This window comes from Nomascus leucogenys, chromosome 10 (genome assembly GCF_006542625.1).
Source record: "Nomascus leucogenys isolate Asia chromosome 10, Asia_NLE_v1, whole genome shotgun sequence".
NCBI classification, from domain to species: Eukaryota; Metazoa; Chordata; class Mammalia; order Primates; family Hylobatidae; genus Nomascus; species Nomascus leucogenys.
Window position 1 is genome coordinate 50,972,812 of NC_044390.1, and position 72,089 is coordinate 51,044,900.

The window sequence follows — 72,089 nt, forward strand, 5'->3', positions numbered from 1 at the left end:
ATATGTATATTATTCACAAATAATGATAACCTTATATACAAAGTTAAACGCAAATGTTCCCCAGGAAGGGCCAGTTTCCAGTTCAGGAAGGAAGCGCGCCAGAAAAGGGTTCAGGAAAAACCTGTAACTCTTGCCTTATTCAACCCATTCTCAGATCACGTTTCCTGTCACTCATGACCTGAGGGGGCGGGGCATGGAACTGTATCCAATCATGGGCGCTGGAGTGGGAACTGTCCAATCAGGTGCGCAGCCAAGGTAGAGGGGGCGGTGTCCTGGAGCTGGCGGGGCCTTTGTCTCGCTCAAGCCAGAGCTCAGGGTCCATCTTCATTGCTTAGTATCCTCTGCTCTAGGAGGTCACGGTGACTGTCGCAGCCTCTGTTGCCCTCTGACTTGCAGATGCTGTGAGATCCAGAGCTAAGGCTCCAGGACATCCCGGAAGCCGAAAAATGGTGAGTGTGCCAGGCCGCGCATCCCGAGATGGGGGCAGGGCTGGTTGAAACCGGCCGGAACCGGCAGTGACGGGACCGGGGCCTCCCCGCTGTCAGCTCCGGAGTCTGCGGACTGGAGTCCCGGCAGGCACAGCTCGGCCCTCGGTCCCCTCCGGGCACAGGATGCGAGGTGGGCCAGCAGCTGGGACCCTGGGCGGGCATCCCGTTCCGTTCTCCCGCATTCCGCCCGGAGCCCACCCTGGGAAGCGCCGCGCGCGTTGTTGCGTCTGCCCCGACTGTGGGGGCAATGGAAGGGTCCTCAGGGCAGAGTCCAGACCCGGTGTGTGGTTTGTGCATGGGAAGTGCTGTGATCCCGGGGGTCCTCAGTCTTTTCCTTCTCCTGTTTAAAAACAATGGGAGTCACCTTTAAAATGTTGAAAACTTATTGAAATTAACAGTGATTCATGCTCGGAGAGCACCCAGCCACGGTTTGTGGTTGGGGGTCCAACCGAAGGGCTTGAAGGAAAGTTTTTTATAAGGTGCAGGAGGTAGCAAACCGAATTCAGTAACTGACTCGTTCCAGTTATTGTAGTCATCTTATTTAGACTATTCAGGTTGTCATTGCCTGGTTATGTAATCAGAAGTTAATTGAAGGTTTGTGGTTGCTTAAATCTGAATTTTGTTTCCTCTTAAGGTAGCAATTTACAAGAAATGTATTTGCCTTTGATTTTTTTTTTTTTTTTTTTTAATGTAGGAACTCAGGGCACTAGAGCCACCTCAATCTAACTGCCTGCTATTTAATTAACACTCCACAAGAGAAGTGGTTTTCTCTTGGATTTTTCAAATATGTGACAAACAGAATCTCAAATCTACCACTCTGTTGCCCCAGCCTAAATCTGACTTGCAGTCGAATTTTAAATTTTCAGTTCTTTCCTGACATTCTTCAACACCAACTTCCCCTCTCTAATATACAGCATTATCAACTATTAGTCCTTTTTTGTACATTTCAGACACAGTATTTTGATTAATCATTATTTCAAAGAGCAGCGGATGGCACTTTTTAGAAAAAGAATTGTTTTTCATTTGCAAACATTTTACAGGAGATGAAAGCAGAGAATAATCCCAACACTCCACCATAAAAAAAAAAAAAAAAGACCAAAAAACAAAAACCTTTGTGCCAATCTCCCTTTAATCTTTCCTAGGCACAGACACCTTATCAGAATGTTTTTGGGTTGAGGTTCCACTTTGGAAACTTGACAGGGCGATGCATCCTCAGCCACCCTGTGTTACTTTCCTGGTTTTGAGTTTCAGAACTGTCTGGGGATGACATGAGATGCCCACAGTGGCTGTGTCTCCTGAGGTGTCTAGTGAATATCAGCCCCTGGGCCATCTCCTCTCAGGGGCAACCGGAGGTACGGGAATGCTGCCTCTCTGTGGAGTAGTTGGTGCATTGTGCCTGGGAGAAATCAGGTATACCTTTCCTCTGAAAGCAAATCCATTAGGACATTAAGATTTTCTTCCCCAACTCCCAGTTTCCATTTCTTAGAGATACAGTGCTGGCCAGGCAATTGGATGCTGGTATTGAGGAGAAAGTTTTCTCAGATTGTTGAAGAGAGAAAAAATATCCCCAAGGCAAGGAACACCCAACCCAGTGAGGCAGTGCAAAAACCTGCAAAGCAAAATGCATCTAAGGGACGCAGTAGGGGCACAGCACAGTGGCTCTTGGTAGAATGGTTATTGTCCAGTGAGCAGGATGGGGGCGGGAAAATGTCCCAAGTGATAGAATGGCTTGACTTGACATCTGAGTCAGATATGTCTGTGTTCCAATCAGCATTGCTGCTTCCTGAGTTTGTCACCTTGGAAAGATTTCTTTGCTTATTTTAACTTCAGTTTTTAATTAAGTGTAAATTGCATTTTATCAGTAGAGCTTGAAAGGTAATCTGTACTGGCAACCTGGTTTTTTCACCAACCCAGGCCTCTATGCCACCTGATCATAGTCTCATCTGCCTGCATGGACACAGGAAGAAGTCAAAGCATAGCCTCTCCTGGGACACGATCTATAGCATGAACCAGTCCTTCCCTAACCCTGCACTGTCCCACCCATGGCTTCTTTTTTTTTTTTTTTTTTTTTTTTTTGAGACGGAGTCTCGCTTTTTCACCCAGGCTGGAGTGCAGTGGCTCAATCTCGGCTCACTGCAAGCTCCAACCCATGGCTTCTTGATAGCAACTTTCCCTCGTTTGCCTTTTAGTTCCCCACCAAACCCTTTTTTTATGTGCACACAGCGTGCCCAATGCCACCCCTCAGTTGTCTGAATCCAGCACATACTGGAATTCAGATGTCCAGTAGTTCAAGACCATGGGCCTAGACCTACCTTTTGCAGAAGCAAATACAAATTAGAAATAAGGGCCTTCATTCTCCCACTTGAAAATGAGGGAAGACATTTTGTTCTTTTGCCTTTTCCTAAAGGATATAATTTAGAAAACTTTTATTATTGTTTTTTTTTGAGATAGAGTCTCACTCTTTCACTTAGGCTAGAGTACAAGAGCATGATCATAGCTTACTGTAACCTTGAACTCTTGGGCTTAAGCAGTCTTGCTGCCTCAGCCTCCCAACTACCTAGGACTATAGGCAAGAACCAACTTGCCTGGCTAATTTTTTTTTTTTTTTTTTGATAGAGACAGCATCTCACCATGTTCCCGGAACTGGTGTCGAACACCTGGCCTCAAGAGATCCTCCTGCCTTGGCCTCCCAAAATGCTGGGATTACAGGCATGAGCCACCATGCCTGGCCTAGACAACTTTTATATGTACCTTTTTTCTCTGCTTCTTCAAAATATATGTAAATCTTTTTTTTTTTTTTTTTTTTTTTTGAGGTGGAGTTTCACTCTTGTTGCCCAGGCTGGAGTGCAGTGGCACAATCTCGGCTCACTGTAACCTCTGCCTCCTGGGTTCAAGCGATTCTCCTGCCTCAGTCTCCCAAGTAGCTGGGTTTACAGGCGCCCGTCACCACACCTGGCTAACTTTTTGTATTTTTAGTAGAGACAGGGTTTCACCGTGTTGGCCAGGCTGGTCCTGAACTCCTGACCTCAGGTGATCTGCCCACTTCACTCCAGTCTGGGAAACAGGGGCAAAACTTTGTCTCAAAAAAAAAGTAAACACAAAGGATAGGATTTAATTCAGCAATCCAGAAAGCTAAAGAGTCACAGATACTGAAGGGTATCTCTTCAGTATCTGGAGAGATAAAAACGATAGGTGTTTTCAACAAAACTGCTGCTCCAAGGTCATTACTAATATGTGGAGGCTGAAGGGCTTATGCTGCCATAGCAAGACCAGCTCAGAGTCCGCCCTGTACCTTGGTTTCTATTTATATTTTAAGAACAGTTGGCATAGTTATATGTACTCTTGTGTAGACAAACTGCATCCATTTAAATTAAAGAGTATTTTTTCGGCTGGGTGCAGTGGTTCACACCTGTAATCCCAGCACTTTGGGAGGCTGAGGTGGGAGGATCACCTGAGGTCAGGAGTTCAAGACCAGCCTGGCCAACATAGTGAGACTTCGTCTCTACTAAAAATACAAAAATTAGTTGGGTGTGGTGGCGAACGCCTGTAATCCCTGCTACTTGGTAGGCTGAGGCAGGAGAATTGCCTGAACCTGGGAGGCAGAGGTTGCAGTGAGCCGGGATCACACTACTGCACTCCAGCCTGGGCAAGAGAGTGAGACTCCATCTCAAAAAAAAAAAAAACAGTATTTTGTACAATAGTGTGAATATAACAGCACAATATTTATTTTGGACAAACCGCTTTAAAATGATGATTTTAATATTCTGTATTCTTTTGAAATATAAATTATTTTAACTGAATTAATATTACAGATAATTTTCTAATACTACATACATTATGACTAATATGTTAAAATTGTTTATCCTAAGATATTTATATCTTATATCAAAAGAAAATAGGCCAGGTGCGGTGGCTCACACCTGTAATCCCAGGAATTTAGGAGGCTGAGGCGGGCAGATCACGAGGTCAGGAGTTTGAGACCAGCCTGGCCAACATGGTGAAACCATGTCTCTACTAAAAATACAAAAATTTGCTTGGCGTGGTGGTGGGCGCCTGTAATCTCAGCTCCTCAGGAGCCTGAGGCAGGAGAATTGCTTGAAACAGGAAGACGGAGGTTGCAGTGAGCCAAGATCATGCCACTGCACTCCAGCCTTGGCAACAAGAGCAAAACTCCATCTCAAAAAAAATAAAAGAAAAAATATAGTAACAAATTGTTACAATAGATATTAACCCCACCTCTGTCACATCAATTAATATGCTTATTAGTTAATCCAACAGGTATGATTATAGGTCAGCATGATTTTAGTGTCTATAGGTATATATATGTATTTGAGACAATTTCAGTCTGTTGCTTAGGGTGGAGTGCAGTGGCACGATATCCGCTCATTGCAACCTCTGCCTCCCAGGTTCAAGCGATTCTCATGCCTCAGCCTCCTGAGTAACTGGGATTACAGGCATGCACCAACATGCCCGGCTAGTTTTTGGATTTTAGTAGAGACAGGGTTTCGCCATGCTGGCCAGGCTGGTCTCAAACTTTGGGCCTGATGCGATCTGCCCGCCTCAGCCTCCCAAAGTGCTTGGATTACAGGCATGAGCCACCGGGCCTGACCTTATTTTTTCTTTTCTTTTTTTTTTTTTTTTTTTGAGATGGAGTTTTGCTCTCGTTGCCCCAGACCGGAGTGCAATGGCGCGATCTTGGCTCACCGCAACCTCTGCCTCCCAGGTTCAAGTGATTCTCCTGCCTCAGCTTCCTGAGTAGCTAGGATTACAGGCATGCACCACCAAGCCCGGCTAATTTTTTTAGTAGAGATGGTGTTTCACCATGTTGGTCAGGCTAGTCTCGAACTCCCAACCTCAGGTGATCCATCTGCCTTGGCCTCCAAAAGTGTTGGGATTACAGGCCTGAGTCACTGCGCCTGGCCCTATTTTTTCGTTTTACTAACTTAGGCATGCAGCATTTACAGAACTAATAAATGCAACGGATACAGTCACCCACCCATGGATATAATAGCTCTTCAGTTAGCTATGCCACAAGCTCAGATATAATTCCAATATGTGAACAACGTTGGTTTCCTATTCCTCATCAAAAGATGCCGGTGGATGTTGTTAGATGGCTTCCAATATAAATCCCCAGTCCAATGGCCAGCAGATGAGACAGCAGCAAAGATGGAAGAAAAACCTCTAGAAATTCTGCATAGAATGTGTATCTGTTCTTCAGAATGCGTGTGTTTCTCATGCTGAGAGTAGCTGTGCACTTTGGTTCTTTAAAGAGAAACTCATTGAGGGGAATATTTTCTCGCTCACTTAACCAATCCCATATCTAATCTGAGTATTCCTTCATACGCTTTCAATTTCTTTCTCTCAATATAATCTTCCCCAGACTAATAACTGTTTTTCTCTCCAATGCCTTGGGTGTTTCAGAAGCTCTGTTGGTTCCTTGTGTCTGTGAGTGAGGTGGGCTGTCACGGTGACAACTCGTGGAGCAACTCCATCCAGACTTCTTGCTGGGCATCCAGTAGTACTTTTTCCATGTCATGGTTGTCAGTAGAAACTGAGGCTGGAGGCTGGGTGTGGTGGCTCATGCCTGTAATCCCAGCACTTTGGGAGGCCAAGGCAGGAGGATCACTTGAGGTCAGGAGTTTGAGACTAGTTTGACCAACATGGCAAAACCCTGTCTCTACTAAAAATACAGAAAATTAGCCAGGCATGGTGGCGGACGCCTGTAGTCCCAGCTACCGGAGAGGCTGAGGGAGGAGAATCGCTTGAACCCAGGAGACGGAGGTTGCAGTGAGCCGAGATCACGTCACTGCACTTTAGCCTGGGTGACAGAGCGAGACTCCGTCTCAAAAAGAAAAGAACCCCAGAAACTTAGGCTGGAACACCACTTTCATTTCCATTATTGTGAAAATATAATTCTAACCAGGAGTGCTCCAGGCCCTCCTCGTGCAGCCCAGGGCTCTGCTCTGTGGCATGGTGCTGGAGTGCAGATGCAGCAGTGAGGGTCTGTGTGGGCTGCAGGCTGTAGGCTAAGCTTCACGGGCAGAAGCACCATGGCCCAGTACTCTGAGTCAGGAACCATTGATTTAATATATAAATAGCCAAGAACATAGATCCCTCTTCCACAGTTTCTTTTTTCTTTTTTTGAGACGGAGTCTCCCTCTGTCACCCAGGCTGGAGTGCAGTGGTGTGATCTCGGCTCACCGCAACCTCCACCTCCCGGGTTCAAGCGATTCTCCTGCCTCGGCCTCCCAAGTAGCTGAGATTACAGGCGCCCGCCACAACGCCTGGCTAACTTTCTGTATTTTTAGTAGAGGTGAGGTTTCACCACATTGGCCAGGCTTGTCTCGAACTCCTGATCTCAGGTGATCTGCCCACCTTGGCCTCCCAAAGTGCTGGGATTACAGTAGTGAGCTACCGCCCCTGGCACCACAGTTTCTATAGAGGAGTAAAACCCTACCTTCAGCAGGTACCTGAATTTGGCTCCAAGTTGCAAAACTACCTCCTGTCATGAAGATGTGGGAAGTTTATCTTTCGTAGAATATAATCAACTCACCTCCCCAATTCCCAGGTGGATTTAGGATAAACTACCTACGACAAGTGAGTGCTGTCACGTCGTCTTCTTGAGGACTAATTATGACAACCTTCTTTCTATCTTTGCAATCTCTTAGCAAATTGCCTGCAATTTATGTCACATTCTGGCTTAATTGTGTAATCATACAGTTTTTGCTTTGTGTTCTGCCATTGTGGAGAGTTTTTCTGGGGTCGGAGATGATTGTGCTTTTAATTACATTTTTGAAAACACTGTCTGAAATGACCAGGTATGATATAAACATATAAGATACCCATCAGACTTCACCCTAGAGGGTCTTTCCCTCTTGGGCTTCAAGTCACAACCCACAATTGTGCAAACCCCAAATTTGCAGGCAAAATGGTCCCTCTGCCTATTTGTGATCTATAGTCCCTTGTAGAGCAGTCAGATCAGATTTCTACAAAAATAACCTTACAGGGCAGCAACCAACCATTCCACCTCTTTCAGTGTCCCAGGCATCTTCAGATCTGAAATGAATTCAGAGACAATTAGGGCCTAGAAACCCTGTCAGAGTTACACATATGCATTGATTAGACCGAAGAATTTAAAATGTTCTTTTCCTCCTCCTGCACAAGTGCCTGAGAATGTGCAGAGGGCACCTGCTGCTTTCTCACACCTCTGAAACCTAAATCTGAAACCCTCAAATTTGAATCCAGGCCCTGGGATTTGAGAAAGTAAAAGAACTTTTATCTGAGGGATGCAAGTTCTGTTAGTTATCGGACTCAGAGAGACATTAAAATGAATCCAGAATTATGTCCTACTTCTCCTTTGAGCAATGTATTCATCTCTTGAAACTGTTTGTTACTGCCACACATAGCTATAAATTAATCTAATAATGCCACACAGGACACTATAGCCCACACCTTCTAGCTTAACCTTGTATAGCCAATCACTAATCAGTGTTATTCCTGTAAACTAATGAGAATCCTTGACAAAGAAGTTTGCATCAGCCCACTTTCTATTCCCGTTTTTTACCTTTAAAAATCTACCTCTTGACTGGGCGCGGTGGCTCACGCCTGTAATCCCAGCACTTTGGGAGGCCGAGGTGGGTGGATCACTTGAGGTAAGGAGATCGAGACCAGCCTGGCCAACATGGCGAAACCCCATCTCTACTAAAAATATAAAAAAAATCAGCCGGGCATGGTGATGCATGCCTGTAATCCCAGCCACTCAGGAGACTGAGGCAGGAGAATTGCTTGAATCAGGGAGACAGTTTGCAGTGAGCCGAGATCATGCCACTGCACTCCAGCATGGGTGACAAAGTGAGACTGTCTCCAAAAAAAAAAAAAATCCATTTCTCACTGCTGCTATTCAAAGTATATATTCAAGCCAACTTGAATCTATGCTCCTGGGTTGCTATTCTTGCTATTCTCAAATGTGGCACATATCAACTCTCTACTTATATTAATTTTATCTCATTTTTTTTTTTTGGTTGACATCTCATTTATAATGTGTTAGAGCAGTCTCCATGACAGGATCTCTCCTTTGGTTTTGCGCAGCGTGCTATAACACCCAATAACACACAGCCAGGTTGATGTCACTAGAATCTGCATATAAGCACTGGCTTCTGGGACTCATGAGACAGGGCCTGACTTTGGATTGAAATGTACAGAAAGCCCATAGGAAACATTTTCTGCATCATGACAGGTCAACATCGACATTTTAGAGCCCCACCCTTCAAAGTGTGGTCCTTGAAAATTTCCAGATCTTGTCCTCTGACCTGCTGCAGTTGTGTGAGAGGCTCCTGGTGTAAATAGAATCTAATGGCAGAATCACCCCAGCAGTGGGAAGTCCAGGACACAAGATATCTACAGCCATGACCATAACAACCACACCTCCCTGTAAGCTGTGATACTGGAGTAAAATATTCCTGTCATTCCTCTTACCCAAGCTAACTGATTAAGGACAGGTGATATCACATATGGGTTTAGGATCTGAAGCTCTACCAGGGAAGTTCCATTGTCTATTCTGTTCCCACAGAATCAGTCTCAGTGTTTCCTGTTTGGATTGCCATGGGGACATCAACCCAGGGTGACTGTAGACCCTCTTCCCAGCACCCGAGAGTCTTTGAGACATTTGAGGTTGTCGTGTGCAGACTGGGGTGAGGCTGACAAGAGGGTCTAGTTCTGCTACCATCTAAGAGGGAGGGGAGTAAGTCATGAAGTGTTCCTTCTCTTTCTCACAAAAATAATCTCTTTGGTTGGTTCCTAGATAGATGGGAGTTGTTCCAGTTTTCACTTGGGTGAAAAACAAGGAGGAGAGCTGGAGACTTAAACCAATCAACCAATTGCTTTCATTTCATATGGCGATTAGGAAAACAGATGAGGCCGTCATGATGTCTGCCATCCAGGAACTGTGTCTGTGGCAAATGAATAAATGGCTGAATTTCACATCATGGGGTCAGTACAAAAAAGGGACGTGTGCAGGGGATTTAGGGCCACTTTCCTTATGTTGGGAACTCTGATGTCACCATCTGAAGGGCCACTTGTGAACAGAAGAGTTGTTATTATTATAGTTATTTTTTCTTTTCTATTTTTTGAGGTGGAGTCTCGCTCTATCGCCCAGGCTGGAATGCAGTGGTGTGATCTTAGCTCACTGCAACCTCTGCCTACCGGGTTCTAGTGATTTTCTCCTGTCTCAGCCTCCTGAATAGCTGGGATTACAGGTGTGCACCATCACGCCCAGCTAATTTCTGTATTTTTAGTAGATAGGGGATTTCACCATATTGGCCAGGCTGGTCTCGAACTCCTGACCTTAGGTGATCCACCCACCTCGGTCTTCCAAAGTACTGGGATTACAGGCATGAGCCACCGCGCCCAGCCCTATAGTTATTATTTCTATTGCTTTTACCTTGTGAAGACTAAATATTTAGCTTCTAATATACATGTCCTAGAAAACACTATGCATTTTGGTTAAATTCCTTGTTACTGTATGTTATAAAATAGACAGGGAATTGGGTGAAATAGATTAAAATCACACAAACTTGGGGAGCCAAGTTTCTCTTGGGCAGGCTTAGAAAACACAGAATTGGAAATACCCCAGTGACATAGAGATCAGAATTCTTTTTTTTTTTTTTTTGAGACGGAGTCTCGCTCTATTGCCCAGGCTGGAGTGGTGCAGTGGCGCAATCTCGGCTCACTGCAAGCTCCACCTCCCGGGTTCACGCCATTCTCCTGCCTCAGCCTCTCCGAGTAGCTGGGACTACAGGCTCCTGCCACCACGCCCAGTTAATTTTTTTGTATTTTTAGTAGAGACGGGGTTTCACCGTGGTCTCGATCTCCTGACCTCGTGATCCACCCGCCTCGGCCTCCCAAAGTGCTGGGATTACAAGTGTGAGCCACCGCGCCCCGCCCGTGGAGATCGGAATTCTACCTAGGGCCCTTTTCCTGTCCCAGCCTTACCCACATTTCACCTCTTCTGAGGCCTCATCCAGGTCTGGCTCCACCTTGGAATCTCCATGCAGAATTGATTACAGGAGATCAGAGTTTGGCTCCTGCTGCCTCTCCAGAGTGGTTGCTCACAATTCTTCCAAACCCAAAAGCAGATAAATGGAAGCTAATAACTAATTATTTTTGGTCCTTAATTTTTTTTTTAATTAAAACCAGTGTTTCTAGAGGCATACCACCTAGCAAACCATTTTCTATTCCTGCATATCCAGCAGTTGCTCCAGGAATCACAAGAAAGTAAATATAAACCCAATGCTAAGAAATCCCTTTGAACTACACTTAATTTTCCCATTCTGTATTTCATTCTTCTATCTTCAGCTTTTATTTTTTTTTTTTGAGACAGGGTCTCACTCTATCACCCAGGCTGGAGTGCAGTGGTGTGATCTCTGCTCGCTGCAACCTCTGCCTCCCAAGTTCAAGCAGTTCTCCCACCTCAGCCTCCCAAGTAGCTGGGGCTACAAGTATGTGCCACCACACCTGGCTAGTTTTTGTATTTTTAGTAGAGATGGGGTTTCATGATGTTGGCCAGGCTGGTCTCAAACTCCTGACCTCAGGTGATCCACCTGCCTTGGCCTCCCGAAGTGCTGGAATTACAGGCATGAGCCACCGTGCCTGGCCTATTCCATGCATTAAAAAAAAAAAAAAGAAAGGCTGGGTGCAGTGACTCACGTCTATAATCCCAGCACTTTGGGAGGCCGGGGCAGGAGGATCAACTGAGGTCAGGAGTTCGAGACCAGCCTGGCCAACATGGCGAAACCCCATCTCTACCAAAAATAGAAAAATTAGCTGGGCATGGTGGCAGGTGCCTATAATCCCAGCGACTCAGGAGGCTGAGGCAGGAGAATTGCTTTAACTGGGGAGGTGGAAATTGCGGTGAGCCAAGATCATGCCACTGCCCTCCAGCCTGGGCAACAGAGCAAGACCCTATCTCCAAAAAAAAAAAAAAAAAAAATCACTGATAGAACAAGAAGAAATGTAAATGCTGGGCTTTTCATATAAATCCAGGGAATTATGGGACAGTTAGTACCACCTCCCAGGGTGTTATGAGGATAAATTCATATTATGTCATCTTCCCAGCACAGTGCTCTGTAGCGTGCTTCTGGGCACACAGAGCATGCTCCATAAACATCGCATTAATGCATGTGTGCATGTTGTTTTCCAAATGCAGACTTACTCAGACATGAGCTGCCTTCTCCAGCCTCTGGAAACTTTAAAGTACCAACAGAGAATGCCATATTTTAGAATAGTGATTGGTGGTTTTTATTTTGGACCAAAAGCATTTGTGTTCTAAGAAGAGTGTAGGTATAAGAGACTGTGCTGTGGTGCTTTGTCTGTTTGAGTGCTGTTATAAGTGATCTAGGGCAAGCAGGGTCAGCATTAGCTGTGAATGAAGTCAATCCATGGACCCCTTTCAAGCCTGCAGAATTGGCTGGGCACGGTGTAATCCTGTAATCCCAGCACTTTGGGAGGCTCAGAAGGGCAGATCACCTGAGTTCAGGAGTTCAAGACCAGCCTGGCCAATATCGTGAAAGGCCATCTCTACTAAAAATACAAAAATTAGCCACCCGGGCATGGTGGCATGTGACTGTAGTCTCGACTACTTGGGAGGCTGAGGCAGGAGAATCACTTGAGCCTGAGAGGCAGAGGTTGCAGTGAGCCGAGGTCACGCCACTGCACTCCAGCCTGGGAGACAGAGTAAGACTCTGTCTCAAACAAACAAACAAAAAAACCTGCAGAATCAAATTAGACTGGGGCTTGAAATACCAGATGATTTCTCTGCATATTAAAGTTTAAGAGGCAATTCTTAGCTAAGTGGTTGTCAGCTCATCACATTCTAGTTAGGATTAAACTGCCAGTTTGAAGAAATACCCCCACCTGTGCCCTCCTGACAGATTATGTTGGCCTGGGTGGAAGCATCCATGTTGTTTTAATTAAGTGTCCCATGTAATTGTAAGATAAAGCCAGGGGCAATCATGAGGGCTCCCAGACATAATGTGAGAATTGAGTTCAGCCTTTTTTTGTGTGTGAGACAGTCTCACTCTGTCACCCAGGCCCCAGGCTGGAGTGTAGTGGTGTGATCTTGGCTCACTGCAACCTCTGCCTCCTGGGCTCAAGTGATTCTCCTGACTCAGCCTCCCCAGGCTTTTTTTTGTTTTGTTTTGTTTTTGTTTTTTGTTTTTTGTTTTTTTAGACGGAGTTTCGCTCTTGTTGCCCAGGCTGGAGTGCAATGGTGCGATCTCGGCTCACCACAACCTCTGCCTCCTGGGTTCAAGTGATTCTCCTGCCTCAGCCTCCCAAGTAGCTGGGATTATAGGCATGCACCACCACACTCGGCTAATTTTGTATTTTTAGTAGAGACGAGGTTTCTCAATGTTGGTCAGGCTGGTCTCAAACTCCCAACCTCAGGTGATCTGCCTGCCTTGGCCTCCCAGAGTGCTGGGATTACAGGCGTGAGCCACCGCGCCCCAGGCTTTGTTTTAAAGAGAGGTCACCGGGCCTGCTCTGCTTGATTTTCATGGGAGCAGGGGAATGGGGCCCATACTGCCTTTGCTGCAGCAGAAATTGCTGCCATCTCTGGAATGGAAGGGCACCTAAAGGCAGGAAACTGGAGACTCACATTTTAGTCTTTAGGTAGAAGCTCACTGTTCCTGAAATTCTCCTGTGACAATGACAAAGGACAAGCAAGTGTGGCCTTTTCTGCGCCTTTAAAGTACATCTGCCTATGGGTGTGGTGGAAGCAGGTGAAGGGGTTTTGCTGATGCTTTCAAAAGGCATATTCTCGGCCGGGCGTGGTGGCTCACGCATGTAATCCCAGCACTTTGGGAGGCCGAGGCGGGTGGATCACGAGGTCAGGAGATCGAGACCACGGTGAAACGCCGTCTCTACCAAAAATACAAAAAATTAGCCGGGCGTGGTGGTGGGCGCCTGTAGTCCCAGCTACTCAGAGAGGCTGAGGCAGGAGAATGGCGTGAACCCGGGAGGCGGAGCTTGCAGTGAGCGGAGATCGCACCACTGCACTCCAGCCTGGGTAACAGAGTGAGACTCCGTCTCAAAAAACAAAACAAAAAAAAGGCATATTCTCAAGTTACAGATGTGATTTTCCAGATAATATCACCTGAGAAGGAATCCCAAAGGAGGAGCAAGAGGAAGAAATGGCTGGTTCTCAGGTGAATGTGTCCCAGCTCAGGGGTGATGTTCTCTTTTCGTTCTTGAATGTCTTGGCTTTAGAACTTTTACTTCTCTACTTCTGGTGTTCCTACCTAGCCAGATTGTTATAGATACTCTTTTTCCTCCTTTTCTTCTTATAAATATTACTTCTTACTATAGTAGTTAAGAGGCGCTGAAAAATACTTCTCTTTTATATACCAGAGCCTTCTCCTTTATTCTTTGTATCCAGGCTTCTTATATACCATGATCAGTTCTCACCATTGAGTGTATGACCTGCAAGAATAAAAATGTTCTCTTTGTGACTGGGCACAGTGGCTCATGCCTGTAATCTCAGGACTTTGGGAGGCTGAGGCGGGAGGATTGCTTGAGGCCAGGAGTTTGAGACCAGCCGGAGCAACATGGCGAAACCCTGTATCTACTAAAAATCCAAAAAATTAGCCAGGTGTGGTGGCACGTGCCTGTGGTCCCAGCTACTTGGAAGGCTGAGGCAGAATCACCTGAACCCAGGAGGCGAGGTTGCAGTGAGCTGGGATCACACCACTCACTGCACTCTAGCCTGGGCAATAGAGTGAGACTCTGTCTCAAAAATAAATAAATAAATAAAGTTCTCTTTGTGTCACATCAATGTGGAAAGGTGTAGATACCTAAGATCTCTATTAGGGATGGTGTAGGGTCCTCAGATATTAGTGAAGAGGGGAATGTGTATTGTTTAGCTTCCATCTGGATGTTCCATCACCTCTATGCAGAAACAGGATTTTAAAAATGCACATTTAAAGCGGATGGCACTAATTGCCCAGAATAACTCAGAAGATTCTGGAAAAGAGAATAGTTAGATAAGACTTGCTCTCTAAAATGCTGAGCAAAGACTATTTAAATACATTATTAGAGGTTATAAAACCTGGGAGATATCTGTAGCTTGAACTTTGCATAAAGGTGTTTCTTTATGCTTAGATTCAGGTTATAATTTGCTTTTTGTTGCCAATAATATCATAGCTCTGATGATTGTCTGCCCATGTGTGTTGACACCACACACCAATTTGTTCTATTGTAGTTCATGTTAATTTCTTCTTTTTTTTTTTTTCTTTTGAGACAGAGTCTCGCTCTGTCGCCCAGGTTTGAGTGCAATGGCACAATCTTGGCTCACTGCAACCTCCGCCTCCCACGTTCAAGCAATTCTCCTGCCTCTGCCTCCTGAGTAGCTGGGATTATACATGCGTGCCCCCATGCCCAGCTAATTTTTTGTATTTTTAGTAGAGATGAGGTTTCACCATGTTAGCCAGGATGGCCTCGATCTCCTGACCTCGTGATCTGCCTGCCTTGGCCTCCCAAAGTGCTGGGATTACAGGCGTGAGCCACCGCACCCGGCTCAGTTCATGTTAATTTCAATCACTTGGTTAAGGCTCTCTGTGACAGATTTTTTCTAACTATAAAGTTAATTATTTTTATCTTTATTATTCATAAGTACCTTGGGAGATTTACTGACTGATGTACATAAACCATCACATTTAATCTACAAACTTCCCTTTCTTTTTAGATTCTCTTTGCTTAAAGCTTGCTTGGGAAAATGAAGGCTCATCTTTGTTTGCTAGTCAGATAAACTGGGGCTCAACCACTTACTCTGTGTTTGACAAAATATTCTTGATTCGGACGGTATCACTGGCTAGCTTGTTAGAAATTCAGAAACTCAGGCTTCACCTGAGATCACCTGAATCAGACTGCATTTTAACAAGGTCTGTAGTTCATTGTTACGTACATTAAAATTTGACAGATACCTTTTAACCCATCATGACTTCTCTGTATGAGTAATATTCACAACTTATTCTGTAATCTGTAGTCATAAAACTCAAACTGTATATGCCTGTGTTGATGCCCTTAATTTTATACTGATTATTTAGAAAAGTATCCACATTGGTTTTGTGGATTCTGTTTTCCTTTTTGTTTGTCGCCCAGGCAGGAGTGCCGTGGCATGATCTCGGCTCACTGCAGCCTCTGCCTCCTGAGTTCAAGCGGTTCTCCTCCCTCAGCTTCCCGAGTAACTGGGATTACAGGCGTGCACCGCCACACCCAGCTAATTTTTGTATTTCTAGTAGAGACAGGGTTTCACCATGTTGGCCAGGCTGGTCTCGAATTCCTGACTTCAGGTGATCTGCCTGCCTCAGCCACCCAAAATGATGGGATTACAGGCGTGAGCCACCAAACCTGGTCACGTGGATTCTATTTTCTTTCCTCAGTGTTAGAGAATACATCAGAGAATATTTTTGTTAAAAATACCTGATTGAATAATTCCAGTAACTCATATAAGTCACAGCAATTCTCTCTTTTCACATGGAGTCAAGAACTCTGCCCATTGACAGTTGGTCACTATGTTTTGTTTTGTTTTGTTTTGTTTTTTAGGAACTGTTGACATTCAGGGATGTGACCATAGAATTCTCTTTGGAGGAGTGGGAGTTTCTGAAACCTGCTCAGCAGAATTTGTATAGGAAAGTGATGCTAGAGAACTACAGAAACCTGGTCTCTCTGGGTGAGAATAACTTCAATACACAATTCCTATTTCACACTAAAGATTTTATTTTCTTCCTCTGTAGAATGTTTGGTGGGGATTTCTGCTTTGTATAAATGAGCTTTAGATCTCTGCTTTCAAGGAAAACTTGGGGATTTGTTGAGATAGAGAAGAAAATTTTCAAGATGTTTTATGTTTACATTAACTTTCTTCTACCTTGAGATGATGGGCATTTTTCACTCTAGTTTAGCAGTAATTCTATTTTTTTATTTTATTATTTTTATTTTTTGAGACAGAGTCTAGCTCTGTTGCCCAGGCTTGAGTGCAGTGGTACAATTCAGCTCACTGCAACCTCCACCTCCTGGGTTCAAGTGATTCTCCTGTCTTAACCTCCTGAGTAGCTGGGACTACAGGTGCCCACCACCACACCCAGCTAATTTTTGTATTTTTAGTAAAGGGAAGGTTTCACTATGTTGGCCAGGCTGGTCTCGAACTCCTGACCTCAAGTGATCCACCCTCCTTGGCCTCCCGAAGTGTTGGGATTACTAATGTGAACTACCCTACCCAGCCTTTAGTGGTAATTCTTGGAATTCCATTATAAAAATTCCTTTATAAAATATTATTGACCAGACCTTAAAATCCAACTTCTACCACCAATTTTTGATTGAGTAGTATTGGGTAGGGAAGCTAAAGACCCACAAATATAAAATATTCTAAACTTTCTGTTTAGAAATATTATTTTGTTATTAATTTTCTTTTCTTTTTTTTTTGAGATGGAGTCTTGCTCTGTTGCCAGGCTGGAGTGCAGTGGTGCGATCTCGGCTCACTGCAATCTTTGCCTCCTGGGTTCAAGCGATTCTCCTCCCTCAACCTCCCAAGCAGCTGGGATTACAGGCACGTGCCACCACACCTTGCTCATTTTTGTATTTCTAGTAGAGATGGGGTTTCACCATGTTGGCCAGGATGGTCTCGATCTCCTAACCTCATGATGTGCCCGCTTTGGCCTCCCAAAATGTTGGGATTACAGGTGTGAGCCAACGTGCCTGGCCTTATTATTAATTTTCTAGAATCATCTAGAATATTCTCTCTTCTCTACAGAGCACAACATTAGGTTGGTAATTGGAGAATCCCAGCAAGAATCACATTACTTTTTTCTAATAAAACAGGTCTTACTGTTTCTAAACCAGAACTGATTAGCTGTCTGGAGCAAAGACAGGAGCCCTGGAATGTGAAGAGACATGAGACCATAGCCAAACCCCCAGGTAGGTTGGATGAATGAAACACATGCCACAGGTCAAAGCTCCAAAGGCCAAGAAGGAAGACAGACTTCAAAAGTTATTTGAGAAGCTCTGCTCCAATGGAGATGATTTTTGAGGAGCGTGATTGTTTCTTCTTGCTCTTGTACAGAGGCATCTTCTGTCTAATGCTCCTAAATTCCCTAAAAAGTAACCTTCCTTTGAGGTTACAGTGAGAGCCAAAGTCCTCTTCATGGCTTATAAGAGACTTTATTATCTGACTGCCCTTTCATTGTCTTGGGGCACACAGAAATATGTGTGTATTTTTGAGGAACTCTATGTTAAACTATTTTTTTCTTTTTTTTTCTTGAGAGAGAGTTTCACTCGTGTTGCCCAGGCTGGAGTGCAATGGCACAATCTTGGCTCACCATAACCTCCGCCTCCTGGGTTCAAGCGATTCTTCTGCCTCAGCCTCCCGAGTAGCTGGGATTACATGTGCCACCATGCCCAGCTAATTTTGTATTTTTAGTAGAGATGGGGTTTCTCCAAGTTGTTGAGGCTGGTCTTGAACCCCCGACCTCAGGTGATCCACCCACCTCAGCCTCCCAAAGTGCTGGGATTACAGGCATGAGCCACCACGCCCGGCCTTTAAACTATTTTTTAAGGTTTTTGTTTTGTTTTGGTTTGGTTTTGGGTTTTGTTGTCGTTGTTTGTATTATGTCTGAAATGTGTGAGAGTATTCGTGATAACGGTATTTGGTTCCAAAATCCCAGTAACACCACAAACAGATGTGGTATGTTTTCTGCTTTATGATTTCTTATGAAGTTTCTTTCTTTCTTTTTTTTTTAATAATTTTTTTTTTGTGACGGGGTTTCACTCTGTCACCCAGGCTGGAGTGCATGGTGCCATCTTGGCTCACTGCAACCTCTGCCTTCTGGGTTCAAGCAATTCTCCCACCTAAGCCACCCAAGTAGCTGGTATTACAGGCATGCACCACCACGCCCAGCTACTTTTTGTATTTTAGTAGAGACAGGGTTTCGCCATGTTGGCCAGGTTGATCTGGAATTCCTGACCTCAGGTGATCCACCCGCCTCGGTCTCCCAAAGTGCTGGAATTATAGGCGTTGAGCCACCGTGCCCAGCCCCTTATGGAATTTTCAAATGTGATTCTACAAAATTTCCTACTCAGTAATTTTGTTATAATGCTAAGCATCTCCCTAAATATAAGAAAATCTAATGTTATTTTATTTCTACGTTTTATATTTTTAGTGTGAACTAAAATTGGTAATTTAAACTTTATTTTCCCAGATTCTTCAACTATATTAGTTGAGGTGTGTATACATATACACACAAATATACCCACACATATATGTGTGTGGACCATGTGGTTACTTTTCACAAATTAAAAGTATATAACTTTATTATGTAAAGTGTAATGATTTTGTATGTGTAAACATTGTGAAGTGATTAATACAGTTAAGTTAATGAATGCATCTGTTACCTCACAGAGTTTTTTTGTTTGTTTTTTTTTTCTTTTTTGAGACGAGTCTCACTCTGTCCCCCAGGCTGGAGTGCAGTGGTGCAATCTCGGCTCACTGCAACCTCCGCCTCCCAGGTTCAAGTGATTCTTGTGCCTCACCCTCCCAAGTAGCTGGGATTACAGGCTGGTCTCAAACCCCTGGCCTCATGTGATCCACCCTCCTCGGCCTCCAAAAGTGCTGGAATTAAGCCACCATGCAGAGTTTTCTTTTGTAGTGAGAACACCGAAGGCTTGCTGTCTTATTAAAATTTAAGCATATGGAGCACGTTTGTCCAACTCATGTCCTGCTGGCTGCATGCAGTCCAAGATGGCTTTGAATGTGGCCAAACACAAATTTGTAAACTTTCTTAAAACATGAGATTTTTTTAAAGCTAATCAGCTATCATTAGTGTTAGTGTATTTTATGCATGGCCCAAGACAATTCTTCCAGTGTGGCCCAGGGAAGCCAAAAGATTGGATACCCCTGATACAGAGCATTGTGATTAACTATAGCTGTGATGCTATGCATTAGATCCCCAAAACTTATTCATTTCAGGACTGGAAGTATGTACTCATCGAACATCTTCCCATTTTCCCCACTTCCAGACTGGGTCAACCAGCTTTGTACTCTCTGTTTCTATGAGTTCATCCTTTTTAGATTACCCATAGAGGTGAGATCATGCATTATTTTTCTTTCTGTGTCTGGCTTATTTCACTTAGCATAATGTCTTCCAGGTCCATCCATGTTGTTGAAATGTTGACAGGATTTCATGATTTTTTATGGCTGAATAATACTCTATTGTGTATATATGCCATATTTTCTTTATCCAGTCAGTGTCCACAAACATTCAGGTTGTTTTCATGTCTTGGCAATTGTGAAATGAACATGGAGATGAAAATATTAGAAATACTGATTTTATTTCCTTTGGTTACATACACAGAAGTGGGATTGCTGGATTATATGGATTTTTTTTTTTTTTTTTTTTGAGACGGAGTCTCGCTGTGTCGCCCAGGCTGGAGTGCAGTGGCGCAATCTTGGCTCACTGCAAGCTCCGCCTCCTGGGGTCACGCCATTCTCCTGCCTCAGCCTCTCCCAGTAGCTGGGACTACAGGCGCCCGCCACCACGCCTGGCTAATTTTTTGTATTTTTAGTAGAGACGGGGTTTCACCGTGGTCTCGATTTCCTGACCTCGTGATCCGCCCGCCTCAGCCTCCCAAAGTGCTGGGATTACAAGCGTGAGCCACCGTGCCCGGCCGAATTTTTTTTTTTAATTTAATTTAATTTAATTAATTTATTTATTTTTGAGACGGAGTCTCACCCTGTCACCCAGGCTGGAGTGCAATGGCACAATCTCAGTTCATTGCAACCTCTGCCTCCCGGGTTCAAATGATTCTGCTGCCTCAGCTTCCTGAGTAGCTTGGATTACAGGCGTCTGTCACCACGCCCAGCTAATTTTTGTATTTTTAGTAGAGACAGGGTTTCATCATGTTGGCCAGGCTGGTCTTGAACTCCTGACCTCGTGATCCGCCTGCCTCAGCCTCCCAAAGTGCTGGTATTACGGGTGTGAGCCACCATGCTTGGCCTAATTTTATTTTATAAAGAACATCCATACTGGTTTTCATAATGACTCTACCAATTTACAACACACCAACAGTGTACAAGATTTTTTTCTTCACACACTTGTCAACACTTTTTATCTCTTTTTAAAAATGTTTTTATGCTTAAAATTTCTTTTTTTTTTTTTTTTTTAAAGAGAAGGGGTCTTACTGTGTTGCTAGGGCTGGAGAAGGGGTCTCACTGTGTTGCTAGCGCTGGCCTTGAACTCCTGGGCTCAAGCAGTCCTCTTACCTCAGATTCCCAAAATGCTGGGATTACGGGCATGAGCCACCATACCCAGCCCTATTCTTTTTGTTTGTATGAATTTGTGGGGTACAAGTACAACTTTGTTACACAGATAGATTGCATGGTGGTGAAGTCAGTGCTTTTAAGGTATCCATCACCCAAAAAATATATGTGTCTCTTGATAATAGACATCCTAACAAATGTGAAGTGGTATTTTATCATTGTTTTGGTTTGCACCTGCCTGATGACTGGTGATGTTGAGGTCCTTTTCTCATACCTGTTGGCTCTTTGTCTTCACTGGAAAAATATCTATCCATTCAGTCTGTTTTTCAGTTTGGTTCTTATTATCATTCTTATTATTGTTTTTGCCTTTGATTTGTATGAGTTCCTTATACATTCTGGATATTAACTTCTTATCAGACGTATGGGTTGCAAATATTTTTTTCTATCCTGTAAGTTTCCTTGTTTCAGCTGTGCAGAAAATTTTCAGTTTGATGCAGTCCCACTTATTTATATTTGCTTTTGTTGCTGTGCTTTTGGTGTCATACCCCAAAAAATAACTGCCAAGAACAGTATCAAATAGGATTTTCCATGTTTCCTGGATTATATAGTAATACCATTTTTAATTTTTTGAGAAACCTTCATAGTATGTTTTTTACAGTAGCTGCATCATTTTTGCCTACCAGCGGCTCAAAAGGCCTCTCAATTTTCCATGTCCGTAACAATTTTTTTGGGAGGGGGGGTGGTTACAGTTGTTAATGGCTCTCCTAATGGGTTTGAGGTAATATTTTACTGTGATTTTACTTTGTGTTGGTCTAAAAGGTAGCAATCTTGAGCATCCTTTCAAATGCTTATAGGCCATTTATGTATCTTCTTCGGAGAGATGTCAGTTCAATTATTTGTCTATTTCTTAATCAAGTTACTCACTTTTTATTGTTGAGTTTTAGACATTGTTTATATATTGTGAAAATTAACTCCTATCAAATATGTGATTTTCAAATATTTCACCCATTTCTTAAGTGACATTTTCACCCCACTAAATTTTTCCTTTGATGTGCAGAAATTTTGAAGTTTGATATAGTCCCATTTCTCTATTATTTGTTTCTTAAGCATTTGATTTCAGATCTAAGAAAATGACATCAAATTCTTGGTCTTTTATAACAAGAAATTAGTGCCAAGTCCAATGTCATATTTTCCCCCATATATTTATCTAGGAAGTTTGTTATATTTTTATGTTCAAGTATTTAATCCATTTTAAATACTGTTTTTATATGGTGCGTGTAATGGAAGGGCTCAACTTTATTTTTTTCATGTAGATACTCAGTTTTCAACATCATTTGTTGAAAAAACTATTTTCTTCCCCATTGTGTGGCCATAGCAATCTTATGTAAGGTTATTTGATCATGTACACATGTGCTTAATTCTGAGCTCTCTATTTTGTTTTATCATCCATTTGTTTTTCTTTGTGCTAATACCACATTATTTCTATCTTTATAGCTTTGGGAAATGTGTTATAAAACCAGGAAGTGTAATACCTCTTTGTTGTTCTTTTAAAAGGATGTTTTGCTAGTTATAGCTCCTAAAAGAATTTGAGAATCTTGGCCGGGCGCGGTGGCTCACGCTTGTAATCCCAGCACTTTGGGAGGCCGAGGTGGGCGGATCACGAGGTCAGGAGATCGAGACCACGGTGAAACCCCGTCTCTACTAAAAATACAAAAAATTAGCCTGGCGTGGTGGCGGGCACCTGTAGTCCCAGCTACTGGGAGAGGCTGAGGCAGGAGAATGGCGTGAACTCGGGAGGCGGAGCTTGCAGTGAGCCGAGATTGCGCCACTGCACTCCAACCTGGGCGACAGAGCGAGACTCCGTCTCAAAAAAAAAAAAAAAGAATTTGAGAATCTTAAATATATTTCTGCAAAAAAAAAAAAAAAAAAAAAAACTACCATGGAGATTTTGATAGATATTACATTGAATTTGTACGTGGCTGTGCATGTTGACATCTTAACAAAATGAAATTATCTGATCCTTGAGCAAGAATATGTTTGATGGGTTTAATTTCCACATTTTTTGGATTTACAGTTTTACTTCTGCTTCTGATTTCTAGTTTCATTCCATTTTGGTCAGAAAATACACACTGTATGATTTCAGTCTCCTTAAATTTATTAAGACTTGTTATGTGTCCTAACAGAATGCTCTGTGTGTAATTGAGAATATATGTATTCTGCTGCTTTTAACTGGAGCGTTCTGTATTTGTCTCTTAGGTCTAATTGGTCTGTAATGTTTTAAGTTTTTTATTTTCTTATTGATGTATCTGATTTTTTTATATTCATGATTGAGAATGAGGCCTTGAAGTCTATAATTATTGTGCTGCTATGTATTTCTTGCTTAACTTCTGTCAATATTTGTTTTATATATTTGAGAGTGCTATGTGTTATAGTTATATAACTGTTATATAACAGTTACATGTGTTATAGATTCCCGGTAAATGGATCCATTTTGCCATTATATAATACCAATCTTTATCATTTGTAACAGTTTTTTACTTAAAGTGGATTTTGTCTAACTATGGCCACCCTACCCACTTGAGCTTACTGTTTGCATGGAATATATTTTTGTATCCTGTCACTTTCAGCCTGTTTGTCTCCTTAAAACTAAAATGAGTCCCCTAAAGACGCATATTGTAAGATTTTGTTTTTAACTCATTCAGCTGTTTTACTTTTTTAAAGGGTTCAATCTGTTCATATTTAAAATAATACCAGGAAGAAATGAAATTACTAGTAGCATTTTGTTTTCGATTACTTTCTGTGCTTGTCATAAATACGTTTTCCCTCATTTCCTCTCTTACTGCCTTTGTTTTTGTTTTGTTAATTTTGTAGTGGCATACTTTGATTCCTTTTTCATTTTCTTTTGCATATCTTCTATAGGTATTTTTGTGATCACCTTGAAAAATGAGAGTTTATGAAACATAACAATATGCTTAAATCTCATAACATCTTTACTTCAGTTGAATATAAAACTATACCTTTTTATATCCTTTGTTATTAGTGTCACATTATATTATTTCATATTAACAGATTTATGCAAATTTGTGTTTTGGTTTATTAAATTCTATGGCAAGATTTTCAGTTTTATGCATCATTATTATAGTAGAGAATTGTAGATCTGTATATATATTTACTTTACCATTTCTTGTAGAACTATACACATGGTGACAAAGACTGACAGCTTTTGTTTATCTTATAAAGTCTTTATTTTTTATCCTTATTCTAGAGGTAAATTTTTCCAGGTAAAATTTTCTTTGTTGGCAGTATTTTTTTGCTTTTATGACTCAATATTTATAAGTGAAATGTCTTTAATTTGCTGATACCATCTATTACCTCATTAAGTTATTTGTTGTGGCTCTGTAATAATTTTTTTAACTTAGTTATAGTGTTCAGCTCCACAATTTTTGTTTTTTTGAAAAATACTTCTAATAGTTTTTCAAATCTCTGTTGATATATCATTTCTTCATGCACTATTTTCTTGATTCAGTTAGTTGTCTACATTCTGGTTTTGCTCATTGAACATGTTTAAAATGATTATTTTGAATTCCCTGTCAGATAATACAAAGATCTTCATTTCTTAAAAATTGATTTCCGAAGAGCCATTTTATTCCTTTAAAGGAATATTTTTTCCTGTCTTTTCTCTATGCCCTGTGATCTCTGGATGACATTTGGAAATTTATAGACTGGCTCTATAGACTGACTCAGCCCCCCAAGTAGCTGACAGTACAGGCGAGTGCCACCACGCCTGGCTAATTTTTGTATTCTTTCTAAAGACGGAGTTTCACCATGTCGTCTAGGCTGGTGTTGAACTCCTGAGCTCAAGCGATCCACCCGCCTCAGCTTCCCAAAGTGCTAGGGTTACAGGCATGAGCCACCATGCCCAGGCTAGTTTGTATAATTAAGTTGCCTGCATGTAAAAAGCTTTCTTTGCATTTTCATCTGTATTCCTCAACGTTTATCTGAATGATAGCATAATTTATTCCTAATTCATAATCAGTGTTTTATACCGTATTTTCCAATATTTATATTGTTCTTACAGTAAAAGATGTAAGTCTTTTGTTTGCTTCTGCAGGCTACATTACAGCCTTACCATTTTGTGTAAAAAGAAGAGCAACATATTAATAAGTTTCTCTAGTATTATGTAAGTGCTTATTTCTTAAATTATTTTCTCAAAGCTTTTTATGAATAATTATAATGGGGTTTCTGTGAAACATTAATGCTCTAACTGTATGCTCTTGATTCAAAAACGTATGCTTTTTATGGATAGCCAGTCATGGTTGAAAATTATAGCTATCTAGAAGGATTCTTCATCAGTAGTCCACTATGTTTATTCAGAATTTTATGGGTTATAGTTTCTTTTAATTTTGCATTGCAATTTTATATTTATTTGTTAGTTTTTATAATAGGCCATTTGACATTCATTATATTTTTTAGTTTTTATTCATATATTATAATTTTGTATGACAGTATTCAGCTCTGTACATTTTAAGACAGTGTGAGGCACAAGTCAAATATGAATCAGCCGTATGTTTATTGCCAATTTAATTATCTCTGTTTGACTGAATAAGTATTACCCCATTTTGTTTGTGACTCTTATATTTACATTTTTGTTGGTCATCAATGATGGTTTTATCCTGTTTAGATGATGAGTCATGAAAATTGTTGTAATTTCAACATCTGTTCGTTGGTGAATGTATATTTTCTTTTTGTGAGAGAAACACTTGTGATTTGAAGGTGATTTTTGAAAAGCTTTATAACTGTATTTCTTTTAGGTGCAATTGTTTGTTTTTAATTGTACAAAATACAGAACATAAAATTTAGAATCTTAAATATTTTCAGTTATACGGTTCTTTTGTGTTGGGTATATTGACATTGTCATGCAGTATATCTCCACATGTTTTTATCTTGGGAAACTCAAACTCAGCATACATGAAACTACTCATTTTCCCCATTGACTGACCCTTTACAAACACCTCTCTATTTTGTTTCTGAGTATAACTACTTTAGATGTCTTATATAAATGGATTTATACAATCCTGTCTTTTTATGGCTGGCTTATTTTACTTATCATGCCATCAGATTTATCTTTATCGTACATGTTAGAAGATTTCCTGCTTTTTTTTTTTTTTTTTTTTTTTTTTTTTTGAGATGGGGTCTCGCTCTGTCGCCAGGCTGGAGTGCAGTGGCGTGATCTTGGCCCACTGCAACCTCTGCCTCCCGGGTTCAAGCGATTCCCCTGCCTCAGCCTCCCTAGTAGCTGGGGCTACAGGCACGTGCAACCACGCCCGGCTAATTTTTTTTTTTGTATTCTATTAGAGACGAGGTTTCACCATGTTGGCCAGGATGGTCTGGATCTCCTAACTTTGTGATCCGCCCACCTTGGCCTCCCAAAGTGCTGGGATTACAGGCATGAGCCTACACACCTGACCCAATTTTCTGCTTTTTAAAAGCTGAGTATTATTCCATTATTTGTATATTATAAATTGTATTTTTCTATTCATTTGGTGAGAGAAGTTTGGGTTTCTTTCACCTATTGATTTTTTTGAATAATGCTACAATTAATATGGGTGTGCAAGTAACTATTTGACCATATACATGAAAGATAATATCTGTGCTACATTCAGTTTCATTGGTCTAATTGTCTGCCTTTATGCTAGTACTAAACTTCATTTATTACTGTAGTTTTGTCATGTGTTTTGAAATCAGGAAGTGTGATGCTTCCAACACCTTTCTTCATTTTAAAGATTATTTAGCTCTCCATGGTCTCTTGAGATTTTATTTGAGTTGGGCATTGCTTTTTTATTCCTGCAAAAAATGAAATTGGGAATTTGAAGGGGATTGCATTGAATCTGAACATTACTTTGGGCACTGTAAAGATGTTGTACAGTATTAATTCTTCTAATCCTTGAACATGAGCATGCTTAAGAGTGTGCTTAATTTCCATATATTTGTGGATTTTTTTCTATTACTAATTTTTAGTTTCATTCCATTTTGGTCATAATAATAGTCTATAAGATATCCATTTTTAAAAGTTTGCTAGGCCAGGTGTGGTGGCTCACACCTGCAATCCCAGCACTTTGGGAGGCCGATGCAGGCGGATCACCTGAAGTTGGGAGTTCGAGACCAGCCTGACCAACATGGAGAGACCCCCATCTCTACTAAAAATACAAAATTAGCTGGATGTGGTGGCACATGCCTGTAGTCCCAGCTACTAGGGAGGCTGAGGCAGGAGAATCGCTTGAACCCAAGAGATGAGGTTGTGGTGAGCCGAGATCGTGCCATTGCACTCCAGCCTGGGCAACAAGAGCGAAACTCAGTCTCAAAAAAAAAAAAAAGTTTGCTAAGAATGGCTTTGTGCTCTAACAAGTGATATATCCAAGAGAATGTGTTGTGAGCTATGGAGAAGATTGTGTATTCTGCTGCTGTGTGGAGTGTTTGCTATATGTCCGCTAGGTGTCATTTTTAGAGTGCTTTGAAGTCCTCTGTTCTTGTATTTAATATTCTACCTTGCTTTATAACTTATTACTGAAAGTGGGATATTGAAATATCTTACTATTAGTATATTGCTGTGTATTTCTTCAATTTTGTTAATGTTTACTTTATATATTTGGGAACCCTGATGATCATATATATGTTATAGTTTTCTAGTAAATTAATCTTTTTATTATTATTTAATGTCCTTCTTTGTCTCTTGTGAGAATTTTGACTGCAGTATATTTTATAACAGGGTTTGACCTAAAATGTATTTTGCCTTATGTAATTTTGACCTAGTTTCTTCTCATTTGGTTAACATTCTAATAGAATGACTTGTACCATTCTTTAGTCTATTGTCTTCTTCAGACTGAAAGTGAATATCTTGTAAAAAGAATGTAGTTGAATCTTGTTTTTATACCAGTTTATGTCTTTTGATTGGGAAGTTTATTCCATGAACCATGAATATTTAATTTTCTGATAGAGAAGGGTTACTGTTGCCATTTTATTGATTGTTTTGATTTTTGTTGCTGTTTGTCCTTCTTTTTTTCCCTTTTTATCTCGTTTTTTCATGTTTCTTGGCTTCTTTTATGTCTTTTGAGAAATGACCATGTCCTTTGACCACTTTTTTTTTCTTTTGAGACGGAGTCTTGCTCTGTCGCCCAGGCTGGAGTGCAGTGGCGCGATCTCGGCTTACTGCAACCTCTGCCTCCCGGATTCAAGCAATTCTCCTGCCTCAGCATCCATAGTAGCTGGGACTACAGGTGCGCACCACCGCGCCTGGCTAATTTTTGTATTTTTATTAGAGACAGGGTTTCACCATGTTGGCCAGGATGGTCTTGATCTCTTGACCTCGTGATCTGCCCGCCTCGGCCTCCCAAAGTGCTGGGATTACAGGGGTGAGCCACGGCACTGGCCAATTTTTAAAATTTTTTTTTTTTTTTGAGACGGAGTCTCGATCTGTCACCCAGGCTGGAGTGCAGGCGCGATATCAGCTTACTGAAACGTCCGACTCCCGGGTTCAAGTGATTCTCCTGCCTCAGCCTCCTGAGTACCTGGGATTACAGGCATGTGCCACCACTCCTGGCTAATTTTTGTATTTTAGTAGAGATGGGGTTTCACCATGGTGGCCAGGCTGGTCTCAAACTCCTGACCTCAGGTGATCCACCTGCCGCAGCCTCCCAAAGCACTGGGATTACAAGCATGAGCCACTGTGCCTGGCCACCACTTTGTGTCTTTTAAGTGGAGCATTTAGACTGCTGTGTTCAAGGTTAATATTGATATCTTAGTTTTTGTTCCCTTCATGTGCTCTGTAGTCTTGATTGTGCAGTTGCTTTGTAGGGTCTTTGGGCTAGGTACTTATGTGTGTTCTTGTGGTAGTAGGTATCATTCTTCCATATCCATATTTAGAACACTCTTAAGCACCTTGTGATGCCAGTCTAGTGGTAGTTAATTCACTTAGTGATTGCTTGTCTGAGAAATATTTTATTCCTCCTTTGCTTATGAAACTTAGTTTGCTGGAACATAAAATTCCTGATTGGAATTTCTTTCTTTTTTTTTTTTAATCTTTTTTTTTGTTGTTGTTGAGATGGAGTCTCGCTCTGTGGCCCAGCCTGGAGTGCAGTGGTGCAATCTCAGCTCACTGCAACCTCCGCCTCCAGGGCTCAAGCAATTCTCGTGCCTCAGCCTCCTGAGTAGCTGGGACTACAGGTGCGTGCTACCATGCCAGGCTAATGTTTTGTATTTAATAGAGGCAGGCTTTCACCATGTTGCCCAGGGTGGTCTTGAACTCCTGAACTCAGGTGATCTGCCCACCTTGGCCTCCCAAAATGCTCGGATTACAGGCGTGAGCCACTGCACCCGGCCTCTTTCTTTAAAAATGTTAAAAACAGGCCCCCAATATCTTCCAGATTGTAAGGTTTCTGTGGGGAGGTCTACTGTTTGATAGTATTCATTTTTTAGGTAATATGGCCCTTTTCTCTAGTTGCCTTTTATTTTTTTATTTCATGTTGACCTTGGAAAGTCTAAATACTATGTGCCTTGAGGATGGTTGTCTTATATAGTATCTCAAAGGAGTTCCTTGAATTTCTTGTATCTTTATGTCAACCTCTCTAGCAAGATGGGAAAATTTTTCATAGATTATATCCTTAAGTATGTTTTCCAAGTTGGTTACTTTTTTTCCTTCTCTCTCAGGAATACTAATGAGTCATAAGTTTGACCCCTTTACATAATTCCGTATTTCTCAGAAGCTTTGTTTGTTTGTAGTGAATTCTTTTTTCTTTACTATCTTCTGACTGGGTTGATAAAAAGGAGTAGTCTCTGAGCTCTGAAATACTTTCATCTGCTTAGTCTATTCTGTTTTTAAGACTTTCCATTGCATTTTGAAAGTCCTGTAGTAAAATTTTCAATTTTGAAAGTTGTGTTTGGTTCTTTCAAAGGAACTAGTGAGATCCTTTTGAGGTAACGAAACTCTCTGGCTTTCTGTATTGCCAGCGTTCTTTTGCTTTCTCATCTGAGGGAGCTGGTGCTTCTTTTCCTTTTGAATTTTCTGTCATTTGGATGGGGCTTTAAAATTTTTTTATTTCCTTTTTTTCCTTGAGGGTTTGGCTGTGGTGTATGTTGTGTATAATTAGTCGGTGTCCTTTAAGGTTGTTTTCAGAGGGCAGAGGCTCTGTCTATGTCCCTTGGTTGTAGATAAGTTCCTGCAGTGGATTTCATAGAGTGCTTCATGTTGAAGCAATGTATTCTTGTTTGGTGGTGTAATTCAGGCTGCAGTCCAAGTAGATGGCACTTAAGAGTGCTCTGGGGAGGGAAGATAGTGTGTGAAAGATTATTTTCTTTTCCAAATTTATTTTGGGGCCTTGGTGATATTCCCTTCATCTTCTGGCACTGCACCCAATTCTTTTGCTCCAAGGAGGGCTTTGGTGGTCTGTGCTTCCCCCTTCCTTAGGGACAGTTCACACTTTTAGGTCACCAGGAGACCCATATTTATCAGGGGTCCTGCTGTTCTCCTTTGCTTGCAAAAGTAAGGATGGGTTATGGAATGTGTCTGTGAGTCATTTGGTGATGCAGTGGCTCAAGGATGGAACACCAGGCAGGGCAGTTGCACCATGGGTTTGCAACCAGTATTGCACCTGCAGCCCAGGATTTTTAGTCCAGCAGATGGCTGTGGGGCCCACCCAGCTTGTGGTCCCCCAACTCAGCAGGTCTGTCTCCAGTGTCTTCCCTGGGAGCAGGCTGAATTGGCTAGGCTTGTCCCAAGCCATCTGCATTGAAATTGCTGAGTTCTTCCAGATGTTCTAGGCTGCTAGGCTTCCTGGGATGGAAACCATGGCTGGTCATCTGGCCACACCCTTCCCAGTTTATTCATGTGAACGAAGGGGAACTCAGCTCCCATGCTGGCTGATGATCCCATGCCACACTCTTCTCTGTGTGCTGACAGTGTGGGCTTCTACCCCACTTAAGCTCAGACCACACATATCAGCTTGATATTATTAGGCAGTGTGCTGAAGACCTGGGCAGTTGGCACTGGGCCCATGGATTTGTCCTCTGGCCCTTTGGGGTCAAGCATCTGTGATGTACACAACATCTGTGATGTAAGTGCATGCTGTGCTGTGGGCACCCTTCTGCAGGAGCAGCCAGGTAGGTCATCTTGGAAGGTGCCAGCAGGCAAAATGGTGCATGGATCAGATTCACCTCAGTCCCATGATAGCTACAACCCTGCTCTCTCTCAGCCTGGCAGACAGCAGGAGATGGATCCCCTCAGTGCAAGATGCAGAACCTCGGAGGATGGGCACCTATGGTCAGCTACAGCTGCACAGCACAGTGAAAACTTCAGATTTCCACAAGAGTTTAAGCTGTGCCTCTGCCTATTCTCCATGTGGCTCCCTCTGCCAGTTCACAGATGTGTAGGGATCATATGAGATTCTATAATGAGGAGCTCAGACTAGATTTAGCTGGGAAATGCCTTTCAAGGAGAAGGGAACCAAAGTGAAAATCTCAGCGGTCCGTGGCTAGACTGTGTTGCCATGGGGTTTCTTCACATATCCCTTCCTTAAGACTGGTCTGGATCTAGGAGCCAGTCCTGGTGCCCAGTGACTTTGAGCAAGCTTCCCATCTTCCTCTTCAACCACAGTGTCTGCATTACCTCTGAATTAAGTTTTCTCTCAAAAGATCTGTTTAAAATATGATGTTTTACTCAACATTTTGTTTTCTCTCCTTGGAGTGAGTGTTTCCCAGCTGCATCTAGTAAGTCATCCTGTCCTTTTATTAATTTTGTATATTAGATTCGTAAAGTATGTGTATCTGAGTCTGAAAATAACAAGTGGGATATTTTGTTAATTTTATATTTCAGCTATATCTTCTCATTACCCTGAAGACTTTTTGCCAGAACAGGGCATGAAAGATTCATTCCAAAAAGTGATACTGAGAAGATATGGAAGCTGTGGACTTGAGGATTTACATTTAAGGAAAGGTGGGGAAAATGTGGGTGAGTATAAGGATCAAGAAAAAAGTTATAATGGACTTAACCAATGTTTGTCAACTCTACCTAGCAAAATTTTCCCATATAATAAATGTGTGAAAGCCTTTAGTAAATCATCAAATCTAAATAGACAAAACATAAGACATACTACAGAGAAACTTTTCAAATGTATACAATGTGGCAAAGTCTTTAAATCGCACTCAGGCCTTTCTTATCATAAGATAATTCATACCGAAGAGAAACTCTGCATGTGTGAGGAATGTGGCAAAACCTTTAAGTGGTTCTCATACCTTACTAAACATAAGAGAATTCACACTGGAGAGAAACCATACAAATGTGAAGAATGTGGCAAAGCTTTTAACTGGTGCTCGAGTCTTACTAAACATAAGAGAATCCATACTGGTGAGAAACCCTACAAATGTGAAGAATGTGGAAAAGCCTTTCACTGGTGTTCGCCCTTTGTTAGACATAAGAAAATTCATACTGGAGAAAAGCCATATACATGTGAAGAATGTGGCAAAGCATTTAACCGGCACTCACATCTCACCAAACATAAGACAATTCACACTGGAAAGAAACCCTACCAATGTAAAGAATGTGGGAAAGCCTTTAACCACTGCTCACTACTTACTGTCCATGAGAGAACCCATACGGGAGAGAAACCCTATAAATGTGAAGAATGTGGCAAAGCTTTTAACTCATCATCGATTCTTACTGAACATAAGGTAATTCATAGCAGAGAGAAACCCTACAAATGTGAAAAATGTGACAAAGTCTTTAAGAGGTTCTCATACCTTACGAAACACAAGAGAATTCACACTGGAGAGAAACCCTACAAATGTGAAGAATGTGGCAAAGCTTTTAACTGGTCCTCAATCCTTACTGAACATAAGAGAATTCACACTGGAGAGAAACCTTACAACTGTGAAGAATGTGGAAAAGCCTTTAATCGGTGCTCACACCTTACTAGACATAAGAAAATTCATACTGCTGTCAAACGCTATAAATGTGAAGAATGTGGCAAAGCTTTTAAACGGTGCTCACATCTTAATGAACATAAGAGAGTTCAAAGAGGAGAGAAATCCTGCAAGTATAAAAAATGTGGAGAAGCTTTTAATCACTGCTCAAACCTTACTACATAAGAATTTTTACTAAAGAAAAATCCTACAAATGCAAACAATGTGGCAAAGTCCTTAAATCTTGCTCAAGCCATTGAAATCACAAGATAATTCATACTGGAGAGAAACACTACAAATGTGAAGAATGTGGGGAATGTCTTCAACCATTGCTCACACCTTATTGCACAGAAGAAAATTCATACTGAGAAAAATTCTGATTTTAAAGAATGTGGCAAAGCATTTGATAACTACTGTGAACTTACTCATCAGAGGTTTTGTGCTAGATAAAAGCAATATAAGTGTAATGATACACATTACATTGATCTGTGGAAAGATATCACCAAATAAACGTCTTAGAGTGCACAAGGTGTAATGATAGGGATACACTACATTTGTATGTGGAAAGACTTCAAAAATATAAGCCTTAGAGTACATAAGAGTTTTTATACTGAAGAAAAACATTACAAATATAAAGATTGGTGCAATACTTTGACTTATGTTACAGATTTTGTTGTACATAGGAGAATTTATGCTGAAGGGTAACCCTCTAACAGTTGCTCAAATTTTATTCAATTTTAGAGAATTTATATTGGAAAGAAACCCTATAACTGTAATGAATATGAAAAAAATTGTTTCAAAAGTACACCTTAGAAAATGCTAGAGAGTTTATATGAAAGCATTTAACAGATACAATGAATATAAAAAATTAATCAAAAATCAAGTCTAAATGAACATCAGAAAATTCACAGTAGAAACCACTAAGACGCTAACAATTTCAATGTTACTCTAAATCAGGGTATTGATTATAAAGAATAATTCAAAGTTAACATAATTTAGTTAGGCTAAACGGGAATAGGAGATGAACAGTTTGAGACAATTATATTCAAAGTACACTGTTTTTGCATTGAAAGAATTTTAGATTTTTACAAAGGCAAATTTTGATGTAATTGAACTCTCAAATTACTTGATGCTGTGTCTTTATTCCTAGTGTCTGTGTGAAAGCATGTGGTCAATTTCTGCTGCTTGGGGTTTGAGAGGTTCTATATTAGGATATCATTTATGTCCTTTTCAACAGAAGATTGAGGACACTGAAATGTGAGGTGTGTGAAGAAAGTCTACACAGAGTAACTTTTGTGGTTGACTTATAAAACTGTTGTAAGTGCTGCATGAGATAGATGTTCAGAGTAATAGTCTTGTGCATTATTCAAATTTTAGTCAATTGTTTTACCGATTGCACATTAATATAATATAGTGGATTTTGTAATGCTTTTCTTAGACTGTGTGAACTTCATTCGTTTTAATAAAACAAAATTGTCTTTAATGTGTTAAGACAGTTGTGCATTGAATTAGGTGTTATCCTGCCACCAACATTAACCTATTTTACCTTACTCTAGTTTCTAGGTAACAGACAGTAACAACATACTATTTAGTGGAATGGCATCTCTAGTGACTCTTATCCTTAGTGACTTTAAACTTCAAATGCGTTGGAGAATATTGTTTCCATAGGTTACCTTTTTATTATTTTTCTTCTAATTATATAGTCATTAAGATGGTTATTATGAAAATTACACAGGCATATAATCAAAAGCCATATATTTCTTTTTTTTTTTTTTTTTTTTTTTTTTTTTTTGAGATGGAGTCTGGCTCTCTCACCCAGGCTGGAGTGCAGTGGCACGATCTTGGCTCACTGCAAGCTCCGCCTCCCGGGTTCATGCCATTCTCCTGCCTCAGCCTCTCCGAGTAGCTGGGACTACAGGCGCCCGCCACCATGCCCAGCTAATTTTTTTGTATTTTTAGTAGAGACGGGGTTTCACCATGTTAGCCAAGATGGTCTCGATCTCCTGACCTCGTGATCCGCCCGCCTCGGCCTCCCAAAGTGCTGGGATTACAGGCGTGAGCCACCGCGCCCGGCCAGAAATAAATTCTTAAGAAGCATCAATAGTAGTTGATGAATGTTGAATTTAACTTTTTATGAAATACTTATAGCACAACTTATGTTTCCATGCAGAATCTTTTGTTTATGAGTGTGTATGTTAAGTGTTGAACAATAATAGAATGACTACTCTGGATTTTTTAAAAAGCCTAAGAACCAGGAGAGCAGGCCATGAGGACATCACCATTTAATATTCAGTGGACCTCCTGATGATACTTACTGTGTTTAACTCTTCAGATAGAATTGAGGCCCTGTGATCATCTGCCTTCTTCATTGAATTATGCCAAGCAGCTACAAAAGGGACTGCGCAAGTTAAGTGCTTAATATACATGTACTTAGTGAATGGAGCCTAACCACAGCCTTCCAAAATGTCTAAGTGGGCCTGAGGCCCGTCTTTCAGCACCCAGGGACCTCTTTTATGTCTGTATGAAGGACAAAGACCAGCTAAAAGAATTGTCTTGGGAGGCCGAGGCGGGCAGATCACAAGGTCAGGAGATCAAGACCATCCTGGTCAACATGGTCTCTACTAAAATAAAAAAATAAAAAAAAATTAGCCGGGAGTGGTGGCACACGTTTGTAGTCCTAGCTACTCGGGAGGCTGAGGCAGGGGAATCGCTTGAACCTGGGAGGCAGAGGTTGCAGTGAGCCAAGATCACACAAAAAAATTAGCTGGGTGTGGTGGTGGTGGGTGACTGTAGTCCCAGCTACTCAGGAGGCTGAGGCAGGAGAAAGGCGTGAACCCAGGAGGTGGAGCTTGCAGTGAGCTGAGATCGCGCCACTGCACTCCTGCCTGGGCAACAGAGCGAGACTCTGTCTCACAAAACAAAACAAAACAAACAAACAAAAAAAAAAGGAGAAGAGCTCTGATGCATACATAACTGGGGATGGGCAGCAGAGACTCCACCTCAAAAAAAAAAAAAGAATAACTATAACTCTTCTGTTCATGAGCGGCCCTTCAGATGTTGACAGTAGAGTTCCCAACATAAGGGAAGTGGCCTTAAATCCCCTGCACACCTCCCTTTTTTGTACTGACCCCATGAAGTAAAATTCTGCCATTTATTCATTTGCCACAGACAAACTTCCTTTACAAAGGCAAAAAGAGCATTGCTTCAGATTGGACATGGGGTCATTAAAGAGGTAATTAAGGTTGTGGGTTCATTGGCATGGGACCTAATTAAATGTAACGGGTTCTTATAAGAGGAGGTAGTAAAGACACAAGAGAAGATTCTGTTAACACAGAGTTAGAAGACAGCCATCTACAAGCCAAGGAGAGGCTTGGAGAAGTCATTCCACCAACCTCTGTTAGATTTCTAATTTCCAGAACTGCAAGAAACTAAATTGCTGTTTTTAAGGCCCTTCATTCTGTAATGCTGTGTTATGGCAGTCCTAGCAAACGATTACAGCCTATTAGTACACACACACACAATATTCTCTGCAGCATGACTGACGTGGAAATAGCATGTTATACCGGGCTGCGTGAGCACTGAAAGGCTAAACCACTGTGGGGAAGAGCCTCCCTTATGGAATATTATAAAGACGTGTGCGTGCACACCTCCTTCCCTGATGGGATATGGGGATCAGTTCTTGAGTTCTTTTTTTGTACAACACATTCCCCTATTTTTGCATAAAAACTTCCCTAGTAATAGTGTTGGCTTTTAAGTTTTGGAGAGGTTCTGTAGGACTGAAGCTGCATGCCACAGGAGATACCTGGGGTGGGGAGTTAAAACAATACAAACTGTAGCAACATGCAAAAATGCTCATGGCCTAATGTAAAGTGAAAACAAGATGAAAGCCTTTTCTCTAATATTTCTACAAGTATGTGAACAGAGACTTTCCACCTAACCAAGTTGCCACTGGGATGAATGAAGGCCAGATTGTATTGAAACAGGACTATGAGTCACTCCTGGGAAGGCCCTAGGAGAGAGGTCAGAGAGTTTCCATATTTTGTTCTGGGACCTGGGCCTGTCCTGGTCTTCTCAGGTTCATATCTATAGAGACCTCTAGGTGCCTGCTCTCACCACAACCCAGTGCTGGCCAAGGTTAGTGGTGTAGGGCACCTGCTCTTTTTCCAAAGAGATGGAGGAGTTAGACTCATCAAACAGCTCCTCATTAATCTGAATGTGGCTCTGCAAACAGTGTCCAGCAGCCAAGCTAAAAAAAGATTAATTGCCTGCCTTGTTTTTACCATAGATGACACTTCTATTGAAATTTTGCTCTTCAGATCAGGCACATAGGAACATCTGCATAGATCTTCAGCCAGGAAGGAAACCAGAGGACAGCTTAAAGTCTTGGGATTCACATCTGAGTAGATAAACTTGGTCCCCATTTTGCCAGCCATGACCTGGCTATGAACATGACAGACCCATAAGAGTTTCAACATTTGACGACCTGGTTCTGTCCAGGAAGAATGCCCTCACCTCTTGATGCCCCTGCAATACATGGCAGTGGGGGGTGGTGTGGGGCTGTCTAGATGAAACTTGGACAAGAGAGGACTGGCCTGGATCTGTTCTGGGTTGCCCTGTTATCTGTGGGTGCGCCTCATTAGAAATGAGGGCCGAGTGGACATCTGCATTATTGGAGAAGGCTTTTACTTTGAGCCTTTGTAAGGCTGAAACTCAGAAATGTAAGGATACCATGGAGGAGCATGTTACTCTCTTGAGCATCTCTCACCAAAGGAGCTGGATACAGAGTTGTCTCTGGGAGGTGGGGTCCTTGTTTCCTAAGTTCTGTTGGGTTCCATCACCAAGGAAGCATGTTAGTCTCTTCAAGGTTCCATCCACTGGGCCCCTTCTTTCTCTAAGACCTATCCAAAGGCCCCACCAGGCTACTGATTACTCAGCCTCCTCTCCCATGTCAGGCCTCTATTTGTATGTAATTATGAAATCACACCTTCCCCTTAATTCCCTGGGAAGACCTAAATGCAGCCTGGGTTTTAGAAGAGAAGAGACAGCTGGGTCAGAACCTTGTTTATCTTACCATTTCTGTGACTCAGTAAAAGCCATTGCCTATTTTCGGGCTTCCCCAGCCTCCTACCATGCACAGTGGGGATTATGCTAGCATCCACCTCCTAGGGAATTTATCGGGTGTATATAAGACAAAACTTACAAAAATTATGGTGTAGGCTGGGTGCAGTGGCTCAAGCCTGTAACCCCAGCAATTGGGAGGCCAAGGCGGGCAGGTCAGTTGAGGCCAGGAGTTCGATACCAGCCTGTCCAACATGGTGAAACCCCATCTCTACAAAGTTAACCCGTCATGGTGGTGTGCACCTGTAATTTCAGCTACTCAGAAGGCTGAGGCAGGAGAATCACTGGAGCCCAGGAGACAGAGGTTGCAGTGAGCTGAGATTGTGCCATTGCACTCCAGCCTGGGCAACAGAGAGAGACTCCGTCTCAAAAAAAAAAAAAAAAAAAAGAAAGGAAAAAGAAACGCAATGACAATTTGGGCCCTGACATCAGCAAGCTTATTCTTCACAGGCTTCAGTTGGCCATATTGGTTCCAACCAACTTCAGCCCGTTTTTAAAAATCTCTTAAGCAAAGGAAATTTCAGTGTTTTGCAAGTTGTTTCTTATTTGCCATTCAGAAAACCCAACTTATTTTAGTCATAGGTTTTGTTTTGTTTTGTTTTGTTTCAACACTTTGGGGACAAAAATTCAGCTTCTGTCCAATGGAGTACAGAATGATAGGGTATCATTTTTGTCGCAGTTCAGGCTGCCATACCAAAGAACCATGGACTAGGAAGCTTATAAACAACAGAACTTAATTTCTCACACTTGTAGGGGTTGGAAATGTGGGATCAGGGTGTCAGCATGGCTGAGCTCTGGTGCTGATTCTCCTGAATTGCAGACTGCACACTTCGAGTTTCATCATTTGGCAGAAGGAGGTAGAGAGCCCTCTGGTGTTTCTTTTTTAAAGCCAGTAATCCCAATCATGAGGACCCCACCTTCAGGACTTAATTATGCCCCACCTCATAGTACATTACTCTGAGGGTTAGAATTGTCACACAAATATAGGGGGAGAAATCATAACTCTCAAGATTATATATATATATATTTCTAAAAGCTGTCATTTTCTTCCTGCTTGCTCTCTCAGTCTCTCTTTTTGTGTTTTTCTGTTTAATTATCTGTTTCTGTATTGTATTCCTCAAACTGAAAAAGCAAATTCCAATGCTACGAGATGCTCTATGTACAGACCCACATAAAAAGAACTGAGGGAGTGCTCAGACCAATAGATGGAAGAAACTTGGGCTCTCAGGCCACACAAAATCTTGCCAATTTCCACATGAGCGAGTTTAAAGCTGACCCTTCCCCAGTCCAGCTTCTGTTGAGAAGTCCAGCTTCTCATGAGGCCTAAGCCTCCTAAAGACCTTGAGGAAGAGGCACCCCACTAAACTGTGTCCAGTTTCTGGTCCCCACAAATTGTGAGATAGTATTTGTTGTTGAAAGGTGCTAAGTTTCAGGGCAATGTTGTAAGAAAGAAGCAGATAACTAGCCTCATCTCCGAGGCCCCAAGATTCTCCGTGCTTCTGCTTCTCTCTCTCAGGCTCTCTGCAGCCACAGTGGTCCCTTTCAAACTTCTGCCCAACTCACACCTATGAGTCTCTTTACTAAGGGTGGCTTCTTCTGACACATTCTTGTGCAGCGCTGGCTCCCTATTGTCATTGTCATCATGGCATAAATGTCATCTCAGTGAGGCATTTGGGTCATTCCTTGTAATGATTTCTCAGCTCTTCTGTCAACATTCTACTTTATATTATAGCAGTTGCTTTTTTCTTTCACATATACTTGCTTTAGTGTTTTTGGTCACCTGTCCTCAGACTGGTCCTCAGGGTAGGGTGCAGGCATGATTCCATCATTTTCTGTACCACATGTTGGGTCCACCAGGGTAGCTGGCACAGGGTGAGTGCAAGGGAAAGACTGGCTAAGTGAATGCATGGGGGAATCTCAAATTCTCCTTCCTGCTTTTGACCACTTGATAATGTGGGGATAATTAATAATAACTCAAGGTGCATGACCTCGTGTGACTTCTTTGCCCCAGCTGCTCCAGCAAAGCTCAGTGGGCACCTTTTTGGTAGAAAGAAGGTGGCTGTCACCACCTAGAGGCCATCACTGGCACTGCAGCCCCATGCAGGAGTCTCACAGAACAAAGCTATTTTTATGTTTGTGTCCTCAAGACACTGGCTCTCCAGGGTCCCAGGGGACAAAGGAGCAGCAGCCGGAGAATCCAAGTGCGATAAGAGTAAACTTGGAAGCCTCCGTTGTCCTCTCTTTGCCTCCACCTTTTGAGGTGTGCTCTTTACTCATGAGGGACAACCCCTCATCCAGGGAAATTATTTTCTACCACTTCCAAATGATCATCTCAAGAACACAACGGGAACTAGTATTTTCCCTAGACTTCAGACTCAGAGTCCAGTTATATGGCACATTTCGCTCTATCCCACCTTTATCTACCCAAGATGCCTCTGGAGTGACCGTGCCTCACTCTGAAGGACTTCCAGGGAGTAGAAGCATTTTTGCAGTCTCAGAGCAAAGAGTCTTGGTTCACCAATGAAGAACCAAGGCCAGCAGACACTTACGGGTATATGAAACCATTGAGGTCACCCATTTCAAGTACTCTTATTTATGAGGTATGAAAAGGCTTTGCTGTAGCCATTGTCTATGCTAGGCTGAGATGGGGACATAGCTCATTTCCATTTCAGGTACCTACAGAGTTGGATAGTAGGACCCCAGTCCTGTCCTCTTGAAACTGACCTGGAGATGACCCCAGCTGATGGAGAACCCTGGGAACCTGGAGGGTCCTCCTGCTCATTCTCTGTGCCCCTGGACATGTAGCTAGAGTAGTGCACGTACCTGGCTTATAGCAGAGCTGCCCCTATTCTGGTTTTTTTTCTTTTTTTCCTTGTCTTATGCCTGGTTTCTGTCTGCCTCTTCTCTATCCTCACTTCCGTGATCTTTCGCTGAGAAGTGTTTCTGTGTGTGTGTCTGTGTGTGCTTATCTGAGAATATGGAGACAAAAATAGTCCATGTGGAGAAGGAGAGCACAGGGCTTTCTATTATTTAGGGGCTCTAATTTCCAGCCTCTTTTGGGGCCTCAGTTTCCCAATTTTAAAATGAGAAATTGGGATGGCTTTCCTTTTTTTAGATTTCAATAGGTTTTAGGGGAACGGGTGGTGTTTGGTTACATGGCTAAGTTCTTTAGTGGTGATTTCTGAGATTTTGGTGCACCCATCATCTGAGCAGTAAACACTACCCAATGTGTAGCCTTTTATCCCTTACCCACTCCCATTTTTCCTCCCTGAGTCCCCAAAGTTCGTGTATCATTCTTATGCCTTTGCATCCTCATAGCTTAGCTCCCACTTCTAAATGAGAATATATGATGTTTGGTTTATCATTTCTGAGTTACTTTACTTAAAATAATGGTCTCCAACTCCACCCAGGCTGCTGAAAATGCCATTATTTTGTTCCATTTTATGGCTGAGTAGTATTCCATGGTATACATGTACCACATTTTCTTTATCCACTCAATATTGATGGGCATTTTGTCTAGTTCCATATTTTTGCAATTGCAAATAGTGCTGCTATAAACATGCATGTGCAAGTGTCTTTTTCATATAATGACTTCCTTTCCTCTGGGTAGATAGCCAGTACTGAGATTGCTGGAACAAATGGTAGATAACCTTTAGTTCTTTAAGGAATCTCCATACTGTTTTCCATAGTGGCTGTAACTGCAGTAGCATATGCTCATTGAGAACATGGCTTCAGACTCCTCAATAGTTGATGAAATATTGGGGTGGGATGGGTTTGTGTGCCCACAGGTGCTCAAGCCTCCTTACATCGCTAATGCAGGTGGACATAGAGCTTGAGGCAGCAAGGTCTCTTTTCCTGAGCTGGCTGATTTCAATACAATGAACCAAGGTCTCTGATCTTGAAGCTGGTCCCACAAGACACCCCACCTTCAGCCACCATCTGCTGTGTGCCTCCCATATCCTGTGGGGCCCATGGCAACCCCATGACAGCGAGGGGGCACAAGGCACTGGTCCTGTGGGCCTGGGGAAGACAAAAACACTTTTCTATTTCTCCCAAACTTTCGAGTGTGTTGTCAGATACTTAATTTTGATTATGGCTGAGATGATATGTTCATGTATTTACAGCTGTTTAAATGTAATATATTTTGAAAACTGTGGGATAATGTCTTTCGCTTTTTTTTTTTCCTCCTCACGTGTTCACAGATGGGTGGCCAATTCTGGAGCCCAGCCTGTTGCTTCTCACTCTGGTGGTGAATCCTCCATAGTCTGGTATAGAGGTGAAGTTAAATATTAAATTTGAACTTAATTGAACCTGGACAAAAACAATGGTCACCAAGTCCTGGAATAGGTTGTGTGAGCCCCTGGAGGCATTCCTTCAGCGCTGTTTCAGAGAAATCTCTAATTCAATCTATTCCTATACATTCGTTATTGAAAAACAATAGACAAGCACAAAAACAAGTTGACCTTTTTGTGTTCCTTGAGCCCATTCGTAAAAGGCCCTCATGACTAAGCCTTACGCCAAAAAACTCGTTACAAAAGAGCTAGGGTCCCAGATTGCGCCAAAGCTTCATGAGACTTCATGAGAGCTCTCCTCATCTGTGCGCAGACGAGTGGCCGACCCTGGAGCCCAGGGTGTTTCTTCCCAGTCTGGGGGTGTAAATATATACAGTCTGGTGAGTGTAAATCTTTTCCATTCTCCTCTTCCCATTGCAATTTGCTTATTATACCTACAATCTGCTTATTATATTGATTTGCTTATTATAGCATTTGCTTATTATATGATTTGTTTATTATATCTGCATTGCCATTTATGTGGGATAAAGCTTGTTACCCTTAAAAGTATTGTGTGTGTGTCTTTTCTTCTCCCCTCTCACGTTTCCCGGGCAGAACATTTTTGGTGTCACAAACAGGATTTGAAAACAAAAGTGTGCCGCTTTTTGGCCAGAAGGACGGGGCTGGAGGCGCAGGGACTTCCCATATCTCGGGATGGGAACTCCCCTAGTTCTCCCCTTTGGTGACTGAATGGTCCAGGGAAACTGAACTTTGTGAGAATTAGGAATCTAAATTAGTGCAACTTAAACTTTTGACTGTGCGGGAAGTGCTGCAGGGGATTCCAGTCACCAAAGGAGATGCTGAGGGATCTCACAGAGTGGATGGTGTTTGCTTACTGCTTATAAGTTAATGTGTCAAGGTACGGGCTGGTTGCTACAAGAGAAATGTAAGTTGGAAAAGGAAAATGCTAGTGTGATTTCCAGACTGGCCCTGGCCCAATGCCAGGCCTATATCTTGACTGATCAGGCTCAAAGCTATCAGCCTATTGCTGAAAAAAGCAGCTGTTGGAATGGCTCGGTCAGGTTAAAACTGAAGAACTACTTTGCTGGGGCTTGGAGCAGGTAAAAACCCAGCTCCTGTCTCAAGGATGGGAAATTAAGCTTAGCAAAATTCAAGGACCTGCACAAACTGTAAAATTCCTTGGCATCCTATGGAATGCAGAGATATAGTCCATCTTACAAAAGGTAAAGGGGCTAAAATACTAGAATTTGCAACCCCTAGCACTAAAAAGGAGGCCCAGACATTTATTGGCATCTTTGGATTCTGGAGACATCATATTCCCCACTTGGGTAACATTTTACAACCTCTGCATGCAGCTGCTAGAAAACGCTATGACTTTCACTGGGGAGAGACAGACAGCATGGCTTCTGAACAAGCTAAACAAGCGGTGCAACTGGCCCTGGATCTGTGGTCCATACAGGATGGGCCAGGAGAACTGCAAGTAACTGTCCTAGATCAACAGGCTAATTGGAGCCTTAGAAACAAGATGGGAAGAGGGTACCTTTCAGGTTTTGGACCCAGAAACTGCCAGAGGCCAGGAAAGCTTATACCCCTTTCGAGAAGCAGTTGTTAGCTTGCTCTTGGGCTTTGCTGGAAATGGAACACCTCTGTTTCAACCATGATGTCTTTATAAGGTCTGAAATTCCTATTATGACTTGGGACATGAGTTCCTCCAAAACCCATCAGATAGGACATGCCCAAGAAAGTAGCATCATAAAATGGACATGGTACATACAAGACCAGGCTAAGCCAAAACCAAAGTGAGTATCACTTTTACATGAGGATGTGCAAAATCTCCCAGCTCAGGAAACCACTGAGCAAGCCCTGCAGATAGGGAAGGAAACCTCCCCCACCCAATGGGGCAAATCCTTTAAAGAACTAAGCCCAGAGGATCAGAAACATGCTTGGTTTACTGATGCATCCACCAGATACATTGGTGGGAATTGATGCTGGAAGGCTGTGGCTTATAATCCTATTAAAAACATAACCATTTCTGATGAAGGAAGGGGTGGGAGCAGCCAGTTAGCTGAACTAGTAGCCGTTCCTCTGAGCTATTCAGAAGGAGACCAGCGGGATTTTTCACTTCTATACCAACTCTTGGTCAATACCAAATGGTCTTACTACCTGGACGTCCCAGGCAACAAAGCAAATGGTTAATTGGGAATAAAGAGGTTTGGAGAAAACAATACTGGGGAGATGTCTCAATCCTAGCACACACTACCATTATCACTGGTTTTTTTTTTTTTTTTTTTTTTTTTTGAGATGGAGTCTAGCTCTGTCACCATTCTGGAGTGCAGTGGCACAATCTTGCTCACTGCAACCTCCGCCTCCTGGGTTCAAGCGATTCTCCTGCCTCAGTCACCCGAGTAGCTGGGATTACAGGCACAAACCACCACGCCCAGCTAATTTTTGTATTTTTAGTAGAGACGGGGTTTCACCATGCTGGCCAGGATGGTCTCGATCTCCTGACCTCGTGATCCACCCACCTGGGCCTCCCAAAGTGCTGGGATGACAGGCGTGAGCCACCGCACCCGGCCCTGTTTTCCATATTGATGCTCATGAGTCTCTGCTTTCTCTTGACAGACTACTTAATCAGCAGGAAGAACAGCAGGCCACAATTTCCACCATAACAGTAAACTTGAATGCGGATGAATGGATTACAATGTGTTCAAGCCTTGTAAAGAGAGGCATTATAATATATGGCGCTATAATTGATAGTGATTACCGGGGAGAGTTAAAGGTCTTTTTATACAATACCACTCCGGATTCTTTTGCTCTAAAACCACAAATGTGGGTTGCTCAATTGTTAGCAGTACCTTGTCAACAACCCCTGAGGAAATCTCTGCCCCAACAGAGACTACATACAGAACTGGGGGATTCAGATCCCCTGGTACAGGTAGCTTAAATCGTGGAGCCAAAATATGGGTACAGCATCCATCAGATCCTGACCCTAAGGCTGGTGACCTTGTGGCTATGAAAGTGGAAAATGAAGGCATAGTACAATTTCCTAAAGATGAAAAATAATATCGTGTTCCCCTGTTTTTTTTATTACAAGAAATAATCTATCTATTACTCATCAGCACCTGTGTCTTTGTGTCTGAAGCCAAGAATAAATTCATCAACTTGGTAGCCACTGCTGCAACAGAAGCCAGCCGCAGTCAATGCTGGCTATATGTTGAGTTGCCGGAGGCCGCCTGGAATGTGCTACCTTGCAGAATTGTCCCTGACAACATTTCTGAATGGCTGTGTTGTTACCAATAGGGCCACAACAACAACACTTGCAATCCAACCTGGACTTCCTTTCACCACACTAAGCAATCTATCTTTGCCAAGTCAGACAAAAGATGAACTCCACCCTCACCTTGCATCGAAAGCCTTGGTATCCTGCCCAATAATCCTGGAATGGAATATACTGAAAACCTGCTGTGCTGGTGGCCGGATCCCATACAGTCCCCAGTTTGTCTGGAGGCCTTAAATGGCTCCTCTAATGTTTCTCTGGGGTTTCTCCAGACAATTGTCAACACATACTCCAAATCAACAACATTGCCCCCAGTGAACCACAATCTCTTTCCTACTTTAATAACACATTAGTACACTATGATTACAGTAGCTCCATTGCTGTCCCCTGGGGGGCCCTCTGGGTATGCAGATCCTATGGGTGGTGATACCTGTCCCTGCATTGGATGGGGAGATGCACTTGGGGGTGGCCATTAATTACATTCACCATCCAGGTTAATATTCCCCTCCCCAGTAATCTAGATGCTTACAAACATTACTGGTTACAAATGCGCTGGACTCCCTGGTGGTGGTACCCTATCACAGTATTCTCCCCTGCCGCCAGTACATTCCTCCTTCACCAACAAATTAAAATATTTACCTTACATGTAGAAAAAGCTCTTAATGATCGTAGCACTGAATTTATGTTGTTATCAGATGAATTTGCTCAGCTGCGTACTGTTGTGTTGCAAAATCAAATGGCATTAGATATGCTTACCGCAGCCCAAGGAGGGGTTTGCGCCTTACTGCATACTGAATGTGGTGTGTAATATCTCCGGCAGTTCTCACAATATGACTCTCCTTGCAAAGCCATGCTGGGTGTGGTTTTTATTAATTGTGCTTTTAATTCTCCTGTGCTTACCCAGTATCTGTAATCTATATCAATTATGCCTTCCCCTTGTATCTATAAGGGTATTTTCCTACAATTGAGTATCCAATTGAGGCCGAATGTGGAGGAAATGTTAAATATTAAATTTGAACTAAATTGAACGTGGACACAAACAATGGTCACCAAGTCCTGGCACAGGTTGTATGAGCCCCTTGAGGCGTTCATCCAGTGCTGTTTCAGAAAGAATCTCTATTTCAATCTATTCCTATGCGTTAGTTATTGAAAAACAATAGACAATCACAAAAACAACTTGACTTTTTGTGTTCCCTGAGCCCAGTCACAAAGGGCCCTCATGACTGGGCCTCATACCAAACAACTTGTTACAAAATGAAATAGGGTCCCAGACCGCACCAAGGCTTCAAGGGACCTCTCCTTGTTTGTGCACGGATGGGTGGCCGACTCTGGAGCCCAGGCTGCTGCTTCCTGGTGTGATGATGAATCCTCCATAGTCTGATGAGTGTAAATATATCTGATCCTTTTGAACAAGGTACTTTGCTATTCCTTTTATGACCCCACCTCCTACCTCCAGCGAAAATGTCCTTGGCACTGTCTCTTCCAACATCAGAGAGAGACACCACTTATGGTGGTGTGATGGGTCACATGTTCCTGGTGGTGGCACCAGCATGTATTAGATGTGCTTGGGCTGAACACCAAAGAGCTACAACAGGCTGTTAAATGGAATATTATTAGGACTACATATTTTTAAATAGAGTGAACTATGGACCACATAGTTTGGTTTTGTACATTTATTTATATATTTTCCCTTCTCCCTTTCCCATTGCAATTTGCTTATGATATCAATTTGCTTATTATATCTGCATTGCCATTTACATGGGATAAAGCTTGTTTACCCTTAATGGTGTTGTGTGTGTGTCTTTTCTTCTCCCCTCATGCATTTCCTACACAGAACACCATATTTCTCAGAGGCCTTATTTGTTCCTTTTTATTCTTTTTTCTTTAATCGTGTCTGCATGCCTCATTTTGGCAAGGTGGTCTTCAAACTCTGATATCCTTTCTTCTGCACGGTCAGTTCGGCTATTGATACTTTTGTATGCTTCATGAAGTTCTCGTGCTGTGTTTTTCAGCTCCATCAGTCATTTATCATCCTCTCTAAACTGGTTATTCTAGTTAGCCGTTCCTCTAACCTTTTATCAAGTTCTTTAGCTTCTTTGCGTTGGGTTAGAACATGTTCCTTTAGCTCAGCGGAGTGTGTTGTTACCCATCTTCTGAAGCCTGCTTCTGTCGCTTCATCCATCCCATCCTCTGTCCAGTTCTGTGCATTTGCTGAAGAGACATTGTGATCATCTGTAGGAGATGAGGCCTTGCAGGGGGCTTTGGTGATTCTTTCTCATCTTCATGAGTTTGTCTAATTTCAATCTTTGAGACTGCTGACACTTGGATGAGTTTTTTGTTGTTGTTTTAGTATGGAGTGCAGTGGCACAATCTTGGGTCAGTGCAACCTCCGCCTTCCAGGTTCAAGTGATTCTCGTGTCTCAGACTCCTGAGTAGCTGGGACTACAGGCATGCAGCACCACGCTTGTCTAAGTTTTGTATTTTTTAGAAGAGACTGGGTTTCACTATGTTGGCCAGGCTGGTCTCGAGCTCCTGGCCTCAAGCGATCTGCCCCCCTTGGCCTCCCAAAATGTTGGGATTACAGGTGCGAGCCACCATGCCTGGCCTTGGATGGGGTTTCTGTGGGTACGTTTTGTTGTTGATGCTGTTGTTGATGCTGTTGTTGTTGCTTTCTGTTTGCTTCTTGTTCTTTCAATAGTCAGGTCCATCTTCTGTAGTGCTGCTACTGCTGTTTGCTGGGGAGTCACTTCAGGCCGTATTCATCTGGTTCCCATCTGTGCCTGGAGAAGTTACTGAAGGAGGTTGAAGAAGAGCAAAGAAGGGTGCCTGCTCCTTCCTCTGAGATCACTGACTTCAACAGGCACCAACCTGATTCCAGTATGATTGCTCCTGTGTAAGGTGTCTGACAACCCCTGTTGAAGGGTCTCACCCAGTTGGGTGGCACAGGGAGCTGAACCCATTTAATGAAGCACTTTGACTCTTCCTTGGTGGAGGGGGGTGTTTTGCTGAGGGGAAACCCACTCATCTGGGCTGCCCAAATTCCACAGAACTAGCAGAAAGAAAGGCTAAGTCTGCTGGTCCACAGGAACTGCAGCCTCTTCTCCCCCAAGGGGCTCAGGACCAGGGAGATCACAGTTCTGTCCCTGAGCCCCTGGCTGGAGTTGTTGGAGTTCCTGGAGGAAGGCCCCGCCCAGTCAGAAGTGATGGGTCAGGATCAGGCCTGAAGAGACACTCTGGCCTCAGTCAGCCACTGTGTTGGGCTGTGGGGGACACCTCTTGAGACCAAGCTGTCCAGCCTCCCTGGCTCTAGCAGGGGAAAAGTGTGGCCAGGAGCTATAGAGATGGCTGTTGCCTTTCCCCACCCAGGGAGCTTAGCCAGTTAGGCAGTTGTGAGTCCCAGTGCTGGCTGCTGTCCCTCCCCCAAGGAGCTCAAACAGCTTAGACAGCAGCCAGGCACAGCTGTGGTGCTGGTGACCCCTCGCCTGAGAACTTGGCAGGCTTAAGCAGATTCTAGATGAGAGGCTGTTGAGAATCTGCTCAGCTCCAGGGTTGTGTCAGGCATAATAAGTTCCTCTTCAAAGGGTAACTTCCTTGTTGTTTGTTCTCAAAATCAACTTCCTTGTACCATCCTGCTCCTAGCTACCTGCTCTGCAAACAACTCTTCCAGCCAGTCGCAATCCATAACCCACATCTCTTCTTTATTTGGAAGAAGTCCTCCTCACTCTTAGTTATCTGCTCTGTAAACAGCCTTCCCACCAGTCTTGATTTAAAATAGCCAGTCGAGTTAGCTTAGATTGTATGGTCTGACTCCAGCCAATGGGGGGAGGACACAGAAGTAGGAACTGCGTTAGGGTTAAAACCCCCTTCCCTCTCTAGTATGGTGTGCTCTCACAACAGCCAGATTCAAGAGCAGCATCTTTCTGCAGAAGTAAATTTGCCTTGCTGAGAAATTCTTTGTTTGAGTGATTGTTTGCTTTATGACTCCAAGCTCTTGTTTCCAACAGTTGGCACCATAGTCTCTGGTGGCGTGAGTTCACAAATTGAATCTTCTGATCCATGGGTTTCACAGTTCCATGGAAAAAGCACAGTTTCCCAGGCTGGGTAGCCTGCTTACTCACCACCTCCCTTGGCTGGGATTGGGGGCTACCCAGCCCCATTTGGCTGTCAGGTGGGCTGCCGCACCACACTGCTTTTCCTTCCTCTCCATGGGTCACACCAGCCACCTAGTCAGTTCTGATGAGAGAACCTGGATACCTCAGGTGTCGGTGCAGGATTCACATGCTATTATGGTTCTTTTCTATGGGATGCTGCTTCTAGTCAGCCATCTTGGCCCCACCCCCACCAATTTTTCTTTGAATGTCTGATAGAATTCAGCTGTGAATCCATCTGGTTCTGAACTTTTATTTTTGCTTGGCAATTTGTTAAATTATTATTCAATCTGGCTTGTTATTAGTATGTTCAGAGTTGTTGTTTTTTTATCTAGAAGGACTGTACATTACCAGGAATTTATTCATCTCCTTTAAATTTTCTACTTTCTGCATGTAAAGGTGTTCACAGTAGACCTGAATGTGATCTTTTGTATTTCTGTGGCATTGGTTGCAATATCTTCTCTTTCATTTCTAATGGAGCTTATTTGTATCTTCTCTGTTCTTTTCTTGGTTAATTCTGTTAATGGCTTAACAATTTTGTTTATCTTTTCTAAGAGCTAGCTTTTCACTTCATTCATCTTTTGAATTTTTTTTGTTTGTTTTAGTTTTATTTAGTTCTGGTCTTTCTTTTCTTCTGCTAGGTTTGGGTTTGGCTTGTTCTTGTTTCTCTAGGTCCTTGAGGTGTTGTCTTAGCTTGTCTACTTATGCTCTTTCAGACTTTTTGATGTAGGCACTTGATGCTATGAACTTTCCTTTTAGCACTGCTTTTGCTGTATCCCAGATGTTTTGATAGGTTGTGTCATTATTATCTTGCAGTTCAAAGAATTTTTAAATTTCCATCTTGATTTCATCGAACAATCATTCAAAAATGGGTTGATCTTAAGTTTAATGTTTTATTTAATTTCCATGTATTTATTTAATTTCCAAAATTTATTTAATTTTCACGTATTTGCATGGTTTTGATGGTTCATTTGGAGTTGATTTTCAATTTTATTCCACTGTAGTCTAAGAGAGTAGTTGATATGATTTTGATTGTCTTAAATTTATTGAGATTTGTTTTGTGGCCTATCATATGTCTATCTTGAAGAATGTTCCATGTACTGATGAATTAAATGTATATTCTGCAGTTGTTGGGTAGAATGTTCTGTAAATATTTGTCAAGTCCATTTCTTCTAGGGTATAGCTTAAGTCCATTTTTTTCGTTGTTATTGTTGACTTTCTGTCTTGATGACTTGTCTAGTGTTGTCAGTAGAGTATTGAAGTCCCCCATTATAGTTGTGTTGTTGTATTGCCATCTATCTAATTCCTTAGGTCTAGTAGTAATTGTTTTATAAATTTAGGAGCTCCAGTGTTAGGTGCATATATATTTAGAATTGTGATATTTTCCTGTTGGACTAGTTGTTTTTTTTTTGTCCCTCTTTATCTTTTTTTAAAAAATGTTTTTGCTTTAAAGTCTGTTTTGTCTCATGTAAGAATGGCTACTACTGCTTTCTTTTGGGGTACATTTGTATGGAATATCTTTTTCCAACACTTTACCTTAAGTTTAAGTGAGTCATTAAGTGTTGGGTGAGTCTCTTGAAGACAACATATTTGGTTGGTAAACTCTTACCTATTTTGCTATTCTGTATCTTTTAACTGGAGCATTTAGGCCATTTACATTCAATGTTAGTATTGAGATGTGAAGGACTATTCTATTCATTGTGCTAGTCATTGTCTGAATACCTTTTTTATTGTGTTATTGTTTTATAGGCCTTGTGAGATTTATGCCTTAAGGAGGTTCTATTTCATTGTATTTTGAGGTTTTGTTTCAAGATTTAGAACTCCTTTTAGCAGTTCTTATAGTAGTGGTTTGGTAGTGGTGAGTTCTCTAAGCATTTGTTTGTCTGAAAAAGATTATCTTTCCTTCATTTATGAAGTTTAGTTTCACTGGATACAAAATTTTTGGCTGATACTTGTTCTGTTTAAGGAGGCTAAACACAGGACCCCAATCCCTTCTAGTTTTTAAGGTTTCTGCTGAAAAATCTGCTGTTAATCTGACACATTTTTCTTTGTAGGTTACCTGATGGTTTTGTCTCACAGCTCTTAAAAATCTTTCCTTCATATTGACTTCAGATAACTTGATGACTATGTGCCTAGGTGATGATCTTCTTGTGATGAATTTCCTTGGCATTCTTTGAGCTTCTTGTATTTGGGTGTCTAGATCTCTAGCAAGGCCAGGAAAGTTTTTCTCAATTGTTCCCTCAAATAAATTTTCCATACTTTTAGATTTCTTCTTTGGGAACACCAATTATTGTTAGATTTTATTGTTTAACATCATTCCAAGCTTCTTGGAGGCTTAGCTCATTTTTAAATTCTGTTTTGTTTGTCTTTGTTAGATCGGAATATTCAAAAGCCTTGTCTTTGGGGTCTGAAGTTCTTTCTTTTACTTGTTGGGTTCTATTGTAATTTTCCACTATGTTTTGCATTTCTTTAATTGTGCCTTTCATTTCCAGAAGTTGTGATTGTTTTTTATTTATGCTATCTATTTCTCTGGAGACTTTTTTCATCCATATCTCATTTTAAAAATTTTTCATTAAGTTAATATTCACCTTTCTGTAGTGTCTCTTTAAGTGGCTTCATAATGGAATTTATGAATTCTTTCTCTGGCAATTCAGGGATTTCTTCTTGGTTTGGATCCACTGCTAGTGAGCTAGTGTGGTCTTTTGAAGGTGTTAAAAAAATTCTTGCTTTTTTATATTACCAGAATTTTGTTTTGGTTCCTTCTCATTTGGATAGTCCATGTCAGAAGTAAGACCTGAGGTTCTAGGCTGCTGTTCAGATTCTTTTGTTTCATGGGGTGTTCCCTTGATGTTATGCTCTCCCCTTTTCTCTTGGGATGGGGCTTCCTGAGAGTCAGACTGCAGGGATTGTTATTGCTCTTCTGGGTTTAACCACCCAGTGGAGCTACTTGGCTCTGGGCTGTTACTGGGGATTGTCTGCAAAGAGTCCTGTGATGTCATCTGTCTTCATGTTTCTCAGCCATGGATAATACCACCTGCTCTGGTAGAGGTAGCAGGGGAGTAAAGTGGACTCTGTGAGGGTCCTTGGTTGTAATTCGGTTTAGTGCACTGGTTTTTGTGAATGCAGGTTGTTCTAGCAGTGAAGTTGTCACATGGACAGACTGAGGACTTCTGGGTAGCTAGAATGTTACAATGTTACAGGTGATGAAATTAGCTGTTGTTTTCTCCTTTATTGGAGTGGGGTTGTTTTTTTTTTTTTTTTTTTTTTTTTTTTGAGAAGGAGTTTCACTCTTGTTGCCCAGGCTGGAGTGCAATGATGTGACCTCGGCTCACTGCAACCTTGGCCTCCTGAGTTCAAGCAATTCTCCTGCCTCAGCCTCCCGAGTAGCTGGGATTACAAGCATGTGCCACCACACCCAACTAATTTTGTGTTTTTAGTAGAGATGGGGTTTCTCCATTTTGGTCAGCCTGGTCTCAAACTCCCGACCTTAGGTGATCTGCCTGCCTCAGCCTCCATAGTGCTGGGATTACAGGCGTGAGCCACCATGCCCAGCACATTTCTCTATTAAATATTAAAGACTAGGCCAGGCGCGGTGGCTCACGCTTGTAATCCCAGCACTTTGGGAGGCCGAGGCGGGCGGATCACAAGGTCAGGAGATCAAGACCACGGTGAAACCCCCTCTCTACTAAAAATACAAAAAAAATTAGCCGGGCGTGGTGGCGGGCACCTTAGTCCCAGCTACTCGGAGAGGCTGAGGCAGGAGAATGGCGTGAACCCGGGAGGCAGAGCTTGCAGTGAGCCGAGATTGCGCCACTGCACTCCAGCCTGGGCGACAGAGCGAGACTCCATCTCAAAAAAAAAAAAAAAAAATTAAAGACTAGTTTGGCTCAGGAACTTGAAGATTAACAGAAAATTTCCTTTTTAGCAGAGCAACATTTTAAGGAAGCACAGAATCCAGAAAGACACACTGTCTTCACTGTCTGTCCTTCATCTATCAGACTCAGCATTTTCTGGGCCCTCCATGTGAGCCTCTTTCTTTCTTCAGAAATCATAGAAGAGAGGAGCCTGTTCCAAACTCCTTCATTTCTCTGGGGACACTAGAGGGCTGTCATTGTTTTTCTTGTTTGTTTGTTTTTGTTTCTGTTTTGAGATGGAGTCCCACTCTGTCGCCCAGGCTGGAGTGCAGTAGCAGGATCTTGGCTCACTGCAATCTCCACCTCCCAGGTTCAAGAAATTCTCCTGACTCCACCTCCCAACTAGCTGGGTTTACAGGCGTGCACCACCACACCCAGATAATTTTTGTGTTTTTAGTAGAGACAGTGTTTCACCACGTTGGTCAGGCTGAGCTTAAACTCTTGATCTCAGGTGATCCACCTGCTTCAGGAGGGAGCCACCATGCCCGGCAAAGAGCTGTAATTGTTATTGGTAAATTGTAACTGGACCAAATTTTTCAAAATATTTCTATTTTTTTTCAAGTTCAACAGCTCATTTTACTTTATTCAGCTATGAATAATAGAGATCTATCTATACTGACTTAAAACACGTAAGTTATATTTTTTTCACATAAAAAGTCAGGAGTTAGGCATACCTGGGCCAGTATGGCAGCTTCAGGAAGCCTTTATGGATGTCTCTGCTCCATTACCCCTGACATTCGTTTTCCATTCTTCATGGTCCAAGATGAGAGCTGAAGATACAGAACATCTATTAACATACATATTTTAGAAGGGCAAAACAGCTCTTTTTAAAATCATTGTTGTTTTATCTACTCAATTTCTGAGTCATTTTATTTGTGGGTTTTTCTTCCAACTTCTATTTTAAGTTCAAGAGTGCATGTGCACGTTTGTGAAATGGGTAAATTGCATGTCACTGGGGTTTGGTGTACACATTATTTCAGGCGAGTAGTGAGCATGGTACTTGATAGGTAGTTTTTTTTAATTTTTTTTCTTTTGAGACAGAGTTTCACTCTTGTTGCCCATACTGGAGGGCAGTGGCACAATCTCTGCTCACTGCAACACCTGCCTCCTGGGTTCAAGCGATTCTTCAGCCACAGCCTCATGAGTAGCTGGGATTACAGGTGCATGCCACCATACCCGGCTAATTTTTGTATTTTTAGTAGAGACGAGGTTTCACCATGGTGGCCAGGCTGGTCTCGAGCTCCTGACCTCAGGTGATCCACCCGCCTCAGCCTCCCAAAGTGCTGGGATTACAGGCGTGAGCCACCACACCTGGCAGAAAGGTAGATTTTTGATCCTCACCCTCCTCACACCCTCTATTCTCAAGCAGACCCTGGTGTTTATTGTTTTTCTCTTTGAGTTCGTGTGTACTCATTGTTTAGCTTCCATTTATAAGTGAGAACATGCAGTATTTTGTTTTCTGTTCCTGCATTAATTTGCTTATAATAATGGCCTCCAGCTATATCCATGTTGCTGCAAAGGACATAATTTTATTCTGTTTTATGGCTGACTTGTATTCCATGGTGTACATGTACCACATTTTTCTAATTCAGTCCACTGTTGATGGGCACCTAGATTGATTACATACCTTTTCTACTGTCAAAAGTGCTACAGTGAACATATGTGTGCATGTGTCTTTATAGTAGAATGATTTATATCCCTTTGGGTATATACCCGGTAACAGGATGGCTGGGTCAGATGGTTTAAAGTTATCTGAGAAATCTTCACATTGCTCTTTTTTTTTTTTTTTTTTTCTGAGACAGAGTCTCGCTCTGTCACCCAGGCTGGAGTGCAGTGGCGTGATCTTGGCTCACTGCAAGCTCCGCCTCCTGGGTTCACACCATTCTCCTGCCTCAGCCTCCCGAGTAGCTGGGACCACAGGCGCCCGCCACCACGCTCGGCCATTTTTTTGTATTTTTAGTAGAGACGGAGTTTCACCATGTCAGCCAGGATGGTCTCGATCTCCAGACCTCGCAATCCACCTGCCTCAGCCTCCCAAAGTTCTGAGATTACAGGCGTGAGCCACCACACCCAGCCACATTGCTCTTTCCACAGTGGCTGAACTAACTTACACTGCTTTTTCACTGCAACCTCATCAATATTTATTGTTTTTTGACTTTTTAATAATATATGCTCTGACTGGACTGAGATGGTATCACATTGTGGTTTTTATTTGCATTTCTCTAATAATTAGTGATGTTGACCATTTTTTAAATATGCTCTTTGGCTGTGTGTATGTCTTCTTTTGAGAAGTGTCTGTTTATGTCCTTTGTTCATTCTTTAATGGGGTTGTTTATATTTCACTTGTTGATTTGTTTATGTTGTTTTGTTTGTTTGTTTTTTTGAGATGAAGTCTCTCACTGTCACCCGGGCTGGAGTGCAGTTGTTCGATCTTGGCTCACTGCAGCCTCCACCTCCTGGGTTCAAGTGATTCTCCTGCCTCAGCCTCCCAAGTAGCTGGAATTACAGGCACACACCACCAGGCCCAGCCAATTTTTTGTATTTTTAGTAAAGACGGGGGTTTCACCATATTGGTCAGGCTGGTCTCAAACTCCTGACTGTGTGATTCACCCGCTTAGGCCTCCCAAAGTGCAGGGATTACAGGTGTGAGCCACTGCACCTGGTCATTTATGTTTCTTTATAGATTCTGGATATTAGACCTTTTTCAGGTGCATAGTTTGCAAATAATTTCTTTCAATATGTAGTTTGTCTGTTTATTGACAGTTTCTTTCACTGTGTAGAAACTCTTAAGTTTAATTAGGTCCTACTTGTCAATTTCTGTATTTGTTGCAGTTGCTTTGGGTGTCATCATCATGAAATCTTTGCCAAGACCTATTTGCAGAATAGTATTTCCTAGATTTTCTCCTAGGGATTTTACAGTTTTAGATTTTATATTTAAGTCTCTAGTGAATGTTAGGTGGATTTTGTACACGGAGAGAGATAGAGGTCCAGTTTCAAACTTCTGCATATGGCTAGTCCATTATCTCAGCACTATTTACTGAATAAAAAGTTCTTTTCCCATTGATTGTTATTGTCAACTTTGTCAAAGATCAGATAGTTATAGGTGGGTGGCTTTATATCTGGGTTCTCTAACCTGGTCCACTGGTCTATATGTCTGATTTTTTTACCAGTACCATGTTGTTTAGATTACTGCAGCTTTATAGTATAGTTTGAAGTTGGGAAGTGTGGTGCCTCTAGCTTTGTTCTTTTTGCTTAAGATTACTTTGGCTGTTTAGACTCTTTGTTGTTTTTATATAAATATTAGAAAAAATTCTGGGGAAAATATTATTGGTAGTTTGATAGGAATAGCATTGAATCTGTAAATTGTTTTGGACAGTATAGCCATTTTAACAATATCGATTCTTTTTATTCATGAGCATGGAATGGTTTTCCATTACTTTTTGCTTTCTCTGATTCCTTTCAGCAGTGTTTTGTGATTCTCACTGCAGAGATCTTTCACCTTCCTGACATGAATTTATTTGATATTTTTGCATTCACAAATACTAATTTTCTCTATATACTTATGGTAATTTAGTTCCTCTATGCAATATTTGACCTTCTACTCATGTTTCAAGTCCCTTTTCTCAATAGCCATTCCATTATGTGCTCCTTCTTGGTTAAGTTAAAAAGTCTTCTAATTCCATGAGGAAACCATTTCTGCATTCAACAAATTCCACTTAAGAGGATGCTAAATTAGAACATATATATTCTACTTGAATTTTTCAATCATTATAGATAATATTTGCCAATAAATTATGTAATCATATTTAAATGTAAAATTTTCATATTGCATTTTTAAATAAATATGTACAAACATTCTTTAAAAAGCTAACAAGAGATACATGTTTTTAAAATATGTATTGTTGTTGTTGTTGTTTTGAGACAAAGTCTCGCTCTGTCACCCAGGCTGCAGTGCAGTGGCTTGGCTCACTGCAGCTTCCGCCTCCCAGGTTCAAGCAAGTCTCCTGCTTCAGCCTCCTGAGTAGCTGGGATTACAGGCACGTGATACCACGCTCAGCTAGTTTTTGTATTTTTAATAGAGACAGGGTTTCACCCGTCTCGATCTCCTGATCTCGTGATCCACCCACCTCAGCCTCCCAAATTGCTGGGATTACAGGTGTAAGCCACTGTGCCTGGCCTATGTAGACTTTTTTAAAAAATATATCTGATGTTGAGACAGCATAATAGTTAAAAACATGTTCAACTCCTGAAACTGCCTCCTACAAGGAGGTGATTTTAGAAATGTCATTTATTCTATTTGTGTCTAAGCTCTCTTCACCTGTAAAATGGGAATAATAAAGCACTTCATAGAGTTATAAAAATTATATGTAACACACGAATATAGTAGTTTTATAGTGCTATGTATACAGTGTTATCACACTACATATATTTATAATAAAAAAGCCAATGGCATCTTTTATATTAAATTTTTTTGCAAGAAAAGCCAATGGAATCTTTCATATTAAAGTTTTGTATTTAATTCAAATGTATTTCAATGAAGTAATATAGGTGAAAATTAAATTACTAAAATAGAAAATGCCTGACAACATGTGAACTAGGTGTCAACCATTGGAATTTATTTTTAAAAGCACAGGCTAAATGCAAATAATGTGTAAATATCTATGTGTGTGTGTATGTGTTTATGTCTGTGTGTGTATGTGTGTGTGCATGTATAGAAAGAGAGAGAGAATCGAAAAAATCTTAGTGAAAGAAAAGTAGAGTTTAAAAACAAAGTTATAAGTTGAAAACAATAATATGTGGAAAAATAGTCTATTTTAGTTGCCACAATAAAACAGACCTTATGTGTCTATGCAGAATATTCTCACTCTGAATGAAAATATTAGTAACTGGAAAATAATGAATGGCCTCCTGGGATTTGGTAATAGGAATGATCTTCTTTTCTCAGATAACAGTTGGATTATTGGGGATTTTTTTTTTTTTTTTTTTTTTTTTTTGCATTTCATTACATCAGGTGGATACTAAAGTCCACAGATTTGATTCTCAACCACCTGGCTGTAGCCAACATCTTGGTCATATTATCCAAAGCAGCCTTACAGACAATGACTGTTTTTAATTTAAAGCATTTCCTCAGTGACATTGCATGCAAATGTGTTTTCTATGTTCACAGAGTGGGCAGAGGTGTGTGTATTGCCACCACCTTCCTCTTAGGTATCTTCTTTTTTTTTCTTTTTTGAGACAGAGTTTTGCTCTTGTCACCAGGCTGGAGTGCAATGACATGATCTTGGCTCACTGCAACCTCCACCTCCCGGGTTCAAGTGATTCTCCTGCCTCAGCCTCTCAAGTAGCTGGGATTATAGGTGCCTGACGCCACGCCCAGCTAATTTTTGTATTTTTAGTGCAGACGGGGTTTCAACATGTTGGCCAGGCTGGTCTCAAACTCCTGACTTCAGGTGATCCACCTGCCTTGGCCTCCCAAAGTGCTGGGATTCTGGGCATGAGCCACCACGCCCGGCCCTCTTGAGTATGTTCTAGCTATTCTTATCAGCCACATCAGGTGGGCACAGTTGAAACTACAAACTCCCAAATACATTGGGCCCTCCAACATCTTGTCCTGGATTGTAAATACACTGGTAAATACCATTTTTTTTCTATGCATGTGATTGGCAAATCGAACAGCAAAAACAACACAAAAAAGATTTGCGATGCTGTTCTTCATTAGATAATAGCAGAATTATAAGATTACTATGTACTGAATTATCATCATTCCATGGTGTTTTGTGTGTTAGGTACAGCTAGGTTCACTCTTCAAATACCTTATCCATTTTCCCCATTCTCTATTCTATAATTCCAAATATTCCTTACCTCGCCTGTGCCCCAACTTATCTAACTATGCCTAGACATGCGTGAACTTCCTACAACCCCAGTCCCAGTCCACATTCCTTTCATTATTAGGGAATAGGTTACTATTGTAGTTTCCCCATAAGTGACCCCCTTGCTTTCTGTCTTACCTCCCTTACGTGACTACCTTACCAAAAAAGTTTTAAGTATTTAGCCAATCGGGACTGGTTTAGACTGTGCGGTCCAACCCTAATCAAGAGGGGAAAGATACAGAAGTAGAAGCTGTGTCAGAGATAATAAAAACTCCCGCTTCCTTTGTTCTGTGCACCCTTGTCGTTGCTTAATTTACAAGGTGAACCCTTCTATAGAAGTAAATTTGCCTTGCTGAATGCTATTTCTTGGCGCAGCACCGAAAATCTAACATGTGTTTGAGACTCATAATCTGGACCAGTGGCTCCAAGATTTTTATTCTGTACAAGTGGCCAATGAGCACATGAAAAGATGCACAACGTCTTAATTCATTAGAAAGATGTTAAGTCAAAACCACAATGATATATCACCTCACACCTACTGGTACAGGTATATTTCAGAAGACAGATCAGTGTGGGCAAAGATGTGGGGAAATGGAAACCTTCATACGGTGCTGATGGAATGGCAAAATTAGGCAGCAGTTTTGGAAAACGTTTTGGCATTTCCTCCTGAGGTTAAGAGAGGGTTACCACATGGCTTAGCAATTCCACTTCTGAGTATATACTCAACTGAAATCAAAATAGGTCCACATAAAAACTTGTATATGCATGTCCGTAGGAACATTATTTGTTATAGCCAAAAAGTGAAACCAGTGTAAATGCCTATCCATGGAGGACGAGATTGACAAATGTGATGTAGTATACAAGGCAATAGTATTCAGCCAGAAAAAGGAGTGATGTACTAATATGGGACACAACATGGTTGGATATTAAAGACATTATGCTTGATGAAAAAAGCTATACAAGGTCAGGCGCGGCGGCTCATGCCTGTAATCCCAGCACTTTGGGAGGCCAAGGCAGGTGGATCATGAGGTCAGGAGTTCCAGACCAGTTTGGCCAACATAGTGAAACCCCGTCTCTACTAAAAATACAAAAAATTATCCAGGTGTGGTGATGTGTGCCTGTAATTCCAGACACTCGGGAGGCTGAGGCAGGACAATCACTTGAACCCAGGAGGTGGAGGTTGCAGTTAGCCGAGATCATGCCATTGCACTCCAGCCCAGAAGATAGTGTGAGAATCCATCTCAAAAGAAAAGAAAAGAAAAAAGCTATACAAAAATCATCATGTACTTTATGAATCTATTTGTATCAAATGCCCAAAATAGGTAAATCCTTGGAAACAGAAAGTGGGTTAGTGGTTGCCAGAGGCTGGTGGGGAAAATAGAAAGTGGCTGTTTGATGGGTGTGAAGTTTCTTTTTTGGGTAATTATACTGTTCAAAAATTACCTAGTGCTGATGATTGTAAAGCATTGTGAATACACAAAAAGATACTGAACTGTAAACCTGAAAATAATTAAGATATTGAATTTGATGTTATGTGAATTTCATCTCAATAAACATAATTTTATAAACAAACTTCAAGCCACTGTTGCCAATGATAAAGACTAGATAATATGCTCTAAATGCAGCAGAAAAACACAGAAACACCAAATAAGCTGAAAGGAAAATTGAAAATAAAATGAAGTCAACAAAGTTCTACTGAAGCTTTAGTCACCTCGATATCCAAATAACAACAACAGACAGGAACACATATTAAAATATTTATTTAACTTCTGAGGAATCAGCATATATGATAACCAGTACAAAAAAATTCAAATATACAGCAAAAGCAATATAAATTGAAATATTTAAATAAATATGTAAATGGAGGGAGACTTGTATTATTGTATTGTGAGAAAAGAAACAATTGACACTCTACTGGACAAGACATTGTGAATGTCTTTCAGTGACCTAAACCTTACAAAAAGTTGTAAAAGCACTCAAAGAGTACTGGCTAGAGTCTGATAATCTGTAGTGGTGTCCTCTAGACAGGGCAAAGTATTTTATTGATGACACATTTTTTACAACAAAAAGTCAATTGAATAGCTAGAGTTTCTTTAAAAAGAGGGTTCAGTCATTAGAGTGACCAGATTCTAATCATGGGCATTTCTAGGCCTAGGCCGGTTCCTGGCCAAGCTGACATGAGTGGCATTCCAAAGTCTAGAGTATTACAAAGGTGAGGGAAGGACAGGCCCACGTGGACATAGTGGGTGTGACTGAGCACTGGGGTCTTGAGAGGCCAAGGCCAGATTGGAAATCAAGTTGATTAATGCAAAGCTCACTGGCTTAGTCCTTTTTGTGATGCAGGAGAACCTGAGACTGGGTAATGTATAAAGAGGTTTATTTAGCTCATGGTTCTTCAGGCTGGGAAGCACGAGAGGAATGGAGCTGGCATCTTTTTGGCTTTTGGTGAAAGCCTCATGTTGGAGAAAAGCTGTGTGTTGGGAGAGAAGCCGAGGCCGGGCTTCCATGTCTGCTAGACTTGCTGGCTCCTTGTTTCTAGCACTCTCATTATCTCAAGCAGCCATATGTTTCTCATTCACTTGATACACTGTTTCCTTTCAACCCCCAAGTCCTCATCACCTGTCTGTTTCTTTAGCCCCAATAAATAGCGTGGGCTCCCAGAGCTCGGGGCCTTCACAGCCTCCACACTTGTGATGGCCCCCTGGTCCCACTTTCTCTCTCAAACTGTCTTTTTCTCATTCCTTTGACTCCACTGGACTTCGTCACCCCCACGACCTGGTGTTGGGTCTGATCACCCCAACACCTCATGTTACTTCCACTCATGGTAGAAAGCAGAAGGGAAGCAGGTATGTGCAAAAAGATTATATGGCAAGTGGTGGAGCAAAAGGGAGATAAACTTGAGAAAGCCAGATTTTTAAAAATCTATTCTTGCTGGAAACTTTGAGAGTGAGAACTCATCTCTGCAGGAGAGCATTGATCTATTTATGACCTAAAATCTCACATGAGGCCCCCCTCCCAACACTGCCACATTGGGGATCAGATTTCAACATGAGTCTTTTTCAGGGACAAACTACATCTAAACTATAGCATTCACAAAAGCCCATGTCTAGGATAAGAAGACTTTGAAGCTCTGATAGACATAAAAAGCAGACTTCAGGCCAGGCATGGTGGCTCATGCCTGTAATCCCAACACTTTGGGTGGGTGAAGTGGGTGGATCATGAGGTCAGGAGTTCAAGGCCAGCCTGACCAACCTAGTGAAACCCCGTCTCTACTAAAAATGCAAAAATTAGCTGGGCGTGGTGGCACACGCCTGTAATCCCACCTACTCAGGAGGCTGAGCCGGGAGAATCGCTTGAACCTGGGAGGCAAAGGTTGCAGTGAGCCGAGATCACACCACTGCACTCCAGCCTGGGTGACAGAGTGAGACTCCATCTCAACAACAACAACAAAGCAGACTTTACACTCTTAGCAAGAGCAGAGCTACAGTTCCCCATGATATGTTTGGACACCTCTTGTGGGAGATCTGCTGTGCCCAGTGCCTGGACTCTTCCATGCTTATGTTTCTTGCTGCCACTCTTGAGTACCTGATGCCCCATATCCTGGAGCTGATGAGCAATGAAGCTCATAGTAGCCACGGAAGGTACAGTTATATTACCATCTATATTATATATGATTATATATGTATGCATATATTATATATATACACATATTATATATTATATAGAATGTATATAGACATATGTTTTGGACAAAGACGTATTCAAACATTAGTTAATGGTTATTAAATATTCAAGATTAAAATTATTTATAAATATATATTTTTAAAACACAGTTATTCATCTTTTTCATAGCCAAAACACCTGATCTGTCTAATAAGCACATATTTCACAGAGCTACAAGAGTTATCAATGGCTAAATACATTTTTTAGGGAAAAGTGTACTTTATAGAAATTCTGCCTTAATTGATGAACTTAAAGCCCCAGGTGTTATAAGGACTTTTATGGCTCCATTAAGTTAAAAATAAGTGTTCCATCAAGTGTTGGGTCACTCTAACTCCTTCCTCCTGATTATCAATATTTGAAGTTTTCACCTATTCACCAAAGACTCAAATGGCACTCTCTGATATCTCTGGTCTTTTCATAGACAGAAGGTAAGAAGCTGCCCAGCTCATTCGAAGTTCAGGGTCAGATGGCCTGTACTAGAAGTTCCAGTTTAACATGTACCAGCCATGTGATTCTGTATATTTATTTATTCTCTTTATGCAGCCATCTCCGCCTATGTTTTTTTTTTTTTTTTTTTTGAGACAGCATCTCTCTCTGTCACTCAGGCTGGAGTGCAGTGGCGCAATCTCGGCTCACCACAACCTCCACCTCCCGGCTTCAAGCAATTCTCCTGCCTCAGGCTCCTGAGTAGCTGGGATTACACACATCCACCACCACGCCCAGCTAATTTTTGTATTTTTAGTACAGACGGGGTTTCACCATGTTGGTCAGGCTGGTCTGGAACTCCTGACCTCATGATCCACTTGCCTCAGCCTCCCAAAGTTCTGGGATTACAGGCGTGAGCCACTGCACCTGGCCATTTCTGCCTATGTAAAATAAGGATGATAAGTTCCTGTACCTTTGGGTCATCCCAAAGAATAAGTCAGTTTGAGCTTCAGTTTGAGTTTAATGTGATGCTTGGCACGCCAGGGCATGACACAAGATGCTAAATTGGGCACCTGTATTTTACAAAATTATAAAACTTTGGGTTTCTTTCCTCTCCTGCATTTTGACCTGTATTTAATCTCTAAAGCTGTTAAAGTTGAATAGATATGTAGACAGGGATTGAGATAAAAATCTCATTTACAAAAGCATCAAAAAGAATAAAATAAACAGAAATAAATCTATTCAAAGAGGTAAAAGATCTATACACTAAAAACTCTAAAACATTAATAAAATAAATTGAAGGCACTAAAAAATTGAAAGATACGCCATGCTCATGAATGGAAAGAATTAATATTGTGAAAATGTCCATACTACCCAAAGTGATCTACAGATTTAATGCAATCCTTATAAAAATTCCAATTATGTTTTTTACAGAATTAAAAAGTAATTCACAAATCTTTATCAATTCATGAAATACCCAGAATAGCCTAAGCAATCTTGAGGAAAAAGAACAAACCTGGCAGCATCACACTACCTGGTCTCTGAATATATTATAAAGCTACAGTAAGGCGAGGTGTAGTGGCTCGCACCTGTGATCCCAGTACTTTTGAGAGGCCAAGGTGGATTGCTTGAGCCCATGAGTTTTAGACCAGCCTGGGCAACATAACAAAACACCATCTCTACAAAAAATAAAAAAATTAGCAGGGAGTAATGGCACAAACCCATAATCTCAGCTGCTTGAGACACTGACGTGGGATGATCCCTTGATCCTGTGAGGTCGAGGCTACAGTGAGCCATGATCAAGCCACTGCACTGCACCCTGGGCAACAGAATGTGACCTTGTCTCAAAAAAAAAGCTACAGTAAGCACACAGCATGGCACTGGATAAAAATAGACACACACTAATGAGGCACAATAGCAAGTCAAGAAATAAATGTATCTACTTCATTTCTGGTGAGAAAGGAGCAACATTTTCACCAGTAGGCTTCAACTTTCAGCATTCTATCAGTGAATACTTATCTGTAGATTATTTTTAATCTAACTTCAAGCATTCTGTAGAAGGCCATATGAAGGCAGGTCAGATAAATGTGTACGTAAAATTTTTGTGTATTTATAGTTAATAAGTAATCATCCATGAAAAACTTACCTTATATTTCTGCAGTTGAATTTTTTGCAACTGGTCTAGTTGTGGGCACAGGCAATAAGAAACAGATAAATAAATAAACATATAATAAGAAACTAAATCAGTGGCCTGAAGAAAAATTAGAGTTCTGTTTAAAACAATAAAGAGAGACAGCCAGGTGCAGTGGCTCATGCCTGTAATCCCAGCACTTTGGGAGGCCCAGGCAGGTGGATCACCTGAGGTCGGGAGTTTGATACCAGCCTGACTAACATGGTGAAACACTGTCTGTACTAAAAATACAAAATGCCTGTAATCCCAGCTACTCACGAGGCTGAGACAGGAGAATTGATTTAATCTGGGAGGCAGAGGTTGCAATGAGCTGAGATCGCACCATTGCACTCCAGCCTGGACAACAAGAATAAAACTCCTTTGCAAAAAAAAAAAAAAAAAAAAAAAAAGAAAGAAAAGAAAGAGAGAGAGAAGGCTTACTTAACAGTTTTTTTTAAAATCTCTGATGAAGAGTCAATCAATATCTTTCTCTCAAAAGGCAAAAAGAAGAAATGGTGGCCAGGAGACAGGACTAACTTGTATCTCCCACTTGGATGGACAGAACAGCATGTGGAGACTCTCACCACGAACTTTTACTCCAAGAACTACCATAGGAACATACCAGGAAAACCAAAAGAATGCACAGACTCTTTGACAGAAGTGGCTTGCCACTGCAACCTCTGCGAGACTACTGAAAAATCGCAAGTGCCCAAAGTGTGAGAGGGGGAACATTCATCTCTAAACACACATACTCAAAACCTGAAAATCCGGATCACCAGAGAAGGATTTAACCTTACCTAGAGCTGAAATGAACTTAGAGAGCCAAGCAAAATATAAAAGCAGAAGAAGCAGTGGGAAGAGCCTCACAGGCACTCTTGGTCCTCAGGGAAGCCATTTCTGACTTTATCTCACAGGGGTCCTTGGCAAGGGCTGCCAGTGGAATTGGGGAAGGGCCACAGGGAGAAGGAAACTGCCAGCTAAACTTTGTAATAGTTTTGACCTAGTGTCAATGTTCCTTGGCGGAATTGGTGAGGGGACAGTGAATGAGAAGCACAGATACGGGCACAGAAGCCATGGCAGGAGGTGAGGGGTGGGGCCTGAAAGCCCAGGTTGCTTTCTCAATGGGGAGGCTTATAGACTAGAGCAAGATCTCAGTACTGCTCACTGACGGGATATAAACTTGGTGCTGTTGGTGGGGCAGGGTGTGAGTGAAACTGGCCTTTCTGGCTTCATGGGAGCTGAGTGAGGCCTGTCACTGCTGGCTTTCCTACACTTCCATCCTGACCTGCATGATACAGCAGAGGCAGCCATAATCCCCCTGGGAACATAACTCCATTGGCCTGAGAACCATACTCCCAACCCCATAGCAGCTGCAGCAAGCCCCACCCAAGGAGGGTCTGAGCTGAGACATGTCTAACCTTGTCCTCGCCTGATGCCCTTACTCTACCCATGCTGGTAGCTGAAGACAAAAAACATACTCTCTTGGGAGCTCTATGTTCCCACCCATTGCCTGAGAAACCTGAATACTTATTATCCAGGTGACCCGATGGCAAGCTTGCATACCCCCTATACTACCACAGCTGATGCTGTATTGAAAATCCCACCTCCAGGTTGGAGGCCAACCAACTCAAGCCATTATAGTAACTCACAAAATAACAACCCCTGCCAGGTGGGGTGGCTCACACCCGTAATCACAGCAGTATGGGAGGCTGAGGTGGGTGGATCTCCTGAGGTCAGGAGTTTGAGAGCAGCCTGACAAAAATGGAAAAACCCCCTCTCTACTAAAAACGTAAAATTAACCAGGCATGGTGGAACATGCCGGTAATCCCAGCTACCCAGGAGGCTGAGGCAGGAGAATCACTTGAACCCAGGAGGCCAAGGTTGCAGTGAGCTAAGGTCGCGTCATTGTACTCCAGCCTGGGCAACAAGAGTGAAACTCCATCTCAAAAAAAAAAAACCCACTCCAATAAAGGAGAAAACAACAGCTAATTCCACCTGTAACATTGTAACATCCTGGCTACACAGAAGTCCTCAGTCTGTCCATGTGACAACTTCACTGCTAGAACAACCTGCATTCACAAAAACCAGTGCACTAAACCGAATTACAACCAAGGACCGTCACAGAGTCCACTTTACTCCCCTGCTACCTCTACCAGAGCAGGTGGTATTATCCATGGCTGAGAAACATGAAGACAGATCACATCACAGGACTCTTTGCAGATACTCCCCAGTAACAACCCAGAGCCCAGTAGCTCCACTGGGTGGTTAAACCCAGAAGAGCAATAACAATCCCTGCAGTCTGGCTCTCAGGAAGCCCCATCCCAAGGGAAAAAGGGAGACCATCATGTCAAAGAATCACCCCATGAAACAAAAGAATCTGAACAGCAGCCTTGAGCCTCAAGTCTTACTTCTGACATGGACTACCCAAATGAGAAGGAACCAAAACAAAATTCTGGTAATATAAAAAAGCAAGAATTTTTTTTTGTTTTGATAGAGTCTCATTCTGTCGCCCAGGCTGGAGTGCAGTGGCGCGATCTTGGCTCACTGCAAGTTCCACCTCCCAGGTTCATGCCATTCTTCTGCCTCAGCCTCCCAAGTAGCTGGGACTACAGTCACCCACCACAACACCTGGCTAGCTTTTTGTTTTTTTAGTAGATACGGGGTTTCACCGTGATAGCCAGGATGGTCTCGATCTCCTGACTTCACGATCCGCCCGCCCCAGCCTCCCAAAGTACTGGGATTACAGGCGTGAGCCACCATGCTTGGCCAAAAGCAAGAATTTTTTTTAACACCTTCAAAAGACCACACTAGCTCACTAGCAGTGGATCCAAACCAAGAAAAAATCCCTGAATTGCCAGAGAAAGAATTCATAAATTCCATTATGAAGCCACTTAAAGAGACACTACAGAAAGGTGAATATTAACTTAATGAAATTTTTTAAAAATATAGGATATGGATGAAAAAAATCTCCAGAGAAATAGATAGCATAAATAAAAAACAATCACAACTTCTGGAAATGAAAGGCACATTTAAAGAAATGCAAAATATAGAGGGAAATTACAACAATAGAACCAAACAAGAAAGAACTTCAGACCTCGAAGACAAGGCTTTTGAATATTCCAATCTAACAAAGACAAACAAAAAAGAATTTAAAAATGAGCTAATCCTCCAAGAAGCTTGGAATTATGTTAAACAATAAAATCTAACAATAATTGGTGTTCCCAAGGTAGAAGAGAAATCTAAAAATTTGGAAAACTTATTTAAGGGAATAATTGAGAAAAACTGTCCTGGCCTTGCTAGAGATCTAGACATGCAAATACAAGAAGCCCAAAGAACACTAAGGAAATTCATCACAAAAAGATCATCACCTAGGCACATAGTCATCAGATTATATGAAGTCAATATGAAGAAGAGATTTTTAAGAGCTGTGAGACAAAAGCATCAGATAACCTATAAAGAAAAACAGATTAACAGCAGATTTCTCAGCAGAAACCCTACAAGCTAGAAGGGATTGGGGTCCTGTGTTTAGCCTCCTTAAACAGAACAAGTATCAGCCAAAAATTTTGTATCCAGTGAAACTAAGCTTCATAAATGAAGGAAAGATACAGTCTTTTTCAGACAAACAAATGCTTAGAGAATTCACCACTACCAAACCACTACTGTAAGAACTGCTAAAAGGAGTCCTAAATCTTGAAACAAAACCTAAAAATACAATGAAATAGAACCTCCTTAAAGCATAAATCTCACAAGGCCTATAAAACAATAACACAATAAAAAAGATATTCAGGCAACACCTAGCACAATGAATAGAATAGTCCTTCACACCTCAATACTAATGGTAAATGTAAATGGCCTAAATGCTCCAGTTAAAAGATGCAGAATAGCAAAATGGATAAGAGTTTACCAACCAAATATCTGTCTTCAAGAGGCTCACCCAACACATATCGACTCACTTAAACTTAAGGTAAAGGGTTAGAAAAATATATTCCATGCAAACATACCCCAAAAGAAAGCAGTAGTAGCCATTCTTACATTAGACAAAACAGACTTTAAAGCAAAAATAGTCAAAAAGAAAAAGACAAAGAGGGACATTATATAATAATAAAGAAACTAGTTCAACAGGAAAATATCACAATTCTAAATATGTATGCACCTAACACAGGAGCTCCTAAATTTATAAAACAATTACTACTTGACCTAAGACATTACATAGATGGCAATACAATTATAATGGGGGACTGCAATACTCTACTGACACTAGACAAGTCATCAAGACAGAAAGTCAACAATAACAAAAAAAAATGGACTTAAGCTATACTCTAGAAGAAATGGACTTGACAGACATTTACAGAACATTCTACCCAACAACTGCAGAATATACATTTTATTCATCAGCACATGGAACATTCTCCAAGATAGACATATGATAGACCACAAAACAAGTCACAATAAATTTAAGAAAATCAAAATCATATCAACTACTCTCTCAGACTACAGTGGAATAAAATTGAAAATCAACTCCAAATGAGCCATCAAAACCATGCAAATACGTGAAAATTAAATAAATTTTGGAAAAAACATTAAACTTAAGATTAACCCATTTTTGAATGATCATTGGATGAAATCAAGATAGAAATTAAAAATTCTTTGAACTGAAAGATAATAATGACACGACCTATCAAAACATCCGGGATACAGCAAAAATAGTGTTAAAAGGAAAGTTCATAGTATCAAGGGCCTACATCAAAAAGTCTGAAAGAGCATAAGTAGACAATCTAAGATAATACCTCAAGGAACTGGAGAAACAAGAACAAGCCTAACCCAAACCTAGCAGAAGAAAAGAAAGAGCAAAACTAAATGAACTGAAACAAACAAACAAAAAAATACAAAAGATAAATGAAATGAAAAGCTAACTCTTAGAAAAGATAAATAAAATTTATAGGCCATTAATAGCATTAACCAAGAAAAGAAGAGAGAAGATCCAAATAAGCTCCATTAGAAGTGAAATGGAAGATATTTCAACTGATGCCACAGAAATACAAAAGATCACATTCAGGGCTACAGTGAACACATTTACATGCAAAAACTAGAAAACCTAAAGGAGATGAATAAATTCCTGGAAATGTACAATCCTCCTAGATTAAAAAAACAAACTCTGAACAGACTAATATCAGGCAGTGAGATTGAAATAATAATTTAACAAATTGCCAAGCAAAAATAAAAGTTCAGAACCAGATGAATTCACTGCTGAACTCTATCAGACATTCAAAGAAAAATTGGTGGGGGTGGGGCCAAGATGGCTGACTAGAAGCAGCATCCCATAGAAAAAAACCATAATAGCATGTGAATCCTGCACCGACACCTGAGGTATCCAGGTTCTCTCAACAGAACTGACTAGGTGGCTGGCATGACCCATGGAGAGGAAAGAAAAGCAGTGTGGTGTGGCAACCCGCCTGACAGCCAAATGGGGCTGGGGAGCCCCCAACCCCAGCCAAGGGGGGCAGTGAGTGAGCTTGCTACCCAGTCTGGGAAACTGTGCTTTTTCCATGGAACTGCGAATCCCACAGATTAGAAGATTCAACTTGTGAACCCATGTCACTGAAACCTAAGGTTCCAACTGTTGGAAACAAGATCTTGGAGTCACAAAGAAAATGAGCACTCAAACAGGGAATTTCTCAGCAAGGCAAATTTACTTCTGCAGAAGGGGCTGCTCATGTCTCTGGCTGTTGTGAGAGCACACCATAAAAGAGAGGGAAGGGTTTTTTTTATCCCTAATGCAGTCCCTACTTCTGTCTCCTGTCCCCATTGGCTGGAGTCAGAGCACACAATCTAAACTAACTAGATTGGTTAATTTAAATAGAGAAAGGCAGGAAGGTTGTTTACAGAACAGGTAACTAGGAGTGAGGAGGACTTCTTCCAAATAAGAAGAGATGTGGGTTACAGATTGGGACTGGCTGGAAGAGTTGTTTACTGGCAGGAAGAGCAGGTAGCTAGGAGCAGGAAGAAGGTACAAGGAAGTTGATTCTGAGAACAGAGAACAAAGAACAAGGAAGTTATCCTTTGAAGTGGAACTTACTATGCCTGACACAACCCTGGAGCTGAGCAGATTCTCAACAGCCTCTCAGCTAGAATCTGCTTAAGCCTGCTAAGTTCCCAGCGGAGGGGCGACCAGCACCACAGCCATGGCTTGCTGCTGTCTAAGCTGTTTGAGCTCCTTGGCGGAGGGACAGCAGCCAGCACTGGGACTCACAACTGCCTAACAGGCTAAGATCCCTGGGTGGGGAAAGGCAGTAGCCATCTCTATAGCTCCCAGCTGCACTTTTCCCCTGCTAGAGCCAGGGAGGCTAGACAGCTTGGTCTCAGGAGGTGTCCCCACAGCCCAATGCACTGGCTGTGGCTGACTGCAGCCAGAATGTCTCTTCAGGCCTGACCCTGACCCATCCCTCCTCACTAGGCAGGACCTCCCTCCAGGAACTCCAACAGCTCCAGCCAGGGGCTCAGGGACAGAACCGTGATCTCCCTGGGCCTGAGCCCCTAGGGGGAGAAGAGGCTGCATCCTCTGTGAATTAGCAGACTTAGCCTTTCCTCCTGCTTGCTCTGAGGAACTCGGGCAGCCCAGATGAGTGGGATTTTCCCCAGCAAAAAGCCCCTCCTCCACCAAAGAACAGTCAAAGTGCTTCATTAAGTGGGTTCTGCTCCCCATGCCACCCAAATGGGTGTGACCCTTCAACAGGGGTTGTCAGACACTCTACAGGAGTGATCCTACTGGCATTGGGTTGGTGCCTCTTGGGGTCAGAGATCCCAGAGAAAGGAGCAGGCACCGTTCTTTGTTGTTCTCAAAACTTCTTGAGTGACATCTCCTGACACAGGAGTGAACCAGATGAATAGGGCCTGAAGTGACCCCCCCAGCAAA

The 72,089-nt window shown here is 41.8% G+C and overlaps 1 protein-coding gene across 2 annotated transcripts; it reads left to right on the forward strand.

The window, feature by feature from the left end:
* The first annotated feature begins 285 nt into the window (after positions 1 to 285).
* ZNF682 (zinc finger protein 682) lies at positions 286 to 34,224 on the forward strand. Of its 2 annotated transcripts, none has more exons than XM_030820309.1 (4): positions 286 to 449; positions 16,086 to 16,212; positions 17,358 to 17,453; positions 31,655 to 34,224. In XM_030820309.1, exons 1-4 carry the CDS (start codon positions 447 to 449, stop codon positions 32,923 to 32,925), a joined length of 1,497 nt encoding a protein of 498 aa, XP_030676169.1. In that variant the 5' UTR covers positions 286 to 446; the 3' UTR covers positions 32,926 to 34,224. The 2 variants fall into 2 exon arrangements, with proteins under 2 accessions (XP_030676169.1, XP_030676170.1); XM_030820310.1 differs by lacking the exon at positions 286 to 449 and adding an exon at positions 9,293 to 9,476.
* The last annotated feature ends 37,865 nt before the right edge of the window (positions 34,225 to 72,089 follow it).

Excerpts from the sequence above, each read along its gene's own strand:
- ZNF682 (XM_030820309.1), top strand. Across the intron at positions 16,213-17,357 it reads CAGAAACCTGGTCTCTCTGG|GTCTTACTGTTTCTAAACCA; the intron begins GTGAGAATAACT and ends CTAATAAAACAG. Across the intron at positions 17,454-31,654 it reads GACCATAGCCAAACCCCCAG|CTATATCTTCTCATTACCCT; the intron begins GTAGGTTGGATG and ends TTTATATTTCAG.